This window comes from Agelaius phoeniceus, chromosome Z (assembly GCF_051311805.1).
Source record: "Agelaius phoeniceus isolate bAgePho1 chromosome Z, bAgePho1.hap1, whole genome shotgun sequence".
In the NCBI taxonomy this organism is placed as follows: Eukaryota; Metazoa; Chordata; class Aves; order Passeriformes; family Icteridae; genus Agelaius; species Agelaius phoeniceus.
Window position 1 is genome coordinate 39816205 of NC_135303.1, and position 71830 is coordinate 39888034.

Here is a 71830-nt window from a genome sequence, read left to right on the forward strand (position 1 = left end):
TAATAATAGAGTTTAAATAAGTTAGTTCTTGTTAAGATTGATTTTTGTTTAGTCTCAGCAATGTTAACTTTAAGTTCTTTTAGAGATACTTGATTAAGGTTAAGTTTTAGTGAAGTTGATTTTAAGTTTTGTTGAAGTATACCTGTTTGAGTTATAAGACATAATTCCTTTGCTATAACAAGTGAATGACATAAAGTCTGAATCAATTTTTGTCAAAATTTGCTCCTTTAAATTACAAGATAAAATATTTTGCTCTAGAAATAAGAACAGTTTTTGCTATTTTATTTTTTATAAGCAATACTGAAGAATGAGAAACAATTCCATATTAGGACTGTAATTAGTTAGGAGTTATTTATTGCCTTCTTTTACTTTTTTGCTTTAATGTCATATACGTCTAGGGAAATATTACCTTAATTTCTTAAGACCATTTTTACTGATATATCAAGTAACCCTGATTATGGTGTTGATTTTGTGATGTGAATTTGCTGTCTTTTTATAACCAACATGACTTTTTTCATTTGCTATTTGTCTATGGTCCCATTAACTAACTATTTAACTAACGATAAATGAGAAAACCAGCTACTTTTCAAACCTTCACTTATTGTTCTATAACTATTTATAAGACATCTATTATTTTTCTAACTACTAAGAGGTTTCTAAAATATATTAAAAAGACTCTTCCGGTTAAAAGCCTAGACCCTAGCCAAGTCCTAGCTTTAACTAGTAGAGAAAATTTTCTGCACAAAAATTATATTCAAGTAATTGTGGCTTACCAAATTTAGACCTAGAACAGCTAAACCTCCGTTTAAGGTGAACATAGAAATCTTAGCTGAGAATGATTTTTCAAGCCCTCACTTTAAAAAAATAAAGCTTGCCGATTACTACAGACTCTAAGTAATGGTACAATATTCAAGAAATTGATCATGTATTCTTTTAAAACACCATTCTATTTCTCATGTGCTAGAATTGTATCTATTTTCTGATTAATTTTTACTTAGTAAAAGTTTATTGTTATGTTACATACTGTTTTGCTTTGATGTTACCTTCTCATGTTCATCATGAGAAACACACATGTTATTAAAAAGCAAAAGAAACAGGGGGGAATATAGCTCCTCCAGAACTTTACACGTTTTTTTTTTTTTGAAAGCAGATCAAATCACATCAAATTGGATCCCTTAACCTCATGAACCACACCATTGGTGGAACCCCAAGGATTAGAATTCCTGGGTTCTGTGACATTGGATTTTTGTCTTCATTTTAAATACATGGGAAGGAATCAGTCTAAAAATGCTTCTCCCTATCACCCTATCTATAAGAATTAAACTTGCAGTACAATTACACTTCTGGCAGACTTTCTAAATCCAGTAATGCAGCTGCCATCAGGAATGTTTTTAGTTTATAAAGATCAAGCCTGAGATTTTAGTGGCTGGAGTTTTTAACTAAAAGATTCTTTTTAGGATAGGTATGTATGTGGTGATTTTTATAATAATTATATTAATCATGATACCTTGTTTTCTTCAATGTGTGCAGAAATTAATTAATAAGACCATTAAAGGAGTGGTTTTGGTTGACACAGAAGGGGGAGATATTGGGGTGCACAAGACAGAGAGTACTTTGGACCTTATTAGGATAAGAGAATTGATAGATAAAATGCCTTGGCAAAAGCAAACGGAACTTTGAAAATTAGATCTAGATAGCAAGAAGATTTAATGAGACAGGTTTACCAGAAAAAGAAAATCCTATTAAACAATGCAAACAAGAGATGCTGTTATAAGCATAAGTTCGTGTATGTGACTTCAACCTAATCATTGTAGTACACAGTACTAGTCTCCCTAAAGTAGTATATAAATGCTTGTATCCCACAAGAAAATTGGATTCTGATCACCGAGTCAGTCTTCCTGTCTCTCTCCAGAGATGACAAGCAGCCATCTCAAAAGGCAAACAAATGAGGCTCTCCTGCACTTCAGCTGTGCCACGCAGCTACACAGCCCTGGGCAGGCATCGCGAACACAGGGACAACAGAAGGCACAGTAAGAGGGACAAAGCCACTCAAGCACACAGACTTTCCATCATTGCTGAGCCCCAGACAACCTCAAGTGCGGCATCACCCACCAGTCCTGTACTGTTGACAAAGAGCAGGTACAGGGGGTGCTGGCCAGGGTCCTGCCAGGCACTTTCTCTCTGCTCCCCTGTACTGCCAGCAGACGTGCCTGCCTTCTTCGTTGCACTCTCAGAGCCTCATACCTATTAGCCACGGCCACCTGGGAGGTGGGAGCAGTCACAGGGGAGACGTGCCAGCTACACCGAGCAGGAACCAAAAGCATCCATGGGCACAGCTGAAAGCCTGGATCTGCACAGGATGTTCTGGCTGTGTCACGATCCGCTCACGCGAGCAGGGAGCTGTGATGGGTCATTTTCCTGATCTCAGAGTGCAAAACACAACACAGTGGGGATTTCAGTATTAATCCAAACAAAAGCACCTTTATTGAATGAGCACAGCAAATGCCATAGAGGGATTAAGGGAGAGGAAAAAGACAGACAAAAGAGGAGAGAGAGAGAGAGGGGATATAGCTAGCAAACGTAGAAAGACAAAGTCCTTGTAATCCAGCTGATGGAGTTCACCTAGTCATGTTGGGAAGCTCTCAAAGGTTCTGGTTAACTCAAGATTCTGTTATAGTCCATTGCTGAGGGGGGGAGAAAACAGATCTTGAAGAAAGTCTATTGAAACCGCTGCGGGGGACAAAGATCCAATAAAGAATAGATGTAACAGGTAGTCCATGTTCTCAGCAGTAGGAGAGGAGCAATGTCTTCTTGGTCCAATGGCCACACTTGCAGGCAAATATCTTGCTGTGGTCAGGTCAGCTCGCCCACACAGCTCCCCCGTGTTGGGGGTTTCAGTCTCAGTCCTTGGGAGGGGGGAGCTTCTCATGTCTCAGTCCTTGAGAGAGAGGCTTCTTCCATCTCAGTCTGTCTGTCACGGTGGTTGAAAAGCAGATGAGGGGTCTTCTTTGGACCACCAAAGATTACCCCAGAAAAGACCAACCGGGCCAAGAGGTGGGAAAATTCCTGGGCTATTGTCGCCAAGCAGGTGCAAGCACATGGGGAGCCTCGCCCCCTGGCAGGCCCTGCTGGAAGCAGTCACTTCTAGACACAGCTGTGAACAATTGCTTGGCAGGCCAGAACTCTGCTCAGGGGCCTCAGGATTTCTGGCCTTTATCCAGCACCGCAGGCCAGGATTCCAATCAGGCTCCTCAAGGTCCCAAAGTCGGTCCTTGAGACAGTCATGAGGCAAATGAGGGGAACTTCAGACCGTCTCTCACAGGCTGCCCTGCTCTTCACTGGCTTTTGGCTGGAAATGCATTTGCACTTTCTTCCTCATCGAAAAAGTCCTCGGCTGGGCAAAAACTGGCCAATGGGCAGCATTCCAAAGGCAGTGTAGGTTGGAGCTGATCAAGGAACGGAGACTGTTCCCAATTCCAAACCACACCAGAATGCCCTTAGGAAGGACTTTCCATCTTTAAGAAAGAATGGCCAATTCAGAAGTGAATGTAGAGCCTTATTCCCTGGCTGACAAGGAAGGGAATCTTCCAACAGGCTTGAGGGTGTGTAGGACTATTATTGTCAGTCCAGCTCCAAGCTGCCATTGCAGAAAGTAATCCTGAAGTGGTCCTGATCATCTCTTCTGCTTCCTCAATTGCTTCGCTGCAAGTTTCCTTCGTTTTCATTTGAAAAGCTCTTAGAGTGGGTGTTGCGGTTTGTTTCGAGAATGTTCTGTCTCCCCCATGTTATGGTGTTAATGGTTCTGCCTTTTTCCACAGTTACTTGTCAATTTCCCAACCCCTCCCCGGTGGCCCCAGTTACCAATGTATCATTTTAATTCCCCGCCCCCGGCTGCCTGCCAGTCACCCAGCACTCCTGCCTCTATCTCTAGAACCTTCTAGCCAGGGCATCAGGTGATTGGTTCAGGGGCCAGGGCCCCTCCCTCAGTTTGTTACAATTGGTTCTCCCTTTTTGTCTGTCACCTATGTATCACCCTTCCCCAGACAGGCTAGAAGGTTCTGGAGATAGAGGCAGGAGAGCTGGGTGACTGGCAGGCAGCCGGAGGCAGGGAATTAAAATGATACATCAGTAACTGTGGCCACTGGGGAGGGGTTGGGAGATTGACAAGTAACTGTGGAAGGGAGGGGAACAAAGGCAGAACCATTAACACCATAACATGGGGGAAAGAGAACATTCTAGAAACAAACCACAACAAGTGGGGATTTAGATGGCGGGGCCCATGCAGCCTGCAGAGAGAATAACAGAAGTACAAACAGTCATAGAAACAACACCAGCATTAAACCAGCCCCACAGCCAAGCAATTTCTCTGAAGTATTTTGTCTCCAATGACTGGTTACCAGTCAGGAGTCTAAAGGGAATCTAGGAAGCCAAGTGTTCTCATCAGTTTGGCAGGACTAGCAGACACACCTTCACTGAGTCATTGGCTAGGTCGCAGCCTACTGCTGCTTGCAAAACAATCCCAGGTTTTGTCTTTACTGCACAGGGAAGCTCAGGCAAAGTCCACCCACTCCCACCTTTTGCCTCAATGGCAAAAGGAACGCCCCGAGTGCTCCCTGCCAGCTTCCAAGCACCACAATGGCTTCTGTAGAGAGTCCAAATGTCTGTCCAACACCAAAGCAAGGAGGAACATGTGCTACAGCTCATGCTGAGGCACCCACACAGTACACTGCTCGATCAGACAAAGGATGCACAGGACGTACTCAGCAGCTTCAGGCACCTCCTCAGCAGCCTGACTGGCAGCCCACTCCCACAGCTCTAGCCTGGCTCTGCAGGGGGCTTCCTGTGGGACCTCCCTCCTTCTGAGACAAAGCTCTGGCTTTCCCATTCTCTGGGCCTGCAACGCCATCGCTGCCTTCCTCAAACCTGCGCTGTGGCAGCCTCTCACCTGACCGGTCCTTGCCCTCTTGGCACCAAGGTCTCTCCAGCACTGTTTACCAAGGGACAATGCCACCCAGACAGACAGTGTCCAGAGAAACAGTGCCCATAAGGAGCGCAGAGCAGTCCAAAACAACACACACGCTCTCTTTTCACAGCCTTTGCTTTTTGACTGGCTCTGCTTCGCACCTCTTCTTGTTCAGCTTGCATGGTGGCAACTTCCTGCTTCGTCTCAAGCAGATTTTTCTCCTGCTCCTTCTGTACCTCTGCCAGGAAGTTTGCCCCTTGTGCCAGCAGCTGCTGTATTGCCAAACACTGCCCTTCCAGCTCCTGGTGAGGGGAGAAAGACACTTCCACATGAAGTCCCAGCCATCTCCCCCAAGAATCAGTGGAAGCTTCATGCCTCACACCACCCCCCAACTGAAAAGTGCATATCACTAGTGACTTTGTGCCCTCCAGCAATGCTGTTCTAATCCAAAAGTTAGAGGGAGTGTCAGCAGCTGGGAGAAAAGGAGATGCCACCATGCTTTCCTGCTCTGATGGCTGCCTGTTTCCTTGCCCCTGTCTCCTCAGGATTTCTACCTGCTCTCAGAGGCTCTGTTCTCCAAGTGCTGAAGTTGTCCTTGTCATCTCCTTTGCTTCCTGCATTTCCTTGCTGCAGGGATGACAGCAATCAGCCTGTCAGAAGAGGCTTAAGAGAGGCTCCGCTGATTGAAGAAATGGATGCTGCCCAAAGGGAAAAAGAAGCAAAAGAAACCAAATTAAAAGAGACAAAGGAAAAAGGAGCCATTCTTTTCCAAACTGAGTTCCTAACAGGGTCAGGCTGGATTCCTCTAGTGCCCAGAAATACACAGACATTGGACTGAGGGCACCAGCAGCACATCTGCCTTCATGTCCAGGATGCTGCTATTGCAAGAAACATGGCCCAGAACTGCACTAGTCCATTCCTCAAGGTGGCGTCACTTCCTGGGACTTTGGTCCTGATATCACTGTGGGATTGCTGCTTGCTGTCCAAAGGTTTTTTCTTTTTAGGAAAGTCAACAGACCTACTCAAGATCCTATTTGCTCTAGACATGGGCTATTTGAGTGACCAAGAGAGATCTGGGGCATAAGGCATTCCTCAAGAGACTCCCAAGAGCTCTGAAAATTATTGATCCCACATGTTGTTCTCAGAACCGCTGGACATGCAGGTTTTCAGCAGCAAGCCAGGAGCAAGGACACAAGCAGCAGGGCACAGATGTGCTCAGCTCTGGCTTGCAGGAAGAGCAGTGTCTGCCTCGGCATGCACCCCCTATCCTGTGCCGGCTGGCATCTTCCTTCACAGCAGGCACAGCCAAGGAAGTGTCCTGGTCAGCAGCTCCTTGTCTGCCACAAGACCTGGCAGCAAAGCCACAGCGATTCTCATCTACTTGACCGAGCCAGGCAGCACATGGGGCTGGCACAAATCCTGCACAGCTGTCCCCGTTTGGCTGGCAGAAACCTCTAAGAGTGGGCTGGGATGGACAAGCTGGGTGCTCTCAGATGCTCCCAGTGAGCTCCCCCACAGCCCCCGCCTTCCCACAGACCAATCTAAAACCGCTTGGCAGGGATTGCTTTCATTGTGTTCCTCAAACCCCGTCCCTGGCATTGCAATACTTCGGTTCCTTTGCTACCAGGTAAACCTGAATACACCAGCCGAGAGCAAAAGAGGGCCACAGAAATTACCAGAGGGTGGGAATTCTCCTCTAAGGAACAGCAGTGAGAGTTGTGCTTGTTTAGCCTGGAGAAGAGCAAGCCCCATGGACACCTTTCCATAGCTGTAGGGCCTTCCAATAAAGATGGGGACATATCTTTTAGCAGGGCCAATTGCAAGAGGACAAGGGGCAACGGTTTGAAGCTAAAAGACACTCAATTCACATTGGCTCTAAGGAAGAAGCTGTTTATGAGGAGAATGCTGGAACACTGGCCCAGCCTGCCAAGAGAGCTGGGAGAAGCCCCAAGCCTGGCAACATTCAAGGTTGGATGGCACTCTGAGCAATCTGATCTACTTGAAGATGTCCTTGCCAGGGGCCGTGGCTTTGGAGTAGATGACATTCACAGATCCCTTCTAACCTCAAGCAGTCTTGGATCCTACTTGGTTTCCATTTGAAAAGCATCCAGAGCAGAGATTACTATGTGGGGGCCCATCTGATTGCCTGGAGTTTGGCCAAGGAGCAAACCCTGACAGGGAACAGCTGTTTGGCCTGCAGCCCCTTTGCCTTGTACCTGCAGAAGTTCCTTGGCAGAGCCTCGCCTGTCCACATCCATCTGCAGGCAGCAGCCCAGAAATTCACACAAGCCACGGGGTAGCCTGAGCTGGTGCAGATTTGGTACCCCGATCTTGCCTATCAGGTAGTTAGCCTGAAGTGAAAGGAAACAGGAGACTCTATGTGATTCTTCCATAGCCTTCAGTGCTCACCTAGACCCCATCTTTTAAGCTGCAGTCTACAGTGGCAATTTCTTGCCTTAGCAGACGGTTAGACATGAGCCTTCTCTCCCAAAGGAAGAAAGGTCCCAGTGCAGCCCCAGCTATTCCAAGCTGCACCAGGTCTAGCCTTGACAGCTGATGGGAGTCCCAGGGACGGTTTTAGAAGTGGGCCTTGCTGGAAGCACTTCAAGCTGTGGAAATGGGATTTTGTCTAATAGACAGGGACCAGAAGGACACAGCTATCTGAGCATATTTGCACCTTACCCTGTCACTGGTTTCCCGAATATAGGGAGCCTCTCCTTTGGCCATTTCAATTCCCACGATGCCAAGGGACCAGGTGTCCACTTTGGGGCCGTAGGGCTCTCCTCTCACCACCTCGGGTGCCATCCAGCAGGTGGTGCCGACCATTGACCTCCGTTTACTCTGCTCAGGGCTGAGCAGACCACAGAGGCCAAAATCAGCTGAGGAGAAAAACAAACACTGCTTCAAGTCGGAGACCAAGGGAAAGGGTTCTTCACTCTAAGTCCCAGAATGCAGTGCTGAATCGTGCTGGAAAAGCAGCTGGGCTCTCTTTCCTCAGGGCTGCAGCCAAGGACATGGGCAATTGTCCACTTAACAACCCTCCCACCATGGCTTTTCCTCATTCCCCTGATGTTTACATTGTAACTCTCTCCTTTTGCAAGGAACACACACAGAAACCACAGTTACTCTTGGCACCTTGTTGCCCTCTAGACCACCCAGCACCCTCCAGCTGCGCCCTGGGCTTGCAGAGTGCTCCCTGCACTCTCACCAGCGCCACTGCTGGGCACCCGGCAGCCCTCCCAAGCAGCCCCACACCGCCTCCCCGGAGCGCTGCGCCTGACCGGGAATACCCACCCAACTTGACGGAGCCATCCCGGCCCAGAAGGATGTTGTCACTTTTGATGTCTCTGTGGATCACCTGGTTGGCATGAAGGAAAGCCAAGCCTTGCAGGCACTGCGAGAGAAAAAAGAAACAGGAAGCCAAAAGTCAGCCTGATCTGATTGCATCACACGCAAATGGAGGCTGCTCCTGAAGGTTCACAGATCTCAAAGGAGCAGCGAGTGCAGGAAAGAGGAAGAGCTTGCTGCTGCAAGACTCGGAGAGCAGGATCTTTCCAAAGGAGGCATATTAGCTATTGACGGGGAAATGTCAGTCGTTGCTGGAGACTGTCCCCTGCAAAGGCAGTCAGAATGACCGCTGCTGCAGTGGATGCTCTCTCCCTATCTGGAGGACAAACAAGGGTTTGCCAAAAGAGAAAACGTCCCTGCCTTGGGTACCAAGGGGATCACTGTCGGGCGGGAGGCTGCAGGACAAGGGTTATATGTCTGCCTCGACAGAACCTGGAAGTAGCTCATTGGTCAGTTTTCAGCGGCAAGCACCATGCTGGGTGCTGTGCCATCCTTTGAAGTGGAGACCTGTGACAGGTGAGTCTCTCTTTGGCTTTGCCGCTGGTTGAAAACTCGCACACCAGCACCTTTGCACTTACAGGCAAAGAAGGCAATGCAGAAAGGTTTGGGGCAAAGGCTTGGAGAGGAAAAGGGCAGAACAGAAAATAAAAATGAAAAAGAGACAGGGAGTTCAACAACGGTAACTCAGAGTAAAGAACAGACTACAGTAAGGGCAGGGACTCTGACAGGCGTTCAGTGCAGGTGCCCCTTCTTCTCTGAAGCATGAGAGCAACACAGAAAGAAAGTTCTGAACATGGAATTGCTCACTTAGCATCACTTTCGAACTATGAGCCCGTCCAAGCCATCCCAAGAACAAGCAGGACCCCTTACCTCCCGACACACTGTTGCTATGTGTCCTACAGCCATGCTTCCCAGGCTGACCACATCAGCTAAGGAGCCTCCATCCATATATTCCAACACCAGCAGGACAGCGTCATGGACAAGGTAGCTGCAAGATGAAAGCAACAGCGTGGAGCTGAATGTGCACAGCTAAATTGCCATATGGAAGAAAAGACTGCAGCTGCGTTTTGTTTCCAGGTCACTGGGAAATGAAGACGGAATCAAATGAAGACACACTCCACCCAGGCTATCCAGGGCCCCATCATCTGTGCTGCCTCAATGAGGAAGGCACACCCGTGGAAAACGAGATGGCTTAAGTGGCAAGAAGGGGAAAAAGGCAGTTTGGTGAGGGCAAAGATCAATCTGGAAGCAGACGCATCCCAGCAGCTGCTTCATCATCTTCATACACAAACTGCACCATCAGCTCCAGCAGCAAGGAGACACAGTTTTCACACCTTTCACTCAGGGCATGTGGGTGTCCAGCACTGCCAACACCCTTTGGGAAACTTTGCAGAAAGGAAAGTACAAACAGGAAAAACCATTTCAAACCTGGCAAACTATGTGCCTCCTAGCCTAGTCTTTTGGCATGCAAGGCAATGAAAAATAGTGGGAATGGTGCAAGGGAAATCATCTCTGGGATGCTTTCTCAGCACTTCTCCTCCAACACTTGGAAAAAATCACGCCCCAAAACAGCAAAACGTGCAGCCAGTGAACATACAGGCTGCTGGCTTAGTAAGAGAGCCAGGTTTCTGAGACCAATCTTCAAGCTGTTTATGCCAGGAACCACTGATGGGGACAAAATGCAATCTCCTGCCATGCCTCATACAGGAGTGGATTGATGTTAATTGAAAGATCCATTTTCTGTCAGAACTACTTACCTTTCAAAGTAGGTGACAATGTTGGGGTTCCTAAGTTCCCGCATGACCAGGATTTCCTTTACCACTTCCTCACAACCCTGGTGCTGGAGATTAAGTTGCTTTACGGCCACCTATGATGACGTTGAAAGCAGTGAGGGACAGACATCACCAGAGCCTCTTTCTCTGTGAACTCACGGGCCTGAGTGCCTTGTCACCTCGGTCAAAAGGGACTCTAAACCATCAACCACAAAGTGCTAACAGCACTCTCTGCACCCACAGACTTCTCAAATAGACTTTGCTTAGCACTACTATTATCGCTTACACATGTTTTGCAAGCCAAAAATAATTTTGCTCCTTTGAAGACAAATTGAAACCATTGGCAATACGGTAGCATTTCTAGGGGCTTTGACCAGCCTTTCAGAGACGGCTGCCATTTCCATTGTGTGCCAAAGTAAACACATATGTGACAGGGAAAACGCTGTCCAAAAAAGAACTCCAAAGCGACTCAAAGTAAAGTTACAATCCTAGCACATCCTAACTTCTTCAGTTTGGGTTTCGCAACTCCGAAGAACAATCTTGCACATGGCTTCGACTTGTAATTATTTAGTGGGTTTATAAATTAATAACCCTTTCTGTGGTACACTGTGTGTGCACCCCAGGTTATAAGCACCTAAGGGCTTAGGCCTTTTGGACGCCTCCTAGACCTCCCCTCCCTCCAAGTGCAGTTCCTGAGCCCAGCACTGCAGGTGGATAAGGAACTTCGTTATCTAATTCCTTACTATTAAGGAAGATGGAATGTATGTGCTGAGAGCCAAAAACCTGAATTCAGGACTCTGAACTTTTAGCCCTAAAGAGCAGCAGGACTCTCCAAGACACCGCCATGTCTGTGCGGTACAGACAGCATCTCTCTAGTGGAATGTCACCCACACAGGATCAACACAAGGTTGTACTATTTAAGGCTCTTCAACAACTCCTTCATATTGATCTCTCTGTGTGTGCGTGTATGTCAACTAGGTTCCCTAGGACTGAAAGGCAGAACTGTGCTCCACACCAGATCTCTCCTTCTTTAGGTCTTGCATGATATTTTCCAACTGAACCACATGATGGAAAACAAAATATCTGTCTGAACCTGTGCTTAAGAGGAATTGGGCTGGAATGAATGCTCTTGCCATCAGCTAATCTATGCAGATTCATCCAGTAAGTCCAAGCTAGGGTGTCCTTCTCTGAAAGACACCACTGCCATCCTTGCATTCATTCAGGTGGGTAGGAAGGACAAAGTCTGTCCAAAATGCATTTTGCAGCCTGCCTCTAGACAGGCTGCTTCTGCGGGACAGCCTTTGCAGCAAAGACAGGCAGCCCAAAGCTCTGGCCACAGATCACATCCCAAAGGAAAGCACTCAAGAGCTGCAAAATCCGTGTGGGCACTTACCGCTTGTCCTGTGGCAGCATTGAAGGCCTTATAAACAGTTCCAAAACCCCTAGAAAAAGAGCAGAGGCAAAAACAGAGAAGTTGTTCAGTGCTCAGAAGCAAAAGGCAGCCCAGGCAGAAGCTCTCTGCTGCCTGCAGTGCCTCTAAAACACTGGGCTTTGCCTGCTCTTCAGCCAATGGCCCAGCGGCCCAGCAGCCCTCTGCCATGCAGAGTGTCCCAGAGAAAAGCTGGGTCCAACAGGAAGAAAATGGACCGCTACAAATCTCAAACGTACACACTAGATTATGCATGCAGGGGTGTTCTTTGCCTTTTCCTTCTCGTGTCTGTGCCTGTGGCACGCCTGCCCAGCCAATGAAACACACAGTCCTGCCGGGCCTTCTCACTCCTCTCTTGTGATCCTACCTGCCAAACTCAGGCAACACCACACAGCCTTTCTTATTTTCCTGACCACTGAATATCCAGCAAAATACTACTAAGAAATGCTACTGAGAGCTGTTATCTGACAGCTAACAGGTGGGAAACTGCTCTCTCAGGTTTTTCTTCTTTCAGGAGTGTGGCCATATTACTTGGAATCATACAAAACCATGGCTCATGCGAAAACAGGCAATCTGGTGGCACATCTTGGAGGGACAGGAGGGCTTCCAGGTCCTGCTCCTTGAGGCAGCCAAGACATTGCCAGCATCCAAAGATTCATAATCTTTGATGAAGCCTTGTACTGCCTCAGCACTGAGACAGGGACAATCTAAAGCCAGGCTCTGAAGATGCTTGCAGCTTGCCTGACTTTCCATGGGATATTGCACCACCAAACTTCCTGGCCCATGGTTCTGTAGAAGTAAGCCTGGCTGCACTCACCCACTGCCAATACGTCTCCATCCCGTGTACTTCTTTTCCGGACCTCCCACACTCACAACACGCCCTGAAAGAAACAAATTGCAAGAAGCAAACTTCAAAACAGAGATCCTGACTTCCAGGACAGCTGAAACCCAGCTCCACTCTCTGGGGCTCTGAGCAATTTCTGGTCGCTTGGCTAACAGTAACATCAACAAGAACAACAACAACAACAGCAGCAGCCCCAGCAAGACAGGCAGCTCTGGCCTGCACAGAGTCTGATTCTCCCACACTCCTTTGGAGGGTTGCCTTGAAGGGAAACTAAGCCCATGGAAAAACCATCAGAACGGACAGAGACCAGAAAAGAAGGGACACCAAGGCAAGTGGTTGTCATCTACAAATGGGAAGGAGGGCTGAAAACTCTGGACCCTTCATTTTCTTGGCAAGAAACACTCTCTTGTGAGATTCAACAAAAGGTTTCATACTTCCAAGGATTAAATGCACCCTAACATCTGGGACGAATTTTTATCAACATCCTCTTTTTTTTGGATCAGAAAGAATATTGCAAAGTGAATTCCAGGAGAGGAGGGGATTTTCTCTACTTCTCAGCAGTTTGCCTAAAGAATGCCTTGACATTTTTAGAGAACAGCAGCTCATGCTGTGCTGCATCCAAGAACAATGGCTGTAAGAAATAGAACCCTTTTCATTTATGAGCAGGCTAAGTTCTGAAGACCACTTTGCCCGTTCCCCATGTAGCGAAGAGCTACAAGTCCTTGTCTTCAGCCTGGGCTGAAGCAGTCTCTAGCAGCAGAAGCAGTCACTAGCAGCAGCAGTCACTAGCACCGCACTCGGCCCCTTGGACACCACCCACGGGCCCCATCTTCCCACAGGACACAGCCACGACGGGCCACAAGGACAGCGCCGCTCCTCAGGCGCTGCCGTGACACAGACACCTGCACAAATGAGATGCTGATCCTCTCACGAGTCCAGGTGAAGGCAGCTGAAACCTCACAGCTAAGGAAGGCTGCAGCCTCTGCAGTCACACCACTGTCAGTGGCAGGGCAGGTATGACAAAAAGCTGGGCAAAGCCCACCAATGGCCACTGACAGCCACTGTGAAGAAGCCAGAGCCAGAGCCAGCTGTGTTACAAGCTGTTGACTGTGGAATCCTCTGATTCCTTGTCCCTCAGGGAAATCCCCAGAGCCCTCCCATGAAGGGAGGAATACTTACAATAGAGTTCCACCCTACCTGGGCAGACAGAAAACTCTTCCTCATGGACTCTTGCATAACACCGATACATCCCACTTCCTTTCCCCATAGGTCCCAACTTTCCCTGGTTTCTCCTTCCCCTATTTCCTCATTGGTTGTGATACCCCTGGTGGACGGCCCCTTCTTCCTGAGAGCCAATTCCCTTTGCCCTCCCCCTTGGTACCGCCCTCGTACCCGCCCCTACTGGAACCTTGTGCAGAGGACATGGCTCATCTTTTGTCTTCTGCTTCCCCTCGGGCGTGCTCAAATAAACCTCGCTGAAACTGATCTTATAAAAGGCCTCTCTGCCTCTGTGCACTGAGCTTGCTGTGGTGAGTGTGGTGTGTGTGGACTTGACTGCCTGCCTGAATGTTTACCCAAGTGGCTTTTCCCCAGGAGATGCTTATTGGGAAATAGGTAGCAGCAACCAGCATCTAAACCCACCCCGCTGCTACAGCTGACCCCACTCAAGACAGAACATGGTTGTCTTTGAATTCAGACCCCTGGAGGAGTCGATCCAACCCCCCTTTTGTCCCAGCAGCTGATGGCAGACACTGAGTAAACTGGGCTCTGTTCTGTACCTGACCGGTTATTCTCTGACAGCACTGCACTGGCAGCTCTTACTAGTTGTAAGAAGCAACTCAGTTGTACTGCAGAGTCACTAAGCCTTGGTGTGCTTTCCTAGAGTGCAGGACTCTGTGCAGGGATTGGAACACTGAGCCAATGCTCAGTCTTCCAAGAATATTTACCAGCTGGGCATTAGCAGTGACAAAGTGCCTGCTACTGGAGGAACTTGCAGCAGAGGGGCTGCAGGCTTCCTCCTGAGAATTGCTTGCAGGGCAGTTTTATCTGACCATGCCACATAGATGTGTCTCTTTGATGCACCTTCCTAAGGACACAACTAAAGCCACATAGATTTGTCTCTTTGATGCACCTACCTAAGGACACAACTAAAATAGGGATTGTAAGAAAAGTGTCCTGATTTTCTTCTTTAGGGGCACTTTGAAAACAGTTCTTCCTCTCTGATAGCTTGAGATTGTTCTAAGAATGTAACTTTTTAACTTGTAGGGGGTACTGAAAAGACATCTTCCACTCTTATTTGTGCTGTCACCTGATGTTCTCTTCAAGGAGGTCAGGCTAACCAAAATGTAGAATTCTTATCAAACCAAACCGTAGAAGGAATAGTAGAAGTACCAACAGTCATAGAAACAACACCAGCATTAAACCAGCTGCACAGCCAATCGATTTCTCTGAAGTCTTTTGTCTCCAATGACTGGTTACCAGTCAGGAGTCTAAAGGGAATCTAGGAAGCCAAGTGTTCTCATCAGTTAGCACACACACACCTTCACTGAGTCATTGGCTAGGCTGCAGCCTACTGCTGCTTGGGACACAATCCCAGCTCTTGTCTTTACTGCACAGGGAAGCTCAGGCAAAGCCCACCCACTCCCACCTTTTGCCTCAAAGGCAAAAGGAATGCCTCCAAGTGCTCCCTGGCTGCCCCCAAGCACAACACTGGCTTCTGTAGGGAGTGCAAATGTCTGTCTGACACCAAAGTGAGGAGGAACATGTGCTACAGCTCATGCTGAGGCACACACACTATAATACACTGCTGGATTGCACAAGAAATCGCCAGGACGTACTCAGCAGCTTCAGGAAGTGCTTCTCTCTCTCCTGGCTTGAGCGGGGTGAACTGCTCATGCTCCGGTTTTCAGGCTGCGGAGAGGAGGCTTCTTCAGAGGATGCTGCTGCTGCGGCAGCTTTGATGGCAGATCCTGCGTCCATCTGGGACAAGAAATATCTTTGTGTCAGAAGGGCGCCTGGCAGCGATGGCCCAGACACAGCATTTCAAAGCAAGCCCTTAGGAACAACACTGGTGTTAGGCTGCAAGCTGAGCTGTCAACTCTTCCTCCTCAAGTCAAACCTAAAGAGCAGTCAGAGACTACAGCTTGTCACAGCCAGCCATAGAAGAGACTGTGACAGGGAAAGAACAACTTTACATTTCACCCCGTTCTGCGGACTGCATTCACCATGGACAGGGACAACTTCACATGGACTGCATTCACATGGACAGAATCTGTTAGGGTCCCCATGCTCACCTGAACAAACCCCTCAAAAAAAAAGCAAGCTCTAGGAGGCCAGCAGAAATACATGCACAGGATTGCTGGCCCACTGGCCAAGGCACCAGCCCTGCTGCCCAGGGCAGCAACTGAGATTCAGTGGCCCAGTAAGTGTCCTTCTGACCAGCTGCCATGGAGACCACAGAGCATGGCGCTCAGAGACATTTCCCCATCCACCTGCTGCTCTGCAGGGGAAAGGCAACAAGGGCAGAGACCACTTGTTGCATGAGTGCACTGCCTCCTACTCTTTCACTCACCTGCTTTTGGTCAGCCAGCCTGTACTGCAGCAGGACCTTGTGCATCCTTTCCATTTCTTCTTGGTGCCTCTTCTCCATTGCCTTCATCTTCCTCTGAGCTTCCTGCAGTTCTGCCTGCAGCTTGTCCTTGATATTCCATCAGGAGAAATCTTACTGGCACCTGCCATCATGCTCAGGTTTCCTCTTTTCCAGTCTCAAAAGCACTTCTATTCAGACACTTCCTTCTTCTTCTTCTCTACCCAGCTCTAACCCTTCCATCCTAGCTCTTCTTCCTGGTGCTCAGCGCTGGAACCTGCCAGGCTCTGTGCTCCCAGTGCCTGCAGTAGTCCTTGCCTCCCCTTGCCTGAGATGTCCAGTTCATGCCCCATCACTGCCCTTCCCTCTGCTAGCTGGCTAGTCAGGCTCACCTGCCCATTCTCCCACTCCTCCTTCAGCACCTGCCACAGCTGCTCCCTTTGGTTTAGCTCTCTCTGCAGCCAGTACACCCTGTGTAGGACAGCAGCCTTCTGACGCTGCTCTTCCTGCAGGACCTGCACACAAATGAAGACAGCTTTAAACTTCCCACCCACCACTTGTGTGGCAAGCAAGACTACTGTGCTCACGCTTTCCAAAAGCATTTTGTTCTCATTCTCATTTTCATGAAGGGTCAGCTAAGAGACAATCCCATCCAGACAGACAGTGTCCAGAGAAGCAGCGCCCATAAGGAGAGCAGAGGAGTCCAAAACAGCGCACAAACTCGCTTTCCACAATCTGTGCCTCTTGACTGGCTCTGCTTGGTATCTTTTCTTGTTCAGCTTGCATGATGGCAATTTCCTGCTTCATCTCAAGCAGCCTTTTCTCCTGCTCTCTCTGTACCTCAGCCAGGAAGTTTGCCCGTTCCTCCAGCTGCTCCAGTGCCTCCAAATGCTGTTGTGCCAGTTGTCTCTCCTGATGAGGGGGAGAGACAGTTCCAGATGAAGTCCCTGCAAGGATCTCCAAAGAAAAAATGGAAGCTTCAACCCTCCAACAACCCCCCCCCCCCCCACCTGAAAAGTGCACATTAGTAGTGACTTTGTGCCCTCCAGCAATGCTGTTCTAACCCAAAAGTTAGAGGGAGTGTCAGCAGGTGGAAGGAAGGAGATGCCACCTTTCTTCCCTGCTCTGTTGGCTTCCTGTTGTCTGGCCCTTCTCTCCTCAGGATTTCTGCCTTTTCAGAGGCTCTGTTCTCAAAGTCCCCCTGCCCTTTGATCAAGGAAGAGCTGCAGATGGACTGCAGGATGAGGACGAGGCCAGCACCTCGATGACCCAGTCACTAGGCAGGCCACCAGCTGAAACACCAGCAACATGGGGCCTGGTGCATCTGCTTCAGGCTCAAAGGGAAGACCTCTGTCCACCATGGAAGGACAGAAAGCAAGGAACCCAGTTGCTGGCACTGCAGTTGGCAGCAAGCTCAGCAGCCGTCTGCTGCATGGCACGAGGCTGTGGGGAAGATCCTGCCCCTTCGCTGCCATGCTTTGGGTGGTGGGTCCACCAGCCTCCAGGTTATGCCCATCCTGAACCTGTGGCTGCATATACTATCCCAGCATTATCCTCTGGGTCTTCACAGACCTTGGACTATGAGCCCTTGAAGCCCCCTGCTGCCTGGCTCAGCAAGGTATAGCCCACAGCAGATGCTTACGGCCATGTCACATACTCAGGCTGCTCTTCTGCTAAGCCAGCCCTCCAAAGTTGCCTGAAATCTTCAGGTGTGGATTGTTTCTTACCAATTTTTGCAGGAGCTTTTTTTCTTCCACTTGCTGAGCAGATTGCCAGAGTCTCAGAGCCTTCCCGCACTGCTCCCCTACCCAGCGGAGCTGTTGAGCCATGTGTTCACTTTGCTGCTGGTTGAGAGATCTTAGAGCCAGCAGCTCACGACGAAGGCCCCTCACATCCTCTGCAAACATGACACATGGCAAGAGTCAGAGACTCCACAAGCAGAGGAATGTGCTGAAGTGAAGCCCTTTCCGTTTCAGGCAAGGAGGGACCTGCCCTCAGCTCCTTCACTCCTCAGGAGCCTTGCAGACAGAGCTGGCTTGGGAGCAGCTGCACTAGGCAGGGCCATCAGCAGAAACAAAGCGCACAAGGCTCTCACCGAATATGGCCTCCTGGGCCTGCGTGGCTGCGCGCACTTGGGCTTGCACACGGCTCCTGGCCATCTCCAGCTCTGATATGTGCTGCTGAGCCTCCAGCAGCCTGCTTTGCAGGCTCTCCTTCTCTGACCTACAAGGTGTGAAGATGAAGAGCAATTGTTCCTGGTACACAGGGACAGTTTCTCCAGTAACCTGTGCCTTAAGATCCCTACACCTTAGTATGGAAAACGTCTTGCATGGCAACTCAGATACAGCAGGACTATTTTACCACTTCACATAGTAAAGCAGGCCTCTTCAGGTGACTGGGCAGCCTTCCCTCATGACCTAGCCCAGCTGAGTTTGATCTCAGCAGCCAAAGCTCAAATTGCTGTTGCCTGACACGTGGGTGTGCCCACCAAGTATCTGCAAAGGAGCAAAAGCCCAGCCTCTGCTCACAGCCCTGAGCTCATCAGCACTTTCAAGTCACTCTGCAGGGGGACAGAACAGTGCTCTCCTGGCTGACTCGTCAATGTTTCGTGCCATTCATAGTATATGGACCGGTACTTTGTTTGCCAGGCACTCTCTGAGTAAAAGGGACTAAGGGAATTCACCAAACGATATAGTGAAGCCTCCGGCTTTCAGCAGCATGAGTAGGGGAGCAGAACTAGGTTTTTATCTGAACAAGAACTATCTCAGGGTAGGGACCGTTTCCTGCCATTTAAATGACTGGAATTTGATGAACAAGACCACTCGCTACCTTTATTTTTGGCTAACTAAGCCAGCAGTGCCCAAATATCTTGGTACTCTTTAAAAAGGAAGAAGCAGCAGCCAAAGGGACCTTGACAAGTTACACAGGTGGGCGGACAAGTGGGCAAGAATCAGCGCTCATCAAGAATCCCCAGACACTGTCAAGATGTCACAAGGCCTTTCCCTTCTGCTGCTGCTGGTGTTTGTAAGCCGATCTTGCTCTGGCACTATGCTTCACAAGAGTGAGCTCTGAAGGCTGTCAAGATTTTCAGCATGACCCTCCAGCTTCACCTGAAGCGTCAGCACCCTCCTCACAACATTCACATGGAAGAGCCTTGAATTTCAAAAATCCCATGTCAAACTGCTTGTCGTGGAAAAATCGACTATCAGCTGCATCCAAGGAGAAAGCAAAACCGGAGGGAAACTTCCATTTTCTGCAAACATCTGCTCGGTTTCCCTGCTATTCAATTCATTGCCAAGTTGGCTTGCTTTGCACTCGTGCAAAGTGTAGGAATGTGCAAGGTGTCCCAAGCAGGTGCCCAAAAAGACCTTTGAGTGCTTGAGCTGGGAGAAAAAAAACCATTCAGATGACAGTATCCTTTTCTCTTTGCTTGTGTCTCCTTTATACTCCATGTGAGAACCATCTGGAGAGCACACAGCAGGCTGTAAATCCTGACATCATGCCCAGCACCTTTGTAATTACAGACCTTCAATAATGTCCCACCCAGGGTCTCCTCCCTGCCCTTACCTGGCCTCTGCCAGCTGCTCTGAAAGGCCTTGTAGGTCCCGCTCTGTGGCTGCCAGTCGGGCTTCCAGGGCAGCATTCTCTTGCGCCAGCACCGCCTTCTCTCTGCACACCTGGGACAGTGTGTGCCCTTGGCGGGAGAACTCCTGGAGCAGCTTCTCCAGACCCCTGCGGGCTGGCCGCTGTGGGCGGCAAACCTGGAAGTGGGGGGGCACCATTTTTCAAGAGGAACAACAACAACAACAACAACAGCACAGTCTCTGTCTCAGCTTGCTGCCAGAAGCAGCATTCGGGGGGGGGGTCTTGCTAGGACAAATCCCTCTCCCACAAGTGCTGCCTAGGAACAAGGGGAGCGTACCTTTGGCACTGCCAGAGGAACGGCTTCCTTCAGCAGATCCCTTTGAGGCTGCCATTCATCCTCCGTCTCTGCCACCACTTCAGACACCGTTTCTAGTGAGGAGTGGCACTGTCTCTCAAATGCAGCCAACTCCTTCCATCTACGACAAGCAAACAGACAAACAAGCCTTTAATTGCAACACGGTCTCCTTGCAAGACCACAACTACATACCATGTCCCACGTAAGGCAGTCTCAGGGGCTTCCAACAGCCCTCTACTTTCACCTCAAGAGAATGCTGCAATTCCCTCCCTAGACCAGCATCTCTGTCGTTCGTGCTGGTGAAAGAGTCACCACTGAGGAAGTCAAACTAGCTTCCAGAAGCCGCAGAACATTTCCAGAAAGCTCAGGTACTCTCAGTATAACAGCTTCCTGCCTGCTGATTACAGAGCTTCCTGCCTGCTCCTTTCTGATTACAGTGGATACCAGACTTGCAAAAGCTTTTCTTTGGCTAAGACACACTTGGGAAGTTCAGATGAATACTCCCACAATTCCTATTGCTCTCACTAGTGAAATAAGGAAAGAGCCTGCAAGCTATAACTTGGGGAGGAGGTGGGTATGATTTTCCAATCCAATTATCAAAGGATGGTTTAGGCTGGCAGAGACCCCAGGAAGCATCTAGCCCAGTCTTCAGTTCCAAGCACTTGGGGTTAGCATCTGGACAGGCTGCTAAAGGCTCTGTCCATCTGGGACTTTTGAATTTCCAGGGGTGGAATCTGCACAAGCTCTCTGAGGCGCTTGTTCTGCTGCACGACTGCCTTTGCAGTTCAATGCTTTGCTGTCCTTAAGGGCAGCCTGAACCTCCCTTGCTTTTTACTCTGGTCTAGTTCAGAATGCTTTTTGTCAAGGTTTAAGAAGTGAGTCCCAGCAGGCAGCTCTGCTCTAGCTGGGTCAGCAGCCAGACCTGCCCTGGGCTGCCTTCCCCTGTCTGTGCTGAGCAAGTCAAAGGATGAGAAAGCCAAATTTGTTCTTTGACACTTGGCTTCCTAAAGCCCAGCAATGCCCACCCTTGCTGAGAGAAAGCAAAAAAGCTTAACACACACCTGAACTCCTGGATGCCGCGCACCGCATCCGTGCTCTCCTGCCGCTCCGCCTTTCCTGCCTGGGCTGAGGAGTCCTGACTGGCAAGGACCTCTCCTAGTGGGGCCTGCAAGGAATGGGCAGGGAAAAAGCACAAACAAGCAATAAGGAGCAGGCAAGTTGGCTCCTGAGAGCTGGCAGAAGCAGCAAGCAGTGACACAGGTCACCTGAAGGCAAAAGCTCATGTGTGGGGCTGTTCATGTGGTATTTATGTGGTGTTTATGTCCCAACTAACCCTCGAGTTGCTCTGGAAGTGTCTGAGTAGAAGCAGGGAACATTCCCCTGCTCTGCTCTGCTCAAGTGGCTTCCCCTCAAGATTTCAGGCCTTAGAGAGCAGCCAATAGGAACTGCATTCCAGCCCTTCACAGACAGACTTTGTCTCTGCCACACAGAGCTGCTCAGGAGTCTTCTCAACAAACGTGGGTCACGTCCAAGTTAAGGGTGCAGTCGAAGCAGTGCCTGTAGCTACCTAGATAGGGCGTGGAGAGGGGTAGGTCCCTGCAGGCAACAGTGGCTCCTCCACACCCCACAAGGCTGTGAACTGCGCCTTGGGACCTCTCTCTCTGCTGACAGCAGGGAGGCTGCACAGACTCTGGGCACAAAGGGGCTGCCTTTCACAGCAGTGGCCCTAAAGGACATCATGCTACCGCATATCTGACACCAAGGGAAGTTCACAGTCCCTGTGAGAATGCCAGGACAATGATGCCTGCATGTGAAAGTTCAGATGCCATTTCACGTGGGTGGTCCGTGGCTGGGCTGAAGAGCTAGGTCATGGCAGGACTCCAGCCCACAGCATCCTCAGCCACAAAGGGCAAGTGCTGCCTGCTCAGAAACTTGCAGCCCTGCACTGCACCAAAGCTTTGCACTGAACCAACCAAAGCTGCCACTGATTGCTGCAGGATGCTCAGGCCCTGGACTGACAACACCTTTGTTGTCCTTTGCCTTCCCTTTAGCCTCTGGAGGAAGAGAGCGAGCCAGAGCAGGTTCTGCTGCTGCGGTGCTGCTCTGCAGACAGGCAGCAGCATGAGGGACAGGGAGGAACCTGTCATTTGGAACCTGACTTCTCCTGAGCTCTATTCCCAGCTGTCCTGAGCAGGAGTCATGAATTTGGATAAAAGTGGGATGCTCAGTCATTAAAACTCAATTCAAGTGGGCTAATGAGACAAATGTTTAGACAGGATTGCACATGCTTCTGAAGGAGATATTTCAGCCTGGCACCAATCAGCATGCAGCCTCCTGTCTGCAAAGCTTGACTTTCATTAGTTCAAAGCTCTTCAGGTGAAAAGGAGGAAACTGATGGAATCCTTCTGGTAGCGTTCATGCAGACGTTAAGGTGGACTCTCTTTTGGCCTGCCTGGCTGGCACTCCACTGCAACAGGCCATGCCCACAGCTTTCTCCACAATCTTTAGACACCAGGAATGTCAAGGGTGCCCATCCCACTCACCAAACCCTGCCCTTCACTCCTTCCACGTCTGAGGCGACCTGCCAGGGGCAAGGGAAAAAGAACCAAGTGCTGTTAGAAAACTATTTGTGCTGAGGAATCCCACAGAACAAGTCCACCCAAGCAGAGAGCATTTTCCTTTCACAACATCCCTCCAGGAGCAACACTTCTTTAGCACAGCAAGCAGGACTGCAAACCAGTACCCTAGGCTGTGTCTACCTTTTGCTCGGCTTTGCCACTAAGGAACTAGGAACTTGGTCATGAAGATGCAAATTGTTCCTTTGCATTCAGTGCCTACATGGGAGCTCATTGTCCAGCCTACAGCTAAAGCAGCTTTTTTCTCCTCTCTTTCCTGGATTTGCTTTTAATCTTTGTAAAAAGCTTGCAGGATGTCCCACGTGGTTGCTGTAAACAATTGCTCACAAAAGCTTCCAGCAAACCCCTCTTAGCACTTGCAGCGCTGTTGGGACACAGCACAGGCCCAGCTCTGGGCTTCAGGAGCACACACAAACTGCTCGGCACTTTGCCCTTCAGTGCAAAGCCAGTGGCTCTTGTAGCACACAGAGGGGTCCAGTAAAACAGGCACCTCCTTTAAGGAGGGAATGCAGAAAAAAGATGCTCTTCCTCAGCTCTGCAGAGAAGCGCACAGTTTTTAGAAGGATGCCTGCAAAGCTCTTCCAGTCTGCATTTTGGAAGATCCTACACTCTGCTCGGCAAGAGACACCCCTTTTGCAGCTGAAGCTGTTGACAGGAACTTTACCAAACCTATGGCATCTTGATGCCATTTTTCATCCAACACGCTACCCCAAGGGGAAAAAAATCTTCTATTTACCAGTCAAACGATGAAAGGCTTTCCGAGAAGCCGCCAATGAAAAGGCGCTGCTGAGTGCTCTACGGACTCGCTCCATCGCTTGAGCAGTGCTGCTCGAGTCCGTAGGCCAGGAAACAAAATGGAAAAAAAACCCCACTTGCACAGGTCTTAAGACCGTGCAAGGAAAAAGGGGAAAAACAAGACACGAGTCCACGGACTGTGCAAGAAAATACAGGAACAAAAGGACACCCGCTGTAAGCTGAGAACAGCTCAGTCGAGGTGATCCTCCTGCACCGAGCGTGCCAAGAGCTGCTCTGGACGCTGAGGCCTTGCAGGCAGCAGAACAACCTCCTGCTGACAAGGCTGTGACGTGGCAGCCCTCTGCTGACATCACAATAGCAGCTGCTCTGGGCTGGTCTGTGAATTCATGCATAGCAACCAAACCTTCTCTACAGCTAACGCAAAAGAAAAGCTCGGAAAGTTCTCCTCTGTCCCAAAGCAGCACAAAACCCCCTTGCAGTCCGTAACCCACAGCTGAAAGGATCCAAGAGTAACACAAAACAGGCACCAAGCCCATACACCTTGTGCACCAAGCTGGACTCTGAGAAAGAGCCAGGATGTGAGGAAACCAAAGGCCACGTGCCCTTCTGCCCAGCAGCACTTCTGACTAAAACCAAGAAGAATTGCTTAAATTCTGTGGATGAAATTGTGCTTTGCTCATATCCCGGAGAGTTCCCTCCATTGGAATGCCTGTCATTCCTGCCCATTTGCTGCATGGCTAACATCAACCAGCAAATTGTAGGGCTCGCTGAAGGAAGAATGACACCTGAGTGGGGAGAAAAAGCCAAGTAACCAACCTGCTGCACATGCAGCACACTGCTGCTGCACAATGACGGCACCTCAAAGAAGCCTTTGGGGCCTGTGCCTCACTTCTGGCAGCTTCCCTGCAGTAGGCATCTGGCAGTCACAGGGATATGACTCTAATGGATGCACAGGAAGAAGGAAAAGAACGTTAAATCCCAGTGTGGGACGACGTAGAAGCTGGTGGGGGGAGGAAACCAGTGCACCAAAATGGGCAAGTCCCAGCTAAAAGGGAGTTATGAGGCAGAGACAAAATAGCTCCGCTGGTGGGCACACCAGAGGAAGGCAGGCTCAGGAAAACAGAGCCACCACAAGCTTTCCAAAGTTTGGAAGCTTCTTTCCCCCTCCTCTCCTCTGCCCTTGAAACCAGTTTTTGTCTCCCTCCTAAAAATAATTGCTTCAGCATTAGCAGCAAGTGCCTGGAAAACCACCAGTGATTTTCTTTCTTAGTTAAAAACTAAAAAGAATGGAGAAAGATCTGGGCTTTTGCTCTTTGCCTGCTTTTGCAGCCATGGTAGCATTTTGGAAGGGCTCTACACAAGTCCAGGTGTTTCCCAGCCCCAGGACCACCACTGGCATGAGCCCAGCAAGTGTAGCGGAGAGAGCAGCTGGTCAGGCACCACATGTGACATGTGGGAGGCTGCATATTGTCCTGATGCAGATTCCCTCTGCGTGTCAGACTGAAAGTCAGGACAATTCTCAAGAAATCTCTGATTAGATGAGGAACACCTTTGGATCTACAGAGAGCACATTTGCGCCTTACTGGTGTCATAATCCCCAAGCTTTAAAATGTTGCTGGGTGACCTCAATTTCCTCTAGGCTAGAGATCAGGGAAGAGTTTCACGTATGCAGCACTCTTAAAACTGTCCCCAGTGCCATGCATACCGTTTTCTGCCCGCCATTGACAAAACACTGCCGTTTCCTCAAAGGAAAGCTACAGAAAGCTCTAGCAGCCTGCCCCCACCCCAAGAGTTTCCAACCAATTTTTCCTCTACTTTCTACATCCTATGTCTTAGCAAAAGTGGTCTCTGTCAGCAAAGTGAAGTGGAGACAGATCATTTGTTCATGTGCAACAGCACAGATTGGTGCTCCAGCCTGAGAGCTGGAACTCAGGAACTTGGGCAACTGTGCTTTGAGATGCAACCGCAGCCAGAGAATGGGGGTGACAGCTTGGGGAGGAAGCTGGCCCAGCAATGGCATTGCACACAGGCTGTGCAGGAGGCACTATCAGCATGAAAGCCCTAATAATGCCACAGAAGCCCCCATAGTTATACACATTTATTGGACGCTGGTTGTTCTGCATGTATGTCTACACTTCTGCCTCTATAACATTTTGGAAATGGTCAGAGCTAGCAGGATTCACCCAGCATCAGGAGCTGATGCAGCCTGGGAATGTGCTGATTTACAGAGGCTTCTGGCTTCCCAGGTGAAGCCAAGGCAAGCCCCGCTGCTGCTGCTGCTGCTGCTGCTGCTGCTGTGCGAGACAGCCCCGGCTGAGCAGGGATGGCACCACTGTGCCTCAAGCTGTTTCTCCTTCCAGAGCTGGGCGGTGCTTTTGAGGCAGTAATGACAGCTGGTGGGAGAAGGAAGGGGCCTTTTCCTGCACCAGAACTTATGGATGCACTAGGGCCACCTTCAGGGGAGACTGTCGGCCCGCACCAAGTAAAGCAGAGGGACACAGCTGGAAAACGCTTCCTTTCGAGCCTTCTTCTGTCTTGGAAAAGAAAGGAGACACGTGACAGGAGCAGCAGCAGGGCCCGGTCCCTCCTCCGTGCCTGCAGTGAGGGGCGGCTGCCGCTGGGCGGCGCCATGGGAAGGGAGCGCCCCTGCGCGGGGCCGGCGGGGCGGGGCAGCCGCCAGGGGGCGCCCGGGGCGGGGCGGGGCCCCTCTGTGAGGGAGGAGAGCCTCGGGCAGCTGCACAGCCACGCACGGGACTGTCCGTCCGCAAGGCACAGCGCCAGGGCAAAGCACAGCTTCAGCGCACGCTGACCGGCAAGGGAACCTTCCCATGGAGTGCAGGATTTAGCTGTTTTCATTCCCAGTCCTGTGCTGAGCTAGCAGGCCACCCAGCCTCCTCAAGCACAGGTGCCTCCTCTCCAGGCTTCCTGCACTTCCTTTGCCGACAGGGTCAAATCAGGCACCCTGGGGACAGGCTCAGCTGATGTTACAAAGCAATGCTGTCCAAAAGAAGAAAGGACAAAAGCCAAACCAGAAGGGAACTATTAGTTCCCAGGCTGAATTCCTCACAGGCGGAGGCAGGATTCCTCTGCTTCCCAGAAAGATGCAGAAACAGGACACGAGGACACTATGTGCCCCTTACCTTCATGTTTAGGACCTTGCTATTGCAGGCCAGCATAGCTCACAATCGTATTCAGTCCTTTAGCCAGGTGTCTTCAGCTTGTTGGGATTTTCCCCTGAGAGCAGCCTGAGAATGCTGCTGGCTGTCACAGGGCTTTGTTCCTGCCAGGAAACGCCACAGACTCACTTAGCTTCCTCCTTTCTAACACATGGCCCGGGTTAGCTGCCAAGAGGATGAACAGTATAAGCTGTTCCTCAGCAAATGCCAATCCATGTAAGAAATGCTGATTCCAGTGGGAATTAGGCTCAAGTACTGCTCTCAAGATCACTGCAGTTCAAGATTTCAGCAGGAAGATAAGAGCAGGCAGCTTGGCAGGCCTCCACCATCTCCAGCACTCATCTGCCTTCCAAATTCCTCTGCTTCCTGTAGCCATTGGCTGAACTGCTGCTCTTGACTTGCGGCCTTCTCCTGTTACCCTGGCGCCTGAGGCATGTTCTGAGGAGGTCTAGAACGAAATGATGGAGGAGAATTCCACAGAACCTGCACTTGGGATCATCTGCCCCATTTGGTGCTTGCAGCTGTCCTCGGTAGATGTGGAGTTTGGGGTTCAGTGAGCTGTGCAGGCCAGAAAAGCAAAGACTAAGTTAGCTGAGGAAAACCAGGATCAACTGACTCAGCTCCTGCAGGCCAGAAATGAGAGTGCAGCAAATGACTGAAAAATGCAGTACTGTGCAGCAGGTATCCAAAATGGGCATGACAGAGATTTCAAACCCACATCCATGGAGGAATCTGAACTTGCAGGTTTCCCACAAGCCAAAGGAAGTGGGTTTTTGCAAAGGCACCATGAGCTCAGTGTTGGATAGAGAACTTTTTCAAGAGAAGGGCTGACTTGGGAGCTGGTGGAAGTGGAGAGAACGGGCAAATGCGCCCATGGGTGCAGCCCCACTGTGAGGGCTGCTCCAAGGGCACCGATTGCCATGCACAGGACATGGGCACTGCCCCATGCAGAGGACATGTCCCTGCCATATTGACAACACAAACGCTGCTCCAGTGTCCTGCAAACACATATGGGTGGTTTGTAGGTCAGCATTTTTTCCCCAGCAGAAAGTCGTTCTTCCTTCAGTGAGCCCTAGGATGTGCTGGTTGATGTTAGTCCATGCAGGAAATGGGCAGGAATGACAGGCATTCCAATTTAGGGAACTAGTTTTAGTCAGAAGCACTGGTGGCCAAAGTACAGGGGGTGTGGGCTTGGTGCCTGTTCTGTGTTACTCTTGGATCCTTTGAGCTATGGGTTATGCACTGCAAGCAGGTTTTGTGCTGCTTTGGGACAGTGTGCGCCCTGCCAAAGGAGTCCTTTGTGTCGCCTGCTGTTGTAAAATCTGTGGACAAATGCAGGCATCCTTTTTTCCATCCTCTGCGATTGTAGGGTTTTCAGATATGTGCAGGTGTCTTTTATTTTTGCCTTCTTCTTCTACAGTCAGCCAATTGCTGCGGGTGTCCCCTTTTTCCCCTTTTCCTTGCACAGTCTGGGGACTTGTGCAAGTGGCTTCTTGTTCCATTTTGTTTCCTGGCCTGCAGACTCGAGCAGCACTGATCAAATGATGGAGTGAACCCACAGAGCAGTTGGCAGGGCTTTCTTGTTGGTGTTATCGCACAAAGTTTTTAATGGTGCGACAGGTAAGTAGAAGTTTTTTGCTGGGGCAGCATATTGAAACCAAAATGGCATAAAGATGCCAAATGTTTGGCAAAGCTCCTGCCAAAAGCTTCAGGTAAAAAGGGGGTGTCTCTTGCCCAGCAAGGCATCCCTTTTGTTCTCTGCGATTGTAGATTCTGCAGACACATGCAGGTCTCCCTTTTTCTTCCTTTCTCTTGTACAGTCTGGGGATTTGTGCAGGTGTCCCTTTTTTTCCCCCCTGTTTTGCTGTAGTCTGAGAACTAGTGTAAGTGTCCTTCCGTTCTCCTTTTTTTGCACAGCCTGCAAAGTCATGCAAGCGTCTTTATTTTTCCATTTGAGTTGCATCTAAGTCTGGGACTTGTACAAGGGTCCATTTTTTTCCTCTTTTCACTGCACACTCTGGGCATTCTTGCAAGTGGGTGATTTTTCCCTTTTTGTTTCATGGTCTGCGGATTGGAGCAGCATTGCTCAAATGATGAAGTCCATAGAGGAGTCGGCAGCGCTTTGCCCGGACGGAGCTCCACAGCTGGAGAGAGCAGCCGCCCGCCCCGAGCCGCCGGTGCCCCGTTCAGATGGAGAAGCCCGGCCCGGGGCGCTTGGGGAGCCGTAGGGTGGTGCCGGGGACCGTTCCCAGCCCCGGCCCGAACGCTGACAGCCGCGTCTCACCCGCAGAGAAAGCGCAGGAGGCCCTGCAAGAGCGATTCTGCTGGGTTTGCTGCTGCTGCTGCTGCACAGCGGCTTCAGCAACATCTGCTCGGGGATGTGGACGGCGGACGGTACCCCGGTGGGTGGAGGGGATGGCGGTGGATGGTGGAGGTGGAGGGCGGAGCTCGGCAGGGCGGGATCCGAGCTCAGCCCGCTGCTCCCCTTGGCTCGCAGGTGGCCATCAAAAGTGTGCTGCGGGATCGCATCCATCATTAGGGCGAGCTGGTGAGTGACCGGGGCCAGCGTCAGAACCCGGCACAAGACAGGAAGGGTAAGCCCAGGCCCGGCAGAGTGGAAGCCGCCAGGACGCCTGGAGGGAGAGCGGCGTGAGCTCAGTGCAGGGCTCAGAGCATCCTGAGCTGGGTGAGGGCTTCTAGACCCCTGGCACGGCATCAGCCTCACTGACAGCTTTGTGGTCTTCTTGCAGCTCGACGGAACCCATGTACCCAGGGAAATAGAGCTGCTGGACAAAGTGTCCACTGGGTTCCATGGTGTTGTTCAGCTCATGGATTGATGTGAGCTCCCTAATAACTTCTCGTTGGTGATGGAGTGCCCTGAGCGGTCGCAGGACCTCTTTGATTTCCTTCTGGCGTGGGGGCTCCATGTGGGAGGAGGTGGTGCAGGGGCTGTTCCTCCAGGTGCTGAGGCTGTGCAAGACTGCAGCAGCTGTGGGGTCCTGCAGCGGGATATCAAACCGGAGAGCATCCTCTGTGACCTGGCCACCGGTGAGGCAAAACTGATGGATTTGCCTGTGGCACCTACCATCAAGACACAGTCTGCCCACACTTTGCAGGTGAGCCCACCCAGGGCTGTGCTCCCAGTGGGTCCTGGCATCTCATGGCCCCACCTGGCTGTGGCGCCGGGGATTCCCCCGTTTGCTGCCAGTCGGGGGCACACCTATGAGCCACAGAGATCTGCCTGTACGAGACAGAAGGAAAGATCAGAAGAATCATTCCACCTTCTCTCACTGCTAAACCAGTTCTTCTCTTCCTCATAAAGACAACATGCAGTTTTTCTGTGCATCAGAGGCAGCTTATCGCACCTGCAGAGCTGAGAGGCTTTTTCCCCTGCTGCTGTGCTACAAGCAGATTTACCAAACAAGCAGCATTACCAAACATGGAGATACACAGAGGGACCACAAGCAATTGACTTTGTCCCACTTAATCTCAAAGGTCACCACTCTCCACAGACACAGATGGAAGAGACTCGCGCACTCCTGGTTTGCTCTCTTGACGCATGTTGCAGTGTGATGCCATTTCCTTTTTCACCTATCCCAACCCCCCAGGTGTGCCAACCTCTGCTTTCCCCTCCCCCTGTCCCCAGGCTTAAAAGGAGATGGGACCATGCAGTTGGGATTCTGTTGGGAGCTGTTACAAGATTCAGAGGTCTATCATCCTGGAATAAAACTCTGGATGAAAACTCTTTATAGAATCCTCTCCTTTTTCTCTTCACTGTCGCCTGAACCTTTTCCACCAGAGGTAAACCGAGTTTCTACTATGCCTGGATTTGTTCCGAGTGCCTAGCTGCAGCATCCAGCCAGCCAAAGGTATCTCTGAGGTGAAACAGCACAGCTGCCACCTTTGGCCCAGCAGCAAGGGTCAGACAAGGCCAGGCACGTCCACCCGGAAATATTGGGAATAATATTCCATAGACGCCAATCTTGCCAGCAGGGCTTTCTCTGATGAAGAATAACAAGAAGGGACAGTTCCCTCACAGCCATGCAGCCCAGAGATCTGCAGGGCACCATCAGCACCTGGCTTCATAAGTGACCCGTTCTGTGGGGATGGAAACCAACTACCAAATCCTTGCTGACTTCAGCGGCAGCAGCAGCAGCAGTGCCTGCATCTGATCCCTAGGTCTGGGGCTGGGCTGGACAAAGGACACACACGGCACATTGTCCCTGAAGAATGTGACTTTAGGAACAACTGCTTACCACTGTCTCCTGTTGTGTGCGCTAGGGTCACACCAGCCTGAGACACTGGGCAGCCCAGTGCCACCTGGGACTGCAGATGACAGGCCCTGGTCTCCAGGACCAAACAGGGGGGGAACTCACTCTCCAGACAGAGCTTGCAGAATGAAAAGGCTGCCGTGAGCAGCTATTGGGGTGCACGAGACAGAGAATACTTTGGACCTTATTAGCATATGAGAACAATAGATAAAATTCCTCGGCAAAAGCAAACAGAACTTTGAAAACTAGGTCTAGATAGCAAGAAGGTTTAATTAGATAGGTTTACCAGAAAAAGAAAATCTTATTAAACAATGCAAGCAAGAGATGTTGTTATATGCATAAGTTTGTGGATGTGACTTCAACCCAATCATTGTAGTACACATTACTAGTCTCCCTAAAATAGTACATAAGTACACTTGTATCCCACAATGAAATTGGATTCTGATCACTGAGTCAGTCTCCCCATCTCTCCCCATTGCCGACATTCGGTGCCCCAAGTGAGGAAGAAAACCCGGCCTGACTGGTGGGCAGTCGGCGAGCCCCTGGAACTGATCGTGACGGTGAGAGAACAGCATTTGGGCCCGCAATCCCTGTCTGCTGCAACTTGACAGGTGAGCCAGGGGATCTAAAGGAATGGGAAAGGAAATGTTCAAAGAGAGAGACGTCTATGAAACCATGCTTGCCCTTCTGGACAGGCGTGGCTCCCCCATCCCAAAGCATGACCTTAAGTCACTTCTATGATGGGTGTCACGCATGGTCCCCAACACTACCCCTTCTTCTGTATTTACTCCCCACTTCTGGGACAAGGTCGGTATAAAGCTCTATGACCTTGCTATGCTGCCTGTGCACGAGCCAGAGCTCCGAATGCTTCCTGCTTGGAAGGCGGTCATGGACGCAATTAAAAACTGGGAGGGTGCAGGGAAGCCTGCGAGGCTACAGCCTGTGAGGCTACCCTGAGATGACCCCAGCAACTGCGCCGGATCAAAACCTGCCCAGATCCTGCTCCCCATCCCCCGTCCGCACGCCCTCCCTAGTGAGTGCCAGGGATAGAGCCCGGTCACCACCCCCAGTCCCACCGCCACACCGCCAGCCATCCCAGAGCCGCCAGGCTCTTATGGCTTATGCGATAGACACTGACTCTAGCAGTGAAGGGGAGCTGGACTCTTTCAACCCTGGCCCTGAAAAAGATGCGAGCTTACTCCCTTCAGATACGCGTAACAATTGGTTCTGGATAAAAAGGAAAGCCCTTAAGGACAGAGACTTTGACACTGCTGCAGAAATCTTTGTGGCCCCTGTGCAAATTCACCCTGAGGGGGGAAAATCCACAATGGGAGCCCCTAGATCATTCGGAAATTAAGGAACTGTGCCATACGTACTGCTGCAGAATGGGCTGGGGTCCCCCTACTTCAGTAATTTGTTAAGAGCAACCTTTACTATTCACCTCATGACTCCTCATGATGGTAAATTTTTTGCACATCTGTTGCTCACACCAACACAATATGCTATATTTATGCCACAATGGAAAAAAGGGCTGGAAAATTTAATTGCAACATATGCAGGGCATGCAAGCCAAGCCCTGGCTGCCTTAACTGTTGACCACCTTGCGGGGGAGGGGGCGCATACCAAGCCTAATGGCCAAGGCACCTTACCAAGAGAAGCCCTACAGGATATTAGGGCAGCTCGCCTGGCATTCCTTAAGGTTCCTGATGCCAAAACTCCACAACAGTTCCTTCATGAATATCAGACAAGGTCCACAAGAGCCTTACGTGTAGTTTGTGGACAAATGGAAACAAATATTGGAGAGACAAATCGATAGCGAGCAAGCCAGGGAGATTATACTCCTCAAGCTGGTTGTCGAGAACACCAACCTGGACTGTAAGCAGCTTTTAAAATCTTTACCCCCTGAACCTGAACCCACTTTACTCCAAATGATACAAGCGTGCCACCGCTTGGGGACATTACAACACACCACAGCAGTCACAAATCAAGCTGTGGGGCAAGGCATAGTGGATGCTTTTGCCACCATGAAATTAACCCCTGGGAAACAGCTGGCTTGTTTTGGCTGCGGGGAAAGTGGACATATCCACAGAAACTGCCAAAGAACGCAGAAACCTAAAGCTCCGGGTGTATGCCCTTGCTGCTGGGAAGGCCCTCACTTTGTTAATAGATGTTGCTCCAAGTTCCACCATAATGGCCAGCCTTTGCAGGGAAACTTCTCTGGCAGCACAGGACGGCGACGCGCGAGGACACAAATTCCGCAGCCGACGCAGCAGCTGGGAACAACCATGAACTTCCAATCGGCCCTGCCCTCACCCACCGAGCAATTGTTGCTGACTTACGACCAGCCACCCCAGGCAGCGCAGGAATGGACCTGGCAACCTCCGACACAGTAACATTGCTTGATTCATCTGTCCATTTGCTTCCCACAGGAGTTTTCAGACCGTCAGGACAGAATATGCACACTTTGATTATAGGCAGATCTTCCACCTGGATAACTGGGTTGTTTGTTCTTCCTGGGGCTATATACTCTGATTCCCTTGGGGAAATAAAGATGATGGCTTGGACCCCCCCCATCTGCCCTGTGTAGGAGCAATATAGCTCAACTTAAACCCTTTCCTGCATCACCCCTGCCTGCACCCCCGGTAGCTGAATAAAGGGAGGGGGGTTTCAGTTCTACAGGGGTGCCACAGATTTTATGGACACAAAATATTACCTCTGAGCGTCCAACATGCCAATGCAAAGGGACTCTGAAAGGTAAAGACATCATCCTGGCAGGACTCATTGATACAGGAGCCAATGTGATTGTTATCTCAAAAAGCCAATAGCCCGGTGAGTAGCCACTGATGGCTGTGCCTCAGATACTTTAGGGCATGGGTGAGAACCATGAAAGCGTGCAGAGGCAACACTTAGTGCAGATAGCAGGGCCTGATAAGCAGATAGCCAGAGTAAAACCTTTTGTGCTTTCTGTTCCTCTGGTTTTGTGGGGAAGGGATGTCTTAACACAGTGGGGGATTTTTATGCATTCAAATTTTCATATAGGGGTTATTGGGATGTGCGACACCCCCAAACTGACTTGGAAGACTTCTGATCCTGTGTGGGTGAACCAGTGGCTCCTGTCATTAGACAAACTGTGCATATTACAAGAACTTGTACAAATACAGCTGGAAAACGGACATATGGTCCCGTCTAATAGCACTTGGAATTCCCCTGTGTTTGTGATTAGAAAGCGATCTGGGGGGTGGAGGCTGTTGCATGACTTGCGGAAAATAAATGAAGTAATAGAAGAAATGGGAGCCCTCCAGTCAGGGGTCCCTTCCCCTCCCGTGATCCCCAGAAACTGGTATTTGACAGTGATTGATTTAAAAAATTGTTTCTTTGATATTCCACTGCATCCAGACGATGTGCCAAAATTCATCTTTTCTCTGCCAACCATTAATATGCAGGAACCACTAATTCGATATCAGTGGACAGTATTACTGCAAGGCGTGCGCAACAGCCCCACTATTTGCCAACGTTATGTTGCAAGGACCCTATGTCCGATCTGGGAACGTATGCCTGATGTTCTGTTGTATCACTACATGGATGATATTTTGATCTCTGCAGAAACTGTGATTGGAATTGAAGAAGCTGTGCTGGCTGTCAGCCAGGCTGTCACATTGCCAGGTCTGACCATTGCTTCTGAAAAGGTTAAAAAGACCTGTTATAAATGATCAAATTGGTAGCCAAATTTATGAAAAATTTAACAAAGATTTATGAGATCAATAACAAAAATAGAAATTTTGAAAAAAAGGAAAAATTACCACAGCCAAGACAGCGTCAGTCCCGGGAACAGCGCTGGGTGACCTAGGGTTCCGGCTGACAGAGAGACAGCGTTTCCCCAGAGGTACACCCCGAGTGCTTCCAGTGGCCAGCTTATATACAGTTTACTCTGCCTGGGGCAGGAATGACCACATATTTCTTTGTGTTCCTTCTTATGTATAGTTGAATCCATACAGATGTAGAAAGAGACAAAGGTGAGCTCAGAGATGCAGACGAACGTCTGAGTGTCCAGGCAGAAGATGCATTCACATGTACTGGTTTCTGAGTACCGCCATGAAGTAATGTCCAGGTGTATGTCTTGTGAGCTCCTCCAGACATTCCATTCTGGGAAGGTCCTGATGCTATCTCCCGAAGTTGGAGCCAGAGGAAATCGCCCATAACAGCCAGGGACCATTCCATTCATACGCTAAAAGACCTGATATTATCTTACTCCGGGAACTGGTTAAAATAAGAATAGAACTCTCTTCCTAGCCATAGTGGTCAGAAACATAACTTTTGATCTTTCCAATATTTTATACACATATATATATCTACTTCTATAGCATGAATTATCTCTACCATATACTACAGACCCGTATTTCCCCATGGAAATATCTGGGCTGGGGCATTGGAACACACTCAATTTCGGCACAACCTTTGCAAATTTTAGCTGAAATCAAAACTCTGCACGATTGCACAAAAATTACTAGGGACTATAAACTGGGTTCATCCTTTGCTTGGAATTTCAAATGCAGAATTGGAGCCATTGTTTGCCCAGCTAAAGAGAGAGCCTGACCTCTCTTATCACCTAGACATTTGGACACAAAGGCACAAGCTGTGCTTCAAAAGGTAGCTGATGCTATCTCACAGAGACAGTCAGCTTGCTGGGCTCCAGAGTTACCACTTTGGCTAATATTCTAAACCCTGACAGGCAAGCACGTGCCTTGATATTTCAGTGGGACTCAGAAAAACCAGACCATCTGTTAATTATTGAATGGGTCTTTTTGCCTAACAATACGCCCAAGACTATTTCCATGCAAGATGAACTTATGGCCGTGTTAATTGTCAAAGCTCGTCAAAGACTAACCTCCTTGGCTGGAAGGGATTTTGACCGCATCTTTTTACCTCTTACAATGTTCTGTTTGGACTGGTTGCTACAGAAATCTGAGAAATTGCAAATTGCTTTAGCAGATTACCCAGGGCAGATATCTATCCATCCACCTAGGCACAAGATGTTAAGCTGTTCTTTTAACTTGGTCCCAAAGCCACGGAGAAGTGAGACTCCTTTGCAAGCTATGACAATATTCACGGATGGTTCTGGGAAAACCCATAAATCAGTGATTGTGTGGAGGGATTCTGATACCGGAACCTGGCAATCTGATATTGCTGTTTTTGAAGGGTCTCCACAAATTGTAGAATTAGCTGCTGTAGTCAGAGTGTTTCAGAAATTCAGCTCACCTTTTAACCTAATAACGGACTCTGCCTATGTAGCCGAAATTGTGCCTAGAGCAGAAGCCTCTGTCTTAAAACAAGTTAGAAATTATGTTCTTTTTTACTGGTTGAAACTACTAGTTTTTCTTTTGGATCAAAGGGCTGTTCCTTACTTTGTTATGCATATAAGGTCGCATTCCAATTTGTCTGGGTTTCTTACAGAAGGCAACACCCAGGCAGACTTGTTAACCTTATTGGTGCAACATGTTTTACCAAACAAAATAGAGCACGCTCTGGTAAATCACTCATTTTTTCACCAGAACGCTGAGGCTTTAGTAAGGCTTTTTGAGCTTACTCCAGAACAAGCTTCTGGTATCATTGCTACGTGTCCTGATTGTCAGCATTGCTCTCTTCCTAATGCACAGGGGTCAACCTGAGAGGCTTACAGAGCCTATGGATTTGGCAAACAGACGTGACACACTTTCCTGAATTTGGTCGTTTGAAATTTGTGCATGCTTCCATTGATACCTTTTCAGGTGCTCTGTTTGCCTCAGCCCACACAGGAGAAACAGCAGAGAACACTTGTCAGCATTTCACTGCTGCCTTTGCCACATTAGAAATTCTGCAACAGATTAAGACAGATAATGGCCCCTCATACATTTCCCATAAAGTTGCAAATTTTTTCTCTTTATGGGGAATTACCCGCAAGACAGGCATACCCCACTCACCCAGCAGGCAGTCCATTATAGAGCAAGCCCATGGCTCCCTCAAGCATCTCCTGGCCCAACAGAAGGCAGGAGCCAGAGATACACCTGCTGAAAGACTACAGAAAGCCCTATATGTTTTTAATTTTTTAAACTGTTCCATGATGGATTTAAATCCCCCTATGACTAGGCATTTTGCATCATCCACATCTCTTTCCTGCAAGGAAAAACCACTGGTACTGATCTGTGACCTAGAATCTGGCAAAATCCTTGGCCCCTACCCTTTGGTCACATGGCGGGGGGTGGGGGGAGGAGGGGGGGTTTGCTTGTATTTCCACAGAAAAGGGACCTCGTTGGATCCCTGCAAGAAATGTGAAACCATTCTGGGAACCTCTAACAGCACCTGACAGAGACCAGGCCGCTACCCGGCTCTCAGAAGAGGAGGGGGAGGAGGAACCACACAGAGACTGCAGCTCATGACCAACATCTTCTGTCCCACCTGCAAAGGAAACTGTGGACCTTGGGTTTTATGTCAATGTAAAAAGTGTGGAGATCGGTGGTATCACGGAGCCCTTTTGGCAAAAGCATGGTGTGCATCATGTTATGACGTGGAGTTACCAAATCAAGTATAAAGCCATTGAATTTTTAATTGTAGTAGGCCACGAGGAAAGGGATAGCCCTCGCCTCCCTATTCGCAGGAGGGAAGTTTTGAGGGAAGCTGAAAATAGCCATCTTTGCAAAGTAGAGTGCAAATAAAAAAATGTAGTGCCTTATATCTGGCCAGTCCCTGAACAAGCTTGGGAGAGGACAAAAAGGGAATGTGCTAAAAGATATGCTTGGAAATTAAAATCAAAAAAGGGGTTTTTTGCTGCAACATAGAATGGAGTTAAAATGGATGCTCTGCTTATGCTTGTTAGCACTGCTTTGTTTTACTAACACAGCTTGGCCTGTTGACCAACCCAAAACAAATGTTTGGATAACTCTAGCCAATGCAACAAAACAAGATACCCTATGCTTGGCCACTGCATCCCCAGAAAATCCATTTTCAACCTGTCTAGTCGGCCTTGCCATTAGACAATTGGCCAATACCAAAAAATACTGAAAGTGTGGTGCAGAGTTCAAATCCTGTTGATGCATGAGATCAGTGGACCCCCTACCTTCCTGAAGCACCCTTGGATCCCCAAGAAGCTCCCCTTGGAGCTCCTGGGTTCTGTAAAAATGGATTTTTGTGTTGATTTTAAATACACAGGAAGAAATCAGTCTAAAGCTTGGGATGTTTCTCCCTATCACCCTGTGTATAAGAATCAAACCTTTTGGTGTAATTACAATTCTGGCAGCCCTTCTAAATCTAGCAATGCCCCCGTAAGGCTGCCATCAGGAATGTTTTTGGTCTGTGGAGATCAGGCCTGGGCTGCAATCCCTTCGCACGTACAAGGAGGTTCCTGTAGTCTGGGACGATTGACTGTGCTAACACCTAACACATCCATGATTTTACAGCACAAATATCCCCACAGAATAAGGTGCAGTTTACATGCATTTGATAAATACTGCAATGATGAAGTGTCTCTGTGGTCTGAGACCCAAATGAATTTGGCCTATTTACTTTTGCCAAAACTGGCTGCAAAAAAGGCCTTAATCCGATTAAATGAGATGGCTTGCTGGCTGGCAAAACAGACAAATGCCACTAGCTCTGCTTTGTCAAACCTATTAATGGATGTGTGGAGTATAAGGCATGCTACTTTGCAAAATAGAGCTGCAATAGATTTTTTTGCTCCTAGCACAAGGTCATGGCTGCGAAGATTTTGATAGAATGTGTTGCATGAACCTTTCTGATCACTTGGAATCTATCCATAAAAGCAAACAACAGCTGAAGGATAGTGTGTTTAAACTATGAGTAGAATCTGGATTTTGGCTAGATAACCTGCTTAGTGGCTGGGGTCTAGCTCCCTGGCTAAAGGATTTCTTTAGGATAGGTATGCATGTGGTGATTTTGATAATAATTATATTAATAATGATACCTTGCTTGTTTCAATGTGTGCAGAGATTAATTAATAAGACCATTAAAGGGGTGGTTTTGGTTGACACAGAAGGGGGAGATATTGGGGTGCACGAGACAGAGAGTACTTTGGACCTTATTAGCATAAGAGAATTGATAGATAAAATGCCTTGGCAAAAGCAAATGGAACTTTGAAAATTGGATCTAGATAGCAAGAAGATTTAATGAGACAGGTTTAGCAGAAAAAGAAAATCCTATAGAACAATGCAAGCAAGAGATGCTGTTATATGCATAAGTTTGTGGATGTGACTTCAACCTAATCATTGTAGTACACCTTACTAGTCTCCCTAAAATAGTATATAAGTGCTTGTATCCCACAATAAAATCGGATTCTGATCACTGAGTCAGCCTCCCTGTCTTTCTCCATTGCTGACAGTGGGACAGATGTTTGCCCAAGCTCCATGTAAGATTCCGTGCAGAAATTTGGATAGCCACATCCCAGTACAAATGAGATGCAGTCATTCCCTTCTCTGTCAAAATCTTGAGGCAGACGCAGGAGGCATCTTGAAAGTGGAACAAAATCCTGGTGGGAGGGGGAAAAAAGTGCACGCAACTCCTCTGCAAATCAACTCTGTTCACCCCATGAGCCTTGGCTTAGCTTGCTTTCCTGGTGACTCAGCGCAGACATGTCCTCTGATGGTGGACAGCACAGGGCCTTGAAAGGAGCTTTACCTGGGCTCTTCCCACTTTGAATGCTGAGGGTGGCATCTGAAAATCTATGCAATTGCTGAAGGGCCCAGAACTACCTTGAAATTCTCTTGCTGAAACACTGCACTTGTTACCCAGAAGAGTTCCCTCCATTTGAAAGTATCTCATTTTCCCCATTTCCAAGTCAGCTCACAGCAACCAGCCATGTGTAGGGCTTAGAGAAGGAAGCATGGCACCTTAGCATGGAAAGCCCAGTGTGGGCCCTCAGGGCAGAGCACTTTGGTGCCCCAAAGGTTTAAGAGAGGCCACTGTTAGTAGGATGTCCCATTTCAGCCCTCCTTTACTCTTCTATACCAAGTGATTGCCAGCAAGGTGGGACAAGCAGGGCCTGGTCCCTCCTCCTGCCCTGCTCTAAGCTGCAACTGGCACTGTGGGACACCAGGGCACAGGGGAATAACATCTCTGCAAGGCAGGTAGGGCAGTGTGGGGCAGCTGTCAGGGGGTGTGTGGGGTGGGGCGGGGCAGGGCCCCTCTGCCAAGGGGGAGGGCCTTGGGCCACCTGGAAGCAGCGCAAAGCCAGGAATGGGACAGCCTGTTGGGAGCACACAGCTTCCAAGGCACTGAGCAGCATAGACACACCGTGACACAGGAGGGAACATTCCAGGGCTCTGGAGGCTTTGGAGTTTGTATTGCCAGTCCTGCTAAAACCAAGGGCTCCATCAGAGCATCTTCTTGAGACATAAACTTCAAGGAATTTAGGGATTTTAGAGGGGCTGAGGTTTTAGTTAGAGATAAGGTTTATTAGAGTTAATAAAAAAAATAATAAAAAAATGAGTAGGCCTTGATGAAGTTAAGAGTTAGTAGTTAACTAGTAATTGAGGACAGGGAATGGGAGTTCTAGCAAGGGTTCATTTGTCATATTTGCATTGAAATGGTAGAAAGGTCAGAACGAGGAAGACTTCATTTACTTCCTGATTTTGGGACCCCTCCCCATGAAAGGGACCACATACCCATTTAAAGGAGCAAACTGCACATGCTTAAATATTTTGAACTAATTACCATACGAAGCAGGGAATGGGATGTACCAAAGTTATGACTATGCATTTGTATTTTGGGTATTCTACACTTGTATAGATAAAAGGACTCTGTAATCACCTGTAAATTGCGGTGTGTATTTGGGAGTTGTCCTGCACCCTGCCCAGCATCACAATAAACATACACTTTCTAGCATTAAACTGTTAGAGAGTCTTTGTCCATCACAGTTGGATATCGGTACTAGATCAATATCCATATTTTTGATAAATCATCTGGCGAGCCAGGTAGCAAATCTTCTCTCTCTGGCCGTGGGGCCAGTGGGGGTCCGGGACTCTTCTGGGCGCCCACCAGAAATTTCCGGGAAGAAGGATCCTGCGATCCCACTGACTACCTGGGGAAAGACCAGAACCTGCTGGAAACAAAATGTATGTTTCTATCTGGGGAAAGGTACCTTATTATATAAGCAGTAAATAAGACACGAGAGATGTCTCGTTGCAGTGGTCTGGTAACTTGTGTCCCGTAGTGGGGATCTGGGGATCCGTGTCCCGTAGTGGGGACCCAGGGGTCTGGTAGTCTGTGTCTCCTAGTGGAGACGGCGGCAGCAGTGTTGTGAATTTGGATCGGAGCAGTGGTGGCTCCAGTTTCAGTCTGTAGTCTCAAGGTGCACCTCAGTGATCCATCATTTGAGTGGCTAGTCCGAATTTTTGGGACACAAAGGGTCCCGTTGTGGGTTGCAGACAATCTTGGTTGTGGCCCCACTCTGTGTGTGTATTGTAAACAGATCTATGTTTGTTTGGTGGTTTTGTGATTTTGTGTGTTTGGTTTGTAGAAAACTATTTATGTACCGTATTTGCTGTGGTTTGTGAGAGTTTGTGTTGTAAGTATTATAATTTGTCTGATTTGGGGTGTGTTATTAACCTTTGTAAGTGTTTTTGAGAGTTGTATAAGCTTGAAGTTGCAAAAGGTTTTTGAAACCCCCACCTGATTTGTGGAGGGACACTTTGTTTGGGAGAGCGGACTGATTTAAAGTGTTTGTACTGTGCTTGGACTGCGTGTTAGAGGGGAATTAGGCTGTGTGTGGGCCTGGGTCGTATGTGTTTTTGGCTGTAAAATTTTACTTGATGTATTGTTAGGTGAAAAGGGCTTTGAGTGAGCTAAATTCGTTCACTTCTTAGTTAAAAGAGTCCTGGTTATCTGGGAGTCATTTGTTTCTCGGGTAACCGGAGGGGAGTCCAGGCTTTGTAGCCTCGGGATATGTCTTTTTAACCCCTGAGAGAGTTTGGCAAGTGAGTGTTTTGATGATTTTTACTTTTATGTGAGGTTTGCAGCTGCTGGAGTGTGTGGTAATACTTTAAACTGTTGGTGGCTTACCCTCCCCCCCCCCCCACTTCTTGTGGAGGGATTTGTGTGCTGTGCGCCGGCCAAAATTTGTGTGATTTTTAGCAAGACCTTGTTAAATTTTTTGTTGAGTGTGTTTGGGGTCATGAAAAAACCCCTAGCTGTTTTCTTTGTGAGCCTAAACTATTTGTGTTTGGAGTCAGGTCTCTGCCAGGAAAAGAAACTCAGGCTTTGGTTGAATGCAGAAAGCAGAGTGCCCTGAACTACTGCTGGGAGAGGCAGCCAAGGGGTTTCTTTGGTGCCGAGGTACGCAGTTGAACTCCGTGGTTTGTAACATTTTTGATCTTAGGGTGAGAGAAATTTGGTGGGGAATCCGAAAAGCTTTGGAACGGGTAATAGTAGTGATTCACACAGTTGTTGGTGCAGCGCGGAATCGTGAAATTTCTGGCAAAACTCGGCTGATACTTTGCAAGGTTCCCATCTGTTCTTTGGTTACAGCGGGACAAGAGATAGCCTTGGCTTTCAGCTGCACACTCACTACAGTGTATGAAAAGTTACTTACAATTTTTAAATGTATTTTAATGGCAATATACCCAGAGCAAAGCATAACAGAGGACCTGATTTAATAAGTAATGAATAACCTGCACCTTGGGTAGAGTGCCTGACTACATTGTGTGGTTTTCTTAGATTGAAGAAAAAGGAGGTTCCCCCCCCCACTTTTGTCTAACTGTGAGTTCTTTCCTTAGCTGCTGCTCCGAACCCTGTTTTGAAGGACATATTGCTAAGCCTTTCTTTTAAAGGAAAGAGAAAAATTAATTAACAAGCTGTTTTATCCCTTTTGATTGCTAGCACAACTAGATGACCAGGAACAGGAGGCACAAGAATCCAGAGCTTGGTTCAGGGGTATTCCCCTGCCCAGAGGAAGATTGCTACTGTAACCCATGGATTGTGTTTCCGTGTGCAGTCTGTGGGTCCCACAAAGGTATAGGTAGCTAATACCTAAGAGAGGAACTTGTGCTCCCTGTCTTACAAAAGAACAAAAGACTACCCAGACAGCTATATGGATTTTGTTGGCAATTGGTCGGGAGGCCCACAGCAGCAGTAAAATATTTGAGTTGTGGGAAAATGGAGTTTCAGGAACCTTAAAGAAACCAGTGGAAATTCTTAGAGTTGAGTGTGGCCAGCATATTTTTGTACCAGAGGGAACCCAAGTGAAACTAAAGACACCATTACAGTTAATGCTTTTCCTTAGGCGTGAGCAGAAGTGGCAAGAGGTGACTTATGCTGATATCAGCCTTCAAAGTCACCCCAAGTGGCAAAGGGATTGTGGGATTAGGCCACCATCTGATCCACTGGTACTGGCTCTTGAAAAGGGAAAAGCTCAAACGGTGTTGTAGCACATGCTCAATAAATGAAAGATGCTCACACCCAAGTAAAGTGCATCCAACAGAGATCTTAGAACAAGGGATGGTAGAGGCACTTTTACCACCCCCTAGAAAACAGGAAGGAGGGAGGGTAGAGGAATGAGTAAAATCAAAACTCTCACCAACTTTAGCCTGCCCTAACTTATCTTCTGGTTCATCTGCCCTGGGAAAAACAGTAATTGAGGTAGAGGTTTCCCCACCAACTCCTGACTCAAGGGAACCATGGAGGCTTTACCCACCATTGCCTAGTAGCGATAGTGAATGGGATGAATCTGAACCAAGCCCCAAGCTTTCCCCACAAGGTCTGATAGCATTAAGGACCAGAAAACAAACCAGAATGAACTCACAAATAGCCAGAAAACAAACTAAAGGAGTTATACAAGTACCCTTAAGGCAAGCTACAACCCCTAACGGGGAACCAAAGATAATTGAGGTCCCCTTTTTCTCAATGGATTTGGAGGCTTGGGAAAGGACTGCTAAGGGTTATCAGAATGACCCAATAGGGGTTTCTAAAAGGTTGAAGCTTATGATTAAGCAGCATTCACCTGATTGGGCAGACATGAAGTTACTACTTGATGCCTTGAAAGAAACAGAGAAGCAGTTGGTTTTGAAGGTAGCCAAAGATTTAGCTGAAGATGCTTGTGTGCCAGCACAAGAGTATATCAAAGATCTATTTCCTCTTCAGGATCCGATGTGGGATCCCAATGAACCCAATGAATTAGCACAACTTAAGAGATACGGAGACTTTATAGTGAAAGGACTAGAATGAGCAATTCCTAAAACCATAAATTGGTCAGCCTTATATGCTGCTAAACAAGGTCCCTCTCAAACACCTTCTGAACTTTTAGATGACCTGCGGGACACAATGCGGTGATATACCACCCTGGACCCTGGATCGGATGAAGGGACACAACAACTAATCAATTTATTTTTAGGACAATCCACAGGAGGTATCAGGTGGAAACTCCAGAAGATCCGGGGCCCAAATAGCCAGGACTTGGAGACTGTATTGGATGAAGCATGGAGAGTCTTTAGTAATCGGGAAGAAGGCTATAGATAAGGGATGAAGAAATTAGTAGCAGTAGTAAGGGAGGGAGAAAGGGAGAAACATGAGCAAGACCCACCAAGACAAGGACCACCCTGACTTGGAAAAGATGTGCATTTTTCAAGAAATTTGGACATGGGAAAAACCAGTGCCCAGAACAAAGAAGGGATGATGGACAGAGAAATGGCGATTGGAGAGGAGAAAGGGTGGTTGTTCATATGAAGGAGGACTGAGGAGGACTGGAGAGCCCTACCCTAGGGGACCCTCTGGTTATAGTTAAACTGAGGAATGAAGAAAAGGAAGTGGAAGTTTTAGTGGACACAGGGGCAACATTTTCAGTGTTGAATAAGGCCCTAATACCTCTAACAAATTATGATGTTATAGTAAAGAGGGCTACTGGTCAATCTGAAAGAGCATATTTTTGCAAACCATTAAGGTATAAATTGGGAAAGCAACAGGGGATTCACTGACTCTTATATATGCCTAATGCTCCATCTGCACTTTTGGGCAGGGATCTGCTAGAGCAACTGGATGCAAAAATACTATTTAAAAACAGAGAAATTAGTTTAGTTTAGAGGTAATGGACCAACAATATGTGGAGTTGTTAAGTCTAATGTTAATAACCAAAGAAACTGAAATTTCTCTTGAAGAAGAGGAAAACTTCAAGAAAATAATGGATCAGGTATTCCCTGGGGTATGGGCTTCTAATATACCAGGGAGAGCAAAGAATGCATTATCCACAGAAATCAAGCTCCAAGAAGGAGAACGACCAGTGAGGGGTAAACAATACCCCCTAAAGAAGGAAGACAGGGAAGGGATTAGCCCAATCATAGAAAACTTTTTGCACACAGGACTGTTAAAAGAATGCCAATCTGATTTTAACACTCCCATTTTGCCAGTAAAGAGGCCTGATGGGTGATACAGGTTAGTAGAAGATCTGAGGGCTGTTCACAAAATAACTGAAGACTTGTATCCAGTAGTTGCTAATCCTTCCCTATACCTTGTTAACTCGTTTTACCCCTGAACTAGTCTGGCTTACCATTTTAGATTTAAAGGATGTTTTCTTTTGCCTCCCTCTCCATGAAGCCAGCCAGAAGATTTTTGCATTTGAATGGGAGAATCCCAAAACTGGATGGAGGAACCAGCTCACGTGGTGTGTACTACCAAAGATGTACAAGAACTCCCCCACTATATTTGGGGAGACACTTGCCAAGGATTTAGAGTCTTGGCAACCTCCACCAGGAGAAGGACAGTTGCTCCAGTATGAGGATGACCTCCTGATAGCTGCCCAGACCCAGCAGACGTGTGGACTGAACAGTAAGCGTCCTAAACTTTTTGGGCCTACAGGGGTATCAAGTGTCCCAGAAGAAAGCCCAAATGGTGAGGCAAACAGTTGTTTACCCAGGTTATGACGTGAGTGCTGAACAAAGGACCTCGGGGCAGGATCACAAAGAAGCAATATGCCAGACCCTGAGACCTCAGACAGTGAAAGAACTGAGAACCCTTTTAGGCATGACTGGGTGGTGCAGGCCATGGATTTATAACTATAGGTTGCTTGTTAAACCTTTATATGCCCTGATCACAGAAGGGAGCAGAGATCTTCAGTAGACAAAAGAAGCAACCCAAGCCCTCAACCAGCTAAAGAAGGCCCTCATGTCAGCTCCAGCTCTGGGACTTCCAGATGCGAGTAAACCATTTTTCCTGTTTTCCCACGAAAAAGAAGGGATTGCCTTCGGAATATTAGCACAGAACTTAGGCCTGTACCAGAGAGCAGTGGCTTATCTCTCCAAACAGCTGGACACGGCAGCTAAAGGATGGCCAAGGTGTTTCAGAGCCGTTGCAGCAGTGGCAGTGAACATCCAAGAAGCGCGCAAATTCCCCCCAGGCCAGAAGATGACTGTGCTAATATCCCACACGGTGTCTGCAGTCCTTGAGGCAAAAGGGGGACATTGGCTCGTCCCACAGAGGTTTCTGAAGTACCAAGCTATACTAGTAGAACAAGATGATGTTGAAATCATGGTAACTAACATGGTGAGCCCAGCTTCCTTCCTCAGCGGGAGTATGGGAGAACCAGTGATCCATGACTGTCTAGAGACCACTGAAGCCACCTACTCCAGCTGCCCAGATCTGAAGGACACCCCACCTGAAGATGCTGAGACCTGGTTTACTGATGGAAGCAGCTATGTCATCAGTGATGTCTTCAGTGAAAAAAGGCATGCTGGGTATGTGGCTACCACAAGCAGAGGTAATCGAGTCCCTGGACCTTTGCCAGCAAACACCTCTGCACAAAAGGCTGAAACAGTTGCCTTAACTTGAGCCTTAGAGCTGGCGAAAGGAAAAGAGATTAACATCTACACAGACTCAAGGTATGCATTTGGAGTGGTTCATGTACATGGAGCCATTTGGAGAGAGAGAGGACTGTTGAATTCACAAGGGAAGAATATTAAACATGCACAAGAGGTACTGAGAGTACTAGATGCAGTACAACTACCTAAGAATGTAGCTGTCATGCACATTAAGGCACACCAACAAAAGAGCTCTGAATTGGAAGAAGGAAACATGCTGGCAGAAAGAGAGGCAAAAGACACAGCCAAAGGTGAGGTATTTGAGGAGACAATTGAGGCAACATCGATCCCAGATGGAAAAATTTCAAAATATTGAAGGTAAGCCAGTGTACAATAAAAAGGATAAGAAACTTATTAAAAGAGAAAAAGCAGATTATAATCAAGAAGGATGGCCTGTAACAGAGGAAGGGAAACTTGCAATGCCTTCCTACTTGCTGTAGTCATTAGTGCAAAAGGAAGATGAAAAAACACATTGGCGAGTAGATCCCCTCTATAACCATCTGAAAGGAAAATTATGGCCAGGAACCTACAGGGCACAGTAATTCAGATAACTCATCAGTGTAGCCTTTGCCTCCAAACTAATCCTAAAAACATCCCAAAGCCTAAAGTTGGACAATCTGGGAAAGGTTGCAGACCTGGGCAACAGTGGTAAATCAATTTCACAGAATTACCCAGGAAGGGGGGATATCGTTATCTCCTGGTATTGACTGATACCTTTTCAGGTTGGCCAGAAACTTTCCCTACTAGGGCAGCTAAAGCATGAGAGGTAACTGTGGGAATCCATAAAATCAGAAGGTTTTGGGAAAACTGCAGAAGACAGGCCTCAGTTACAGCCGAAATACTGAACAGTGCTAAAGCAGCAGAAAAGATATCTAAGCTATAGCGAAGACATGGGAAATAGAACAATAGAGCTGTGTAGTTTAGCTTTCTAAGTTGCACCAAGTTTATTTAGTAGATATTTAGAAGGTTAAATGTGAATGGTGCTCTGTGCTTTGTCTCTTATAAACGGGCTATTGTATGCGAGAATAGGTCACCATTGTTTTAACCAAAGCTACGTGTGCTTAAAGTGATTGGATAGAACTACCGTCAGTATGCTTTTGCTCTATGTAATTGGCTAAGACAGCTTTATGGTATGTTGTAACATTAAGTTTCTTTAGCCTGCTGCCTGACCAGCGAGCTGTTAGCATCCCTTCATTGCTGTTAGCATCTCTTCATTGCCTTAACCCTGTAATGAGACTGATGCTGAAAATAAATAGCTCAAGACGCTTGTCATAGCAGCCCCGTCCCGTTTGTGTCTGTATATGAACTGCCGGCGCACAGTAACCAAAGTGCTGTTGCAAGAAATAATGCTGAAGTTTGGAGTTCCAGCCACCATATCCTCAGATAGAGGGCCGCACTTTATTTCCAAAATTTAGCAACAAATTAGCCACCACCTGGGAATAGACTGGGAGCTGCTCCATATCATCCTCAAACGAGTGGGCAGGTGGAAAAGATGAATCATTTGATTAAGCAGCAAATTGTAAGATTGGGACAGGAGGCAAACCTACCTTGGCCCCAGGCTCTCCCATTAGCATTATTGCAAATTTGGAAAAAAACAAGGACAAAAGAAGAATTGAGCCCCTTTGAAATATTATGGGAGACCATATGCAGTTCAAGAAGGAACCACAGCTACACAAGTAGGGGAGGAAACCCTACACAAGTATATGGTAGCCCTGAATAAACAACTGAGAGAAATTGAAAAATATATGGCTGGAGCTCAAACCAGATAATTAGATGGACCAGTACACGATGTACAACCTGGGGATTATGTATATGTTAAATCTTTTGCAGAAAAGACCCTGGAACTGCAGTGGCAAGGACCATTCCAAGTGCTCCTCACCACCTTTACTACAATCAAAATCAAAGAACAGAAGGCCTGGACCCATCACTCCCAAGTGAAGAAAGCCCCTGAGAGAGTCCGGAAAGTGACACCAGGCGACAATGAACTGAGGCTGAAGCTCACCCGGAACAGCGAATAAATGGACTTAGAGAAATCATGGAGATAATGGAGAAGGTCGTAACCATTATATCCATTGCCATGGTTGGAACAGGAGCCAATGCAATACCATGGGGTACAACGTAACTGGAATATACTGGTGCCAAGGGAGGGCCTACGATTCCCACTCTCCTAAGGCCATAAATGAGATTCTAAAGGTAACGAATGCACGTTTGTGAGAAGGGAGAAATGTTTAGGGATGTAACTATGCATTGGTGCAAGATGGCTTCCATGAGGCTTACCATCCACCTGTGAAACTCATTTGGATTAGCTCTGAATGCTGTGACAAATGTTTGAGTAAGTGTCCAGAGTTTAGACTAAAAATAGAGGGGTGTGCAGTAAGAAGGTATGATCTTGACTTTAACATCACTCAAGTGTGTACTGAATATCCTAAGAACAAGACCAGAACTACCCCACCAATGCAAAAGAAAGCTGTTATTGGCCCAAAAGCCAATTATTCCAAAAGTAGAAGAGGAGCCTACAGTTCCTATGATTCCTAGAATTGGGCCGTATGCTATTAAGAAAACAGGAATTCAGAGACTGCTGGTTAATCCAGAATGGTCTCTGAAGCGAGTAGGAATGGGAATACAAGTAAATGCTTCGCACATCTGACCGGAGTGTGCCCCATTTCTCAGAAATCCTTCAATGGACTGGACCACTTGGCTTCAGAAACGATTGCCCTCTAACTTTAAGAGTAAAAGGGATCTCACTGGGCTGCTAGAGACTGGACTGAGAGTGCTAAATACCATCGATTCAGAAGTGTTGCTGAAAAAATTAACCACAGTGGGAAGTGACTTGGTTAAACGACAGCAACCTTTTCTATCCTCCCTACTAGCAAAAGGTGACAACCATTGGAAGTTATCCAAAGTGTTACCAGAATGGGAGAGGCCAGCAAATGGCCCTGCCTAGCAAGGCTTTGGTGGCAGGGGCTGTGGAGGGTGGATGGAGAAGGGGCGAGGGAGGGGGCAATTGCCAGGCTGCTTCTGGGAAGCCGAGGGAAGCTTGCCCTTGTCTGATGGAGCCGGTGCAGGTGGGCTTTGGAGGCTACAAAGTATCTGCCTTGCAGTGGGACTTGTTCCAGCTGCCCCCTCAGTTTGCTGGCCAGTGGGTAACATGCAGGCTGGGAAGGAAGCAAGACTGGGACTGAAGCAAGATTTGCTTTTCCTTAAGGACAGGCAGGAAAGCAGCAAAGCTGCCTGGCTTTGGCATATTGGCGATGTAGGCATTAAAAGCAACGTGAAGGCCAGCAGTGTGCAAAGGTAATTCTGTTAGTGTTGCTTTCTTAGAGGAATGCCTGACTCTTTTGGGACAACCACCGAGCTTCTCCAAGGGAGCTGGAAGAGGGATCTAGAAATTCTGCCTGAATGTTTGCTAGAGAAATGCCCGTGTGCTGTCCCTGGGTGTGTGTGTGTGTGTCCCCATCAGTTGGCCTGAAAAACATCCTGTTTCTCCAAGTTTCAAGGGAGGAGTGATGAGGTGAGAGACCAGCTCAGAGGCCCAAAGGAGGGAAACCATGCAGTGACATTATTGGGCAGCAAAAGGAGAATTGAGAAAGGGGGCAGGATGAATGCCTCCACTTTGAGAGGAAGCTTTGGAGTTGGCTCTGCGCTGGACAACTTGCAAATTCCAGCTCCTCTCAGAGCTGGAGGAGAGCCAGTGGGAGGAGCCCTTCTGGTTCTCCAGGGCAGGAGATGAGGTCTGGGCCCTTGCACAGAGGCAGGCTCCTGTGCACCTTCAGCTGGAGGAACCTTGCAGAGAAGCACCGGGAAGAGCCAGGGCTGTCCCTGCACTGCTTTTGCCCGTCTCATCAGACGACTGAGGAGAAAAGGCCCAATGGGAAGCTTCTCAGAGCAAACTTGCAGCAGAAGAAGTACAAGGGGCAGAGGCGGCCCATGCCCCTTTCTGTCCCATGGCTCCCCCGGGGGTTCTAGATGGAATGTTGGGCTGTGCCCATAGCAACTGTCGTTGTCTCCTGCTCCTGCGGCCCTTGCTGGAACACTGCTGGAGCAGCGCTGGAGCAGCAGCTGCAGGATCAGCTCCTGGGCTGTCCCTGACCAGCCGCCTTCTGCACTCAGCGCCAGACCCGGCCTCTGCACCGACATCCCGGTCTCCTCGTCTGCCTCCGGGCATCCCCAGAGCACTTGGGAACCCTCCAAGGTAAGAAAATCCCCGTTTGCCCTCAAAGCACTAGCACAGGGGCAGGAGGCTCCAGCTGGCTCTCCCACCAAGCACGACACACAGGCTGCGTGCTCACTTTCCCCAGACGAGCTTCCACGTGAAAGCAGGGTGCAGCTTCTGAAGGAATCGTCTTGCCTCCAGGGGAAACACAGACCTTTCCATAGAGGACCTAGAGAGGTGTCCCAGTGCAGTTGCAGATCCTTGTCCACGCATGACCTGATTAAAAGTTCTTGGCACCCATTTCAGTCCTCAAACTATCTTGTGCTGACCCCAAAACAAATTGTTCCTGGCTGAGCAGGTCAGGGCTTCAGTGTCAACAAATCCCCTTATGCCCTGACTCTGCTCACACCCGCTCCAAAGCTTCAAACAGCACAATGATGGCACTTCTCCTCTGGCATCCCTGTCGTTCAGGGCATGGAAGCATTTGACTGGGCTTCTCCTCAAACACAGGCTTTCAAATTTAAAAACCATCTGGGATCAGCAATTCTTATCTACTTACCTAGTTCCATCGCTTCTAGATCCATTCTATTTTAATATCTTTAGAGATTCTTTTTTCAGTGCACATAGGGCTGGTTCTACCTCATGCTCAGGGGCGGCCGTCAAATGCCATCTCCTCAAGAGCACAATCACAGTAGCACAGAATTTTCTGCCTTGGAAGGGATTCTGAAAGATCACTGAGCCCAACTGCAGGGCCTGCCCGGGGCAGCCTCAACAATCACAGCCAGTGCCCAAGAGCAGTGTCCAAACACTTTTGGAGCTCAGTCAGCCTTGGTGCTGTGCCCCCTTCCCTGGGGAGGCTGTTGCAGTGCCCAAGCAGCCTCTGGCTGAAGAAGCTTTTCCTTCTATCCAACCTAAGCCTGCACTGGCACATCTCCCCTGCCATTCTCTTGGCTCCTCTCTGTGGCCCCGGGAGTGAAGAGAGTAGTGCATGGCCTTCTGCTTGCCCTCCTGAGGAAGCTGCTGACTGCTGGAGGGTCCTGCCTAGGACATTCCATGTCAAAAAGGCAGCAATGAGAGCAAAGAGAAAGGAGCTGGGACACGGGAGCTCGGGCTTTGCAATGATGAGGATGAGAAGGAAGGCTACTGACACATCCTTGGCAGAAGGATTTTGAACTGGAGCATTGTTTTGATCTCTTTCAGGTGGAAAGGAGAGGCACAATGAAAAGGAAAGCAAGAGCCCAGATTCAGCCGTGAGTTTTGGCCTAGGGTTAAAGCACAGCAAACTGGAGGAATGGCGAGGAGGAGAACTGCTCTTTCAGAGTCAGGCTGGGATTGGTTCAAGCCTGTGGGTGCACAGCAAGGCTCTCTTGACCACTTGCCTTTCTCACCTCCACCTCCTTCTTCCTTTAGACTCATCAATGTTGGCAGCGACTTTCAGGCTGAGCTCCCAGAGCTGCAGAGCAGAGCACCAAGTGAGGATGAAGAGCCTGCAAGCCTGGTCTGGAAGCCCTGGGGGGAGGATGACTCTGACATGGAAAAACCTGACAGAGGTAGCTTTGCTTCAAGCTTTTCTTCCAGCCCTGAGCTACTTGGTTCTTGAAAAGGCTCCTTTTGCCTAAAAAGGCAGCGTTTTGAAGGCTCTGCTTCTCTCCTTGTCTCGCCCATCTTCCCATGTAGAAGTGTTAGAGACAGGAGAAAGAGCAAGCACCTTGCTCTCCAAATTGGTCAGGGCCGTTTGCCACTGGAAGAGCGGAGATTGGCCCCCACTTCTTCTTACAGAAGCTGCTTTGGAGGGAGAGCCAGCACTGCGTGGGCCCTTGATTCAGCTGCCTCTGTCTTTGCTCTCCTTTTCATGCTCTCTCTCCAAGCTGCTGTCTTTAGCTGCCGGCCTTTCCTTCTGCCTTGCACGGCAAGCTTTGCCCTTGCTGGCCTCCAGGTTGACTTTTGGTGGGTTTTTTCTTGTGCTTGCAGTAAGAGAACTGTTGGACATGGCCAGCTCCCGTGGCATTCCCGGGGCAGCAGCTAACCTGGAGCGCGCCCTGCACTGCCTGCACCAGGCACGCGGCAGCGTTCCGGTAAGAAGCGGCTGTTTGGGCGCAGAGAAGAGGGCACAGGGAATGCATAGGGCCCGGGCACTGGGACAGCCTTTCCTGGCTGCTCTTGGAAGAAGGGTCTTAACAGGGAGCAGAGCACTTGCTGCCTGCTGGGTCTCCTCCAGCTGCGTCAGGGCTGAGCCCAAAGGGCTCCAGCAGGGAGAATCTCCCTCCTGGAGGCGGCGGCGGCGGAAGGTCCTGCTGCCTTGTAAATGGCCTGGAGATCTGAGTTCTCTAAGACATTTGGAGGGGAAATTCCCAGAAGCCTCAGTCAGCTGAGGCCATTCTGGCTGCAGGAGCAGCAAAATCCTCAGCTTGGTGAGCAAAAGGCCACTCTTGGGGACCAGGATCAAAGGGTTGGGCAGCAAAAACTAGGGACCGGGAGCAAATCACAGTGTTTCACCCACATGGGATACAGTCGCTTGAATGTCTGGAGAGGCAAAGGAGCTGAAAGGCAGCACCTGTGATGTTTTGGCTCATTTTAAATGTGCTGGGGCGGCTAAAGCCTTTTCCCTCTTGATCTTGCAGGAGGCTCTGGAGATGCTGCTCTCAGAGGGGCCTGCAACACCTCAAGGCCATCCCATGGCTGATTATCATTACGCAGGTAAGCAAAGCAGAGCTTCTTGCGTCCCTGACAGATGCTGCCGTCCTGTTCATTGTTGTGGCAAGCGTTTCTGCTTCAAGAAATCGTGCTTAACACCAGCACAAGGTCTTGTCTCCTCTGTGGGTGGGCAAAGCACCAGCATCTAGTCCTTCAGCTTTACTTGTTTTCCAATCCTTCTCCCCGGGCAATGCCTGCCCTTGTCTTCACGACCTTCTGAGGGAGCAGACACGTACACCCACGTGAATGACGGCCTGCGACCGTTTTCTTTCGGCAGCCAGAGGAATCTACTTGGTGTGGATCAAGGGATCCGTTTACTAGCTGCTGCTTTTTATTGCCAGGCTCTGATAGATGGACACCTGAGGAGAAGGAGTCCTTCCAAAAGGCTTTCCACACCTACGGCAAGGATTTTCATCTCATCCAGAAGCAGGTAAAGCCACGGGACATTCTTTACCCGAGCAGATCAGCAGCAGGAAAGCTTGGTTATTTCTTGGAAAAAGCACTGGGCTTCAGTCTCTCTCTTCTCAAGGAGCAAGTATCTTCAAGCAGTAACAAAAGGGGACATCAAAAGCCTGTGTCAAAAGGATGATCCTGCCTCTCCAGCCCTTTACTCCAAGCTCTTTTGGAAGATGAAGCTTTATTCTGTCAGACTTGTGGCACAGGTCTGCTGCTGCTTCCACAAGACGCTGTGCTGGCATAACGGGAGTGAAGCGGGGAAAGAAGAACTGTGCTAGATGGATTTGTTGTTGATCTGTGCATTGCGTGTATTAGCACCTAGCATAAGACACGCTTTAAGACATTGCATGATGCCTCTCTTTCCCCATGTTGATTTCATTTTACACCCTACTCCATTTACTTCATGCTTTTACTTCCTAGTTCACTCCATAGTCTACTTTTTCCCCAGTGCACCCGACACCATTTTCGATTCCTTCTTTTTCTCTTCACAACAGATCCAGACTAAGACCGTGGCCCAGTGTGTGGAGTACTACTACTCCTGGAAAAAGGAGCATAAACTTGCCAGCACTCTTGCTCAGGTGAGGGGCAAGAAAATGGAGAGGTGCCAGGAAGGTCGAGAAACTGGGAGAAGGGGAGAAAAGCTGCTGGCGAGCCATGCCAGACGCCCCTTTGCCAGGATCACATCGTCCCATGCGCTGGGAAAGGCACAGCAGATGCTGCCTGGGCCTTCCTTGTGCTGCTGCCCTGAAGTATGCAATTCTGGAGCCTAACTTTGACCCAAGAAAGCAGCACCGCCACCAAAATGGGCTTTGACTCTCTACAGATGGGCTTCTCAAGGGCTGGCACCCTCACTGACTCCAATCAGACCCCAAATTCCCCACTGCTTGCTGACATCAGCAATCCGGGCTGCCTTTGTGGATACGCTGCAGATTTTCAGGGATTTTTTCTAGCATCCCAGCATAGTCCCCAAGAAGGAGCTGCTGGTGCTGTGGCTCCCCTAAAACTTTCCTTAGCGGCAAAGAGCAATTTGCTTCCCATCATGTGAGGGAGAGAGAGAGGGAGAGAGAGAGAGAGGGAGGGAGATTATTTTGGGGACTAGAAAATGGCTAAGCATGTGTCTACCCTAATTGGACTGAATTGAAATCCCGTTGCCTAGACATTTGTGGAGGAAAAGCAGAGAGATGTTAGGCAGAAAGGTAGAAATAAGAAATGTAGAGCTCTAAATAGCCAGGTCTTTATCCCACCCCTTTGGCCTGTAGAAAAGAGGAGTATTTTCCTCCAAGCTCTGTGTTGGCAGCCTGCTTCAGCCCATTGGCAAAGGCAGCCGTTTTCTCAGCTCTTGAGGCTTTGGAAGGATTTGCTTAGGCCGATAGATTTTTGTGCTGGATGCTCTGATGTCCAGCTTTGTGAGAGGAAGGAAGCATTGATAAGGACTCTTTGATTTCCAGAGTGTGGGCAAAGCAAAGAGGAGCAAAAGCCCTCCCAGAAAGGAGAACGGGGAGCCAGGGAAGAGAAGCCGCAAGAGGGCTCGCAGCGCCGAGTGTCCCTGCTGCCAACCGCGCCAGCCGCCCCCTTCGGCGGGAGGCCCCTTTCCCTGCGGGCAGTGCAAACGGTGCGTAAGTTCCTCCTCTTTCTGCTCAAAGCTGCGCCTTTGGACTAAAACGGGCTGACCCTTTTCAAAGGCACCGCAGGGGAAGCTGGGGGCACTTGCAGCATCGCCCCCGGCAGCCGTGCTCAAGCTTAACACCCACCTCAAACCCAAAGAGCTTAGGTAAAACCCAGCCTTCACAATGAAACCTTGCCGTGCCCCAACAAGACACAGTTCATACAAGTAGGAATAGATCCATCAAAGTTTGGTTTGATGCTGCTGATCAAATTCAAAAGAGGACGCAGCAAAAGGAGGAAGACATTTCAAGGCATTGAAAGTAGAACCATCAGACTCATGGTGCTGATCCATTGACAAATGTGCCACTGCCCGAAAAGACAGAAATTCATACTCAAACGGAGATCTCGGCACTTGCTTTCATGGTGTGTACTAAAGTGAGCAATGGATGGTTTGTTTCCTATCTTGCAGGGTGTTTGAAAGCATGAAGGAAAGGAACAAACACAGCAGAAGACATCGGCCTCGGAAGACAGCAGAGCCTCTCCCCAAAAAGAAAAGACTTTGAAATTAGACAACCCTGCACCTTGTCCAGGGCAAGCAAGAGTTAGGTGTCAATAGGACCAGATAGGAATAGGACTGTTTTTTAAGCTTTTAGGGTAGTTGAATCTTCTACTTAGTTAGTTGACATGATAGGAATCTCCTCAATTTAGTAGTTAAGATCTATTAGTATTATTGGAGATTAATCAGTTTTATTAGATTTATCAATAAATTTCAAAGGTTGGGTGTTGTCTATGCTCTGCCTTTTGTCATTTTGCCTTTGTTGAGAGCCAATGGGTCTTTATCATTTAACCAAAGTTTGTTCCATTTTGTCTGTTTGTCTGTATAAAAACACTCCGGCAATGTTTGTTCCATTTGCCTGGTGTTGCAAAGACGGCACTTGCCCTGAGAGAAGAAGCTGGGCGGGCGCCACCTCCCCCAGGCCCAGCCCCTTGCTCAGCTGGCAGGACTAAGTGAGGTGTGTCTCCTTTACTGCCAGTGACGTAATGCTGGGGCTTCAGCCTTTGATTCCTCAACATCTCAGCTGGGAGTGGAAAGGGAGGCTTTGTTTAGTTCACTGAATTGCATCTAGATGAGTGGTCTGGTCTCATCATATTTTCTGGCATAAAAGCAGCAGGTTTAGTCCTTTTTGGAGCCCAGCCAGAAAACTTGCTTTCATTTTGGGGGGCTGATGGAGCTGACCACCTTGGAGGACGTTTCTAAGCCCTCCGATTCTATCCAATTCCTATCGGCACGCACCACAAAGGCATGGCTAGTTCAGTTGCAGTTTCTCCTGAAAGGACCAGTGTCCCGCTCTGGGCCTCCAGCAATCTCCTTAGCTAAAGCCGAGCGGGTGTGATCATTATCCTCTGACTTCTCACAGCTGGGGCACTTGCGCCAAAGAAGAATCCAAGTCACTCTTTTATGGAGGCCAGCAAATGGCCCTGCCTAGCAAGGCTTTGGTGGCAGGGGCTGTGCAGGGTGGATGGAGAGGGGGCGAGGGAGGGGGCAATTGCCAGGCTGCTTCTGGGAAGCCGAGGCAAGCTTGCCCTTGTCTGATGGAGCCGGTGCAGGTGGGCTTTGGAGGCTACAAAGTATCTGCCTTGCAGTGGGACTTGTTCCAGCTGCCCCCTCAGTTTGCTGGCCAGTGGGTAACATGCAGGCTGGGAAGGAAGCAAGATTGGGACTGAAGCAAGATTTGCTTTTCCTTAAGGACAGGCAGGAAAGCAGCAAAGCTGCCTGGCTTTGGCATATTGGCGATGTAGGCATTAAAAGCAACGTGAAGGCCAGCAGTGTGCAAAGGTAATTCTGTTAGTGTTGCTTTCTTAGAGGAATGCCTGACTCTTTTGGGACAACCACCGAGCTTCTCCAAGGGAGCTGGAAGAGGGATCTAGAAATTCTGCCTGAATGTTTGCTAGAGAAATGCCCGTGTGCTGTCCCTGGGTGTGTGTGTGTGTGTCCCCATCAGTTGGCCTGAAAAACATCCTGTTTCTCCAAGTTTCAAGGGAGGAGTGATGAGGTGAGAGACCAGCTCAGAGGCCCAAAGGAGGGAAACCATGCAGTGACATTATTGGGCAGCAAAAGGAGAATTGAGAAAGGGGGCAGGATGAATGCCTCCACTTTGAGAGGAAGCTTTGGAGTTGGCTCTGCGCTGGACAACTTGCAAATTCCAGCTCCTCTCAGAGCTGGAGGAGAGCCAGTGGGAGGAGCCCTTCTGGTTCTCCAGGGCAGGAGATGAGGTCTGGGCCCTTGCACAGAGGCAGGCTCCTGTGCACCTTCAGCTGGAGGCACCTTGCAGAGAAGCACCGGGAAGAGCCAGGGCTGTCCCTGCACTGCTTTTGCCCGTCTCATCAGACGACTGAGGAGAAAAGGCCCAATGGGAAGCTTCTCAGAGCAAACTTGCAGCAGAAGAAGTACAAGGGGCAGAGGCGGCCCATGCCCCTTTCTGTCCCATGGCTCCCCCGGGGCTTCTAGATGGAATGTTGGGCTGTGCCCATAGCAACTGTTGTTGTCTCCTGCTCCTGCGGCCCTTGCTGGAACGCTGCTGGAGCAGCGCTGGAGCAGCAGCTGCAGGATCAGCTCCTGGGCTGTCCCTGACCAGCCGCCTTCTGCACTCAGCGCCAGACCCGGCCTCTGCACCGACATCCTGGTCTCCTCGTCTGCCTCCGGGCATCCCCACAGCACTTGGGATCCAAGTGTCCAGAATCACTGGCAGGTCCACTACCAGGGGCACAAAGTGTCTGAGCCCGACTAGGAGTATGAAGGATAGCCAGAAAACGGCTTGGTCAGAGAGCTTCCTGGGGCCTAGTCACTTGCTAGGTGCCAGCCTTCTGCTCAAGCAGAAACAAGCTCGGCTTTTGTCTTTGGCACAGTAGGCAGCCCAGGCAGAGCCAAGCCATGCCCAGCCGCTCTCATAGGCAGCAGGAACTCCCTGAGTGCTGCCGCGGTGCCTCAGAGCACACCAACAGCTTGTGCAGAGGGGCCTAAATGCCTCTGAGACCGAGGGGCAACTTCTGGCGCAGCCTACACCCAGACACGCACACAACACACTGCTCTGGCAGACAAGAAATGCACGGGACCTACTCAGTGTCTTCAGGCCCTGCTCCTCCCTCATCTTGGGCTGCTGGGCTGCGCTGCTGCATGAAGTGCCAGCAGCAGGGGGCGAGCTGGCTGCTGCAGGCCATGCCGGTCCAGCGGCACCAGGTGTAATTGCAGAGCCCGTCTTGAGCTGGGACAAGAAAGGATTGCCCGTCAGAAGGGTGGCTGGCAGAGATGCCCCGCGGAGCGCACGGCAAAAGCAAGGCCTTGGGAAGATGCTGTCAGCCACCGGCAGGCCTCTCCAGCTAGGGCGTTTCCCATGTCCCCTTCTCAAAGGCAACTTTGGGAAAAGCCCAAAGGCTACTTGGATCCAGCCCCTCACAGCCACCTCCATGCTCCATGTTTTCAGCTTTTCTGCAAGACACTGGCAACAAGGTATTGCTGGGGCTGCCAAGATCCAGAAAGAGATCAGAGCATGGCCCCAGAGCCTTGTTGCTTTCCTCCTTCTGTCTTTTCCTGGGCAATGAAATCACCCCGGAGCTGGCATACAACGGTCTGCTCAGAAGCCCGCAGCGTGTCCCTTCTCTGATCTGTTTCACGGATTTCCCCTCTCTATGGCAGCCTTTAGGGAGCGGCCCTTTGGAGCCGCCTTCCAGCCCTGCCCAGACCCACCCACCTTTCACAATGCAGGGCTGCCGAGGATTCTCCTCTCCAAACTCTGCTCTGACCGGCTGGAAGTGAAGCACAGCCTGAAGCAAATTAGTCCATTAGGAGAGGGCAGGTCCCTTCCAGGGCCCAGTGTCTCCCAGATCCCCTGCAAGGCTGTCAGCTGCGTCTCTGGGTCACTCCGTCCACTAACCGACCACGGGCAGCCTGCACTGACAGTGGGCAGAAGGGGCTGACTCCTACGCTGGGAATCATGGAATGCTGCCTCTTGTCTGATGCCAAGAGACATTCTCGGGCCCTCTCAGCATCCCAGCTTAAATGTCAAACTTCAGAACCCACTGGCCAGCACTTCCTTGGCCCTCCTCAAGCAGCACTACGTCATGGCAGGCACACCGCCCCCAGCATCTTCAGCCACGAACAACAAGGGCTGCTCCAAAACGGGAAGCCTGGCCCTGCACCAAAGGCAGTGCCAAGCTCAGCTGCCACTTACCGGCTCTGCGTGTTCAGGCTGTGGAGGGACAGCAGCTGGAGGCTTGATGTTCCTTTGCTCCTCTTCAGCCTCTTCCTCCATGACAGAGGCAGCTGGAGGAGCTGCTGAGCCAGCTGTTGAGCCCTGCAGACAGACAGAAGTGAGAGAGATGGGCAAAAGCCAATCCCTTAGGAGCTGCTTTCTATTGAGCTGGGAAAGGACCCAGAAGTAGAGGAAATCATAGACTTTGATACAAGTGGGACTCTGAGTCACGAAAACTCGAGGAAGATGGCTGCATGAGGTGCTACTCCATCTTGCTGTGCATTTGAGCTTCCCTGCTGGCTACAAGCAGAAAGATGCCTTGGAGCCGTCCCGTTTGCCTTTCGTCTCTTGAAAGGCTCTTCACTGGAAAATCACCAAACGGCCAGTGCTCCCTTTGCTACTGCTGATGCCACCGGGCAGTTGGCCTTCCTTTCAGCCTCCCATGCTGGCACTCCACACTCGACTGCAACAGGCCAAGCTGGCAGAATTGCTGCACAATTCTCACATGCCAGCAACCTCTCAGCTTCCTTTGCCACTCACCAAAGGACAGGCTTGTCTCCACCCGCGTGTCAGGTGACCTGCAGCGAGCAAGGCAAAAGTTACCAGAGGCCCTTAGAAAAGTGCCCGTGCTGGCGACTCCCACAGCAAGAGGCAGTCCCAACACAGAGCCACTTTGCCAACGTGCCTCCAGGAGCAACAGCTCTTTCCCACAGCCAGCAAGAGAACAACAAGGACGCTATAGTAGGCTCTGTCGACATTTGGGCCTCTTTTGCCAAGAGAGAACTAGAAACAGAGTGGTGGAAATGCCCGCTGCTCTTCAAAAGTTTGAGCTCCTGTTGTGCCCAACAGCTCAAGCAGCATTTTCCTCTTCTCTTTCCTGCATTTTAGATCTCTATTCTTTTAAATTGCATGCCCTAATTCCCATTCGTTGGCTGAAGATGATAGCCCAGCAAAGCTTCCATAAAGGGCCCCTTGGCTGCGGCAGCTCCCTGCTGAAGCAGCCCAGGAACAGCTGCTGGGCTCAGCAGCAAACCCTCCCTGCATTGGAGTTTGTGCTGCATCGCCAAGGGAATCGCAGTCTTGGCACACCATCAAAGGGTCAAGTCATGCAGCCAAGGCCTCTAAGGGGCAATGTTGGAGCGAAAGGCGCTTTCCTTCACTCCTGGAGAGAACCACTGAGTTGGTAGAAGTACTTCTGAGGATCTCCCCTCAGAGTCTGCAATTTGCAGCTCGTCTTGCTTGAAGCAGCAAGCTGAGGAAATGACGGACTCTGCTGCCACGCACTCTCTCGGGGAGGGAAGGCAACCACTGCAGGTTGCACTGCAAATACTCTGCATCCGCCACCCAGTACAGATGCCCCCTTTTTAGCTGATGCTGCTGGCGGGACATTGACCAAAGCGGTGGCATCTTCATGGCCATTTTGTTCCCAAATAAACTGGGTCACTAGTGCTGCATCAAGAGCAGAGTGAAGCAAAAGCTGGGCAATGCCAGCCCCGGGAGAAACCTTTACTTACGAGTCAGCTGGGTCAGGTAGTAGCCGGAATAGACAACAGAAAAGACGGTGCAAACCGCAGCACAGACTTGCCCGATCATTTTGGCAGTGCTGCGCGGGTTTGCACGCTGAATGCCACCCAAGGGAAAGCCAAGACTCCTCTCGGGGTGCAGGCCGTCCGCTGAGAACTCCTTGCGCACGAGGATCCTCCTGCAGGGAGCGAGCGGAAGAGCTGCTCTGGAGGACCAGGCCTTGTGCGCACCGGGACAACGCTGTGCTGACAGCACTGTGACATGGCACCGCTCCTTTGACCTCACAATAGAAGCTGCTCTGTGGCTTTCTTGTGCCCAGCAAGGCAACCTTCTGTACAGCTAATGCAAAAGAAAAGCCTGGGAAGTTCTCCTCACTCATAAAGCAGCAGAAAATGTCCTCCCAGCCCATAAGGCAGTGCTCAAGGCATCCCAGGGGAACTCAGAAAATGCACCAACCCAAGTGGCATCCAAGGAACCCAAGCAAAAAAGACTTTTGGTCTCAAAAGCTTTGACTGAAAGCAAGTCTACTTCTTCTAGGTGGCATCCTAGCTGGTTCTGAAAAGCCTAACTTCTTCAATGAGATTTAGGGGGCAAAAGAAGCAAAGAGAATCAATTTCCAGGACTCTTGTAGGCTGCAGTTCCTTCTTTAGAATGCGGGTGCATGCTTACCTTTGCTCTGACTCCATTTGCAGGCTGACCTCGATTTTGTGGCAGGGAGATGCAAAGCTCCTCTGGTCCTACTTGCTGTTTCTCTGGCAACTGAATGTCTCCGAAGATCCGGAAGATCCGTGCACTGATTCTTGGGCTGCCACACTTGTGTTGTGTTGGAGCTCCGGCAGCAGCCTGTGGCCCACTGCTCTGCAATGGCCTGCAGATGACAAACCCAAAGTAGACCCCTTTGGAACAGTCCAAAGCTGCAGTGGAATATTGGGGTGCATGAGACAGAGAGTACTTTGGACCTTTTTAGCATAGGAAAATCGATAGATAAAATGCCTTGGCAAAAGCAAACGGAACTTTGAAAATTAGATCTAGATAGCAAGAAGATTTAATTAGACAGGTTTACCAGAAAAAGAAAATCCTATTAAACAACGTAAGCACGAGGTGTTGTTACATGAATAAGTTTGTGTGTGTGATTTCAACCTAATCATTGTAGTATACATTACTAGTCTCCCTAAACTAGTATATAAGTGCTCGTATCCCACAAGAAAATCGGATTCTGATCACCGAGTCAGTCTCCCTGTCTATCTCCATCGCCGACAATTGGTGCCCTGTGTGAGGAAATGAATCTGCCTGACAGGCGGGGAGTCAGCGAGCCCCTGGAACTGATCGTGACGGTTAGAGAACCGCGTTTGGGCCTGCAATCCCTGTCTGCTGCAACTTGACAGGTGAGCCAGGGGATCTAAAGGAATGGGAAAGGAAATGTTCAAAGAGAGAGACGTCTATGAAACCGTGCTTGCCCTTCTGGACAGGCATGGCTCCCCCATCCCAAAGCATGACCTTAAGTCACTTGTACGATGGGTGTCACGCATGGTCCCCAACGCTACCCCTTCTTCTGTATTTACTCCCCACTTCTGGGACGAGGTCGGAGTAAAGCTCTATGACCTTGCTACACTGCCTGGCCATGAGCCAGAGCTCCGAATGCTTCCTGCTTGGAAGGCGGTCATGGATGCAATTAAAAAAGTGGGAGGGTGCGGGGAAGACTGTGAGGCTACAGCCTGTGAGGCTACCCTGAGACGGCCCCAGCCAGATTGAAACCTGCCCAGGTCCCACTCTCCATCCCTGGTCTGCACGCCCTCCCCAGCGAGTGCCAGGGATAGAGCCCGGTCGCCACCCCCAGTCCCACCGCCACACTGCCAGCCATGCCAGAGCCGCCGCACACTTATCGCTTATGCAGCAGACACTGACTCTAGCAGTGAAGGGGAGCTGGACTCTTTCAACCCTGGCCCTGAAAAAGATGCGAGCTTACTCCCTTTGGATACGTGTAACAATTGGTTCTGGATAAAAAGGAAAGCCCTTAAGGACAGAGACCTTGACACTGCTGCAGAAATCTTTGTGGCCCTTGTGCAATTCAGCCTGAAGGGGGAAAATCCACAATGGGAGCCCCTAGATCACTCGGAAATTAAGGAACTGTGCCATACGTACCGCTGCGCAGGAATATGGACTGGGGTCCCCCTACTTTAGTAATTTATTAAGAGCAAGCTTTACTACTCACCTCATGACTCCTCACGATAGTAAGTTTTTGGCAAATCTGTTGCTCACACCAACACAATATGCTATATTTATGCCACAATGGAAAAAAGGGCTGGAAAATTTAATTGCAATGTATGCAGGGCATGCAAACCAAGCCCTGGCTGCCTTAACTATTGACCACCTTGTGGGGGAGGGGGCGCATACCAAGCCTAATGGCCAAGCCACCTTACCAAGAGAAGCCCTACAGGATATTAGGGCAGCTCGCCTGGCATTCCTTAAGGTTCCTGATGCCAAAACTACGCAACAGTTCCTTCATGAATATCAAACAAGGTCCACAAGAGCCTTACTTGCACTTTGTGGACAAATTGGCACAAACATTGGAGAGACAAATCAACAGCGAGCAAGCCAGGGAGATTATACTCCTCAAACTGGCTGTCAAGAACACCAACCTGGACTGTAAGCAGCTTTTAAAATCTTTACCCCCTGAACCTGAACCCACTTTACTCCAAATGATACAAGCGTGCCACCGCCTGGGGACATTAAAACACACCACAGCAGTCACATATCAAGCCGTGGGGCAAGGCATAGCGAACGCTTTTGCCACTGTGAAACTAACCCCTGGGAAACAGCTGGCTTGTTTTGGCTGCGGGGAAAGTGGACATATCCACAGAAACTGCCAAAGAACGCAGAAACCTAAAGCTCCGGGTGTATGCCCTTGCTGTTGGGAAGGCCCTCCCCTTGCTAATAGATGTCGCTCCAAGTTCCACCACAATGGCCAGCCTTTGCAGGGAAACTTCTCTCGCAGCACGGGACGGCGACGCGCGAGGATGCAAATTCCGCAGCCGACGCAGCAGCTGGGAGCAACCATGAACTTCCAATCGGCCCTGCCCTCACCCGCCGAGCAATTGTTGCTGACTTACAACCAGCCACCCCAGGCAGTGCAGGAACGGACCTGGCAACCTCCGACACAGTAACATTGCTTGATTCATCTGTCCATTTGCTTCCCACAGGAGTTTTCCTACTGCCAGGACAGAATATGCATGCTTTGATTATAGGCAGATCTTCCACCTGGATAACAGGGTTGTTTGTTCTCTCTGGGGCTATAGACTCTGATTCCCTTGGGGAAATAAAGATCATGGCTTGGACACCCCCATTCACCCTGTGTAGTCCCGGCCGGGAGCAATATAGCTCAACTTATACCCTTTCCTGCAACACCCCTGCCTGCACCCCCGATAGATGAATAAAGGGAGGGGGGGTTCAGTTCTACAGGGGTGCCACAGATTTTATGGACACAAAATATTACCTCTGAGCGTCCAACATGCCAATGCAAAGGGACTCTGAAAGGCAGAGACACTCCTAACAGGACTCATTGATACAGGAGCCGGTGTGACTGTTATCTGAAGGAGCCAATAGCCCAATGAGCGGCGATTAATGACTCAGGGACTCTCCAGCGTGGATGGAAGGAGCGAAAGCCTGGAAAACCAACACTTGGTGCAAATACCAGGGCCTGATTGCCACAGTTAAACTTTTTGTGATGTCTGTGTCCCTGGTTTTGTGGGGGAAATATTTTTTAACAGAGTGGAGAACTTTTATGCATTTAAATTTTGTACAGGAGTCATTTGGGACACTCGACACCCCCACAATGGTCCCCAGCTGAAGTGCCCCAGGCACTTTCAAGTATTGGAAGGAGCAGCCCAGCTATCAAAAGCCATAGTTCATACAGATCTAAAGCCCTGAAGGACACCTAGCCCTGGTCAGTTTTCCAGTTACTTGCCTTTTTTTTAACTATGTATTTGTTAATCAGTTTTTGGTACAGCTATTTAGTACTGTATTGAAATAAACACAGGCAGGGGACCTTCCTCCTCCTTGATGCCTTTATTAAAACTGATCAGCTCTGGTGGGGAGAACCTCTGGGTGGCTCCATGCTCATAACACTAGTGTTCCCAGGAGCGACTCACAAAAGCAGGAAGAGTGCAACTTCGTCCACTGATCCGCGGACAAGAGCTAGAAGTTCCATCCTCAAGACAACATAAGAAAATCTGCTGCTTTTTCCTTCAACATTTGAGGTCTTGTGTGTAGCTGACATCTTTGAGATTAGGGTGATGGGTAAAAAGGCCTTGGTGGATGCTGGATTCTGTCCTCACGTCTAGTCATCACTTTGATTTGTCCATTTTGTGTTGGCTCGTTGTTTTAGGGGTTTTTGGCTTTGTTTCGTGAGGGGTCCATCCCGTTGCATGCAGGAAATGAGGTCATTTGCATGCCGACTCGATGTCCCTTCCCCTCCAGCGTCTGGGTGCCATCTTCCAGGGAGCAGCAGGGCGACGCTCGGCTAAGGGAGCCGTCCAGCAGCTGCTCCCGCGGGACACGGCGACGCGGGCCGGTAGCCCCGGCACGACCGGGACCCGCGCCGAGGCGGGAGCGCCCCCCCGCTCCCCGGGGTCAGCCCCGGCACGGGCGGGCCCACGCCGAAAGGTGGGGCCCCCGCCGGGGCAGCGGCGGGCTGGCTCGAGGCGCTATTAAAAAGGAAACTGTTAACAGGAGATTACAACATGCAATTATTAACAAGAAATAGCTACAACTCACACTTGGCAGCAATTGCTTTAACTTGTGAACTCTGCAACCTTTAAAAAAATGGGCAGCTTTTTCTGCTCAGAACAATAGAACTAAATCTCTTTTAGTTTAGCCTTCAATGTTTATCTGCCATTACTCTTACGAAGCCAAACTTCAATCAATCCTCCAAGCAGTCTTTAAAAGCTGCTGCAGGGGTGCAGCCCCACCTGCCTGGCACCAGCCAGTGTTGAGATTTACCTTCTAACTTGTGATTTGTGATTTTTAACAGGATTGTTACTAGAACAATTCTAGTGTTGGTATAGAGGTGCTGTCTTTTTACCTATTAATAACATAGCAAAACTGCATGGTTCACTGAGAGTAATTAGATAAGTCATAAATTCAAGATTCTTTAGCTCACATTCAAGACAAATCTTGAACTTTATCTGTAGTAATTTTTTGAGATTTAATTCCACTGTCGGCTTTTTTAGGTGCTTGCTTTTTACTCCATAGTTCTAACAAGGTAATTTTATTGTAAAGATTTCAGTACAGTTGTTTACTCGCATGTTGTTCCCTTTGATGTTTAACCGTTATATGACAAATTTTCAGTAACATTTTTGTAATAATAGAGTTTAAATAAGTTAATTCTTGTTAAGATTGATTTTTGTTTAGTCTCAGCAATGTTAACTTTAAGTTCTTTTAGAGATACTTGATTAAGGTTAAGTTTTAGTGAAGTTGATTTTAAGTTTTGTTGAAGTATACCTGTTTGAGTTATAAGACATAATTCCTTTGCTATAACAAGTGAATGACATAAAGTCTGAATCAATTTTTGTCAAAATTTGCTCCTTTAAATTACAAGATAAAATATTTTGCTCTAGAAATAAGAACAGTTTTTGCTATTTTATTTTTTATAAGCAATACTGAAGAGTGAGAAACAATTCCATATTAGGACTGTAATTAGTTAGGAGTTATTTATTGCCTTCTTTTACTTTTTTGCTTTAATGTCATATATGTCTAGGGAAATATTACCTTAATTTCTTAAGACCATTTTTATTGATATATCAAGTAACCCTGATTATGGTGTTGATTTTGTGATGTGAATTTGCTGTCTTTTTATAACCAACATGACTTTTTTCATTTGCTATTTGTCTATGGTCCCATTAACTAACTATTTAACTAACGATAAATGAGAAAACCAGCTACTTTTCAAACCTTCACTTATTGTTCTATAACTATTTATAAGACATCTATTATTTTTCTAACTACTAAGAGGTTTCTAAAATATATTAAAAAGACTCTTCCGGTTAAAAGCCTAGACCCTAGCCAAGTCCTAGCTTTAACTAGTAGAGAAAATTTTCTGCACAAAAATTATATTCAAGTAATTTTGGCTTACCAAATTTAGACCTAGAACAGCTAAACCTCCTTTTAAGGTGAACATAGAAATCTTAGCTGAGAATGATTTTTCAAGCCCTCACTTTAAAAAACTAAAGCTTGCCGATTACTACAGACTCTAAGTAATGGTACAATATTCAAGAAATTGATCATGTATTCTTTTAAAACACCATTCTATTTCTCATGTGCTATAATTGTATCTATTATCTGATTAATTTTTACTTAGTAAAAGTTTATTGTTATGTTACATACTGTTTTGCTTTGATGTTACCTTCTCATGTTCATAATGAGAAACACACATGTTAGTAAAAAGCAAAAGAAACAGGGGGGAATATAGCTCCTCCAGAACTTTACACGATTTTTGTTTTTTTTTGAAAGCAGATCAAATCACATCAAATTGGATCCCTTAACCTCATGAACCACACCATTGGTGGAACCCCAAGGATTAGAATTCCTGGGTTCTGTGAAATTGGATTTTTGTCTTCATTTTAAATACATGGGAAGGAATCAGTCTAAAAATGCTTCTCCCTATCACCCTATCTATAAGAATTAAACTTGCAGTACAATTACACTTCTGGCAGACTTTCTAAATCCAGTAATGCAGCTGCCATCAGGAATGTTTTTAGTTTATAAAGATCAAGCCTGAGATTTTAGTGGCTGGAATTTTTAACTAAAAGATTCTTTTTAGGATGGGTATGTATGTGGTAATTTTGATAATAATTATATTAATCATGATACCTTGTTTTCTTCAATGTGTGCAGAGATTAATTAATAAGACCATTAAAGGAGTGGTTTTGGTTGACACAGAAGGGGGAGATATTGGGGTGCACAAGACAGAGAGTACTTTGGACCTTATTAGGAAAAGAGAATTTATAGATAAAATGCCTTGGCAAAAGCAAACGGAACTTTGAAAATTAGATCTAGATAGCAAGAAGATTTCATTAGACAGGTTTACCAGAAAAAGAAAATCCTATAGAACAATGCAAGCAAGAGATGCTGGTATATGCATAAGTTCGTGTATGTGACTTCAACCTAATCATTGTAGTACACAGTACTAGTCTCCCTAAAATAGTATATAAGTGCTTGTATCCCACAAGAAAATTGGATTCTGATGACCGAGTCAGTCTTCCTGTCTCTCTCCAGAGATGACAAGCAGCCATCTCAAAAGGCAAACAAATGAGGCTCTCCTGCACTTCAGCTGTGCCACGCAGCTACACAGCCCTGGGCAGGCATCGCGGAGCACAGGGACAACAGAAGGCACAGTAAGAGGGACAAAGCCACGCAAGCACACAGACTTTCCATCATTGCTGAGCCCCAGACAACCTCAAGTGCGGCATCACCCACCAGTCCTGTACTGTTGACAAAGAGCAGGTACAGCGGGTGCCGGCCAGGGTCCTGCCAGGCACTTTCTCTCTGCTCCCCTGTACTGCCAGCAGACGTGCCTGCCTTCTTCGTTGCACTCTCAGAGCCTCATACCTATTAGCCACGGCCACCTGGGAGGTGGGAGCAGTCACAGGGGAGACGTGCCGGCTACACCGAGCAGGAACCAAAAGCATCCATGGGCACAGCTGAAAGCCTGGATCTGCACAGGATGTCCTGGCTGTGTCACCATCCGCTCACGCGAGCAGGGAGCTGTGATGGGTCATTTTCCTGATCTCAGAGTGCAAAACACAACACAGTGGGGATTTCAGTATTAATCCAAACAAAAGCACCTTTATTGAATGAGCACAGCAAATGCCATAGAGGGATTAAGGGAGAGGAAAAAGACAGACAAAAGAGGAGAGAGAGAGAGGGGATATAGCTAGCAAACGTAGAAAGACAAAGAGATCCAGCTGACGGAGTTCACCTAGTCATGTTGGGAAGCTCTCAAAGGTTCTGGTTAACTCAAGATTCTGTTATAGTCCATTGCTGAGGGAGGGGGGAAACAGATCTTGAAGAAAGTCTATTGAAACCGCTGTGGGGGACAAAGATCCAATAAAGAATAGATGTAACAGGTAGTCCATGTTCTCAGCAGTAGGAGAGGAGCAATGTCTTCTTGGTCCAATGGCCACACTTGCAGGCAAGTATCTTGCTGTGGTCAGGTCGGCTCCCCCACACAGCTCCCCCGTGTTGGGGGTTTCAGTCTCAGTCCTTGGGAGGGGGGAGCTTCTCATGTCTCAGTCCTTGAGAGAGAGGCTTCTTCCATCTCAGTCTGTCTGTCACGGTGGTTGAAAAGCAGATGAGGGGTCTTCTTTGGACCACCAAAGATTACCCCAGAAAAGTCCAACCGGGCCAAGAGGTGGGAAAATTCCTGGGCTATTGTCGCCAAGCAGGTGCAAGCACATGGGGTGCCTCGCCCCCTGGCAGGCCTGCTGGAAGCAGTCACTGTAGACACAGCTGTGAACAATTGCTTGGCAGGCCAGAACTCTGCTCAGGGGCCTCAGGATTTCTGGCCTTTATCCAGCACCGCAGGCCAGGATTCCAATCAGGCTCCTCAGCGTCCCAAACTCGGTCCTTGAGACAGTCATGAGGCAAATGAGGGGAACTTCATGAGGCAAATGAGGGGAACTTCAGACCGTCTCTCACAGGCTGCCCTGCTCTTCACTGGCTTTTGGCTGGAAATGCATTTGCACTTTCTTCCTCATCGAAAAAGTCCTCGGCTGGGCAAAAACTGGCCAATGGGCAGCATTCCAAAGGCAGTGTGGTTGGAGCTGATCAAGGAACGGAGACTGTTCCCAATTCCAAACCACACCAGAATGCCCTTAGGAAGGACTTTCCATCTTTAAGAAAGAATGGCCAATTCAGAAGTGAATGTAGAGCCTTATTCCCTGGCTGACAAGGAAGGGAATCTTCCAACAGGCTTGAGGGTGTGTAAGACTATTATTGTCAGTCCAGCTCCAAGCTGCCATTGCAGAAAGTAATCCTGAAGTGGTCCTGATCATCTCTTCTGCTTCCTCAATTGCTTCGCTGCACGTTTCCTTCGTTTTCATTTGAAAAGCTCTTAGAGTGGGTGTTGTGGTTTGTTTCTAGAATGTTCTGTCTCCCCCATGTTATGGTGTTAATGGTTCTGCCTTTTTCCACAGTTACTTGTCAATTTCCCAACCCCTCCCCGGTGGCCCCAGTTACCAATGTATCATTTTAATTCCCCGCCCCCGGCTGCCTGCCAGTCACCCAGCACTCCTGCCTCTATCTCTAGAACCTTCTAGCCAGGGCATCAGGTGATTGGTTCAGGGGCCGGGGCCCCTCCCTCAGTTTGTTACAATTGGTTCTCCCTTTATGTCTGTCACCTATGTATCACCCTTCCCCAGACAGGCTAGAAGGTTCTGGAGATAGAGGCAGGAGAGCTGGGTGACTGGCAGGCAGCCGGAGGCGGGGAATTAAAATGATACATCGGTAACTGTGGCCACCAGGGAGGGGTTGGGAGATTGACAAGTAACTGTGGAAGGGAGGGGAACAAAGGCAGAACCATTAACACCATAACTTGGGGGAAACAGAACATTCTAGAAACAAACCACAACAAGTGGGGATTTAGATGGCGGGGCCCATGCAGCCTGCAGAGAGAATAACAGAAGTACAAACAGTCATAGAAACAACACCAGCATTAAACCAGCCCCACAGCCAAGCAATTTCTCTGAAGTATTTTGTCTCCAATGACTGGTTACCAGTCAGGAGTCTAAAGGGAATCTAGGAAGCCAAGTGTTCTCCTCAGTTTGGCTGGACTAGCACACACACCTTCACTGAGTCATTGGCTAGGTTGCAGCCTTCTGCTGCTTGCAAAACAATCCCAGCTCTTGTCTTTACTGCACAGGGAAGCTCAGGCAAAGTCCACCCACTCCCACCTTTTGCCTCAATGGCAAAAGGAATGCCCCGAGTGCTCCCTGCCAGCTTCCAAGCACCACAATGGCTTCTGTAGAGAGTCCAAATGTCTGTCCAGCACCAAGTGAGGAGGAACATGTGCTACAGCTCATGCTGAGGCACCCACACGGTACACTGCTCGATCAGACAAAGGATGCACAGGACGTACTCAGCAGCTTCAGGCACCTCCTCAGCAGCCTGACTGGCAGCCCACTCCCACAGCTCTAGCCTGGCTCTGCAGGGGGCTTCCTGTGGGACCTCCCTCCTTCTGAGACAAAGCTCTGGCTTTCCCATTCTCTGGCCCTGCAACGCCATTGCTGCCTTCCTCAAACCTGCACTCTGGTAGCCTCTCACCTGACCAGTCCTTGCCCTCTTGGCACCAAGGTCTCTCCAGCACTGTTTACCAAGGGACAATGCCACCCAGACAGACAGTGTCCAGAGAAACAGTGCCCATAAGGAGCGCAGAGCAGTCCAAAACAACACACAAGCTCTCTTTTCACAGCCTTTGCCTTTTGACTGGCTCTGCTTCGCACCTCTTCTTGTTCAGCTTGCATGGTGGCAACTTCCTGCTTCATCTCAAGCAGATTTTTCTCCTGCTCCTTCTGTACCTCTGCCAGGAAGTTTGCCCCTTGTGCCAGCA